The sequence below is a fragment of the Ambystoma mexicanum genome, chromosome 2p, assembly GCF_040938575.1.
Source record: "Ambystoma mexicanum isolate Mex_15411 chromosome 2p, UKY_AmexF1_1, whole genome shotgun sequence".
Taxonomy (NCBI): Eukaryota; Metazoa; Chordata; class Amphibia; order Caudata; family Ambystomatidae; genus Ambystoma; species Ambystoma mexicanum.
Genome location: NC_090923.1, coordinates 909,855,017 through 909,927,105, shown reverse-complemented (window position 1 = coordinate 909,927,105; position 72,089 = coordinate 909,855,017).

Here is a 72,089-nt window from a genome sequence, read left to right as displayed (position 1 = left end):
CTAAAATGCAACTATATACAAAAAGTGGAGCAGTGTCCGTCGACTCCAAATCATAACAACAAACAAAGGAAACCTAAAACTAAAGAACTATATACAAAGGCGGCGGGCAAGTCCAGCGGCTCACTCCGTGGTGTTCCGGGCCAGGGCATCATCGAACTCCTGTTCGATGTCCCGGAGGCGGTCCTGTTCCATGGCCCCGAGGGTCCGCAGGGACGGCGCCGTGTCCTCCTCCAACCGCCTGCGGATTGCCTCGAGGCACTCGGCCCGCCTCAGGGCCCTCCGCATGGAGTTCTCCGCCCTGACCATTGTGAGCCGCGCCTCTTCCGCCCGCCGCCGCTCCGCACCTATGGCGTGGCCCAACCGCTGCCACACGGACGACACTCTCTGTCCTGGGTCCTCCTGTCCTCCGGCCGATGCCTGCCCCTCCGATGTCGAAGGCCCCGAGCCTTCATGGCTCCCACCATGTTGCTGCTGCTGCTCTGCCTCTGCCCGTGCACTGCCTCCTGCTGCCTGCACATCCTCCGCCGGCTGGGGTGCAGGCGTAGATGTGGCCACCCCTGCTGGACGTCCGACTCCCGACTGTGGCAGGGATGCCTCCTCCACCAGCCTGGCCGCACCGTCAGAGGCAGCACCACAGGGCACCCAGGTGACTGATGGGTGGGAAGATGGCACAGAGGACGACTGGCGCGTAGGGGGTCCAGTTGAGGAGGGGGTCGGAGCAAGCCCCATCAGAAAGAGGAATCCGGCCTGGGTGACCTGTCCCAGCAGGCTGACGTGGTCAACGAGCCATTCGAGATGACGTGCAGTCTCTCCATGAAAAGACTGCAGGTCACCTCGCATGGCCCGTTGACGCAACGCCACACCAGCCAGGACAGGCTCAACCCGGACCTGGATGGCCACGTCCGCAGGCAGAGGAAGGCCAGTTGACGTCAGCTCATCCCCTGCCTGAAAACGGGTGTGGACGTAGGCATCCCTGCTGGTGCAAGATGATGCAGGGACAGGATCGGGGACAGGATTGCACACAGGCACCTCCGCGGCGGCCTGTGCTGCCTCCTGTCCCTGGTCCTGCACTGCACCACTAGCACCAGTGGGATCCCCACCTCCAGACCCCGTCTCTGGTGCTTGCACGGCCTCCTCCTCCACCAAACCCCCCACCAACCTGGATGACTCCGTGCCATCTTCCCCTGTTGGGCCCTCTGGGGTCCCAGCTGCCCCTTCTGCTGCCGAGGAGTCCAACTCCAACCTCCGCCTCTTGGACCTCCCCCCGGCAGCTGCGGCCTGGGACGCGGCACCGGACTCCTCACTCCCCGACGAGATGACAACACGGGAGGGGAGACGGGCCTTGCGTCTCCGGCTGGCGGTGGGATCCCCGCCGCTGTGCTCCACAGCACCTTCTCCGCCCTCTTCATCAGTTGACGCTGCAGACAGGGAGAAACAAAACACAGGCATCAGGGCACTGTACAATGGACACATACACACATGACAGTTGCACATGAGTGGCATTGGCAAACCTCAGACATGTCATCACAATCCTCAACACACATGTTATAACAACTCGCACACATGAGCCATACCACAGCAATATCGCAACTGCCACCACCATCCCTACACATACAACTGCATGAGCAGCCAAAGGGGAGCCAGACATCACATGCAACACAGGAAGTGCACCACACATGTACACACACCACCACACTTGCATGCATGTGTACACCTCTGCCAAGTGTCGCAGTGTTCAGACGGGCACCATGTCACATCTGCCAATCAGGCTTCCACATACCACTGTCACATGCATCCATGTTGCATCACTGTTGCACCCTTGTCAAATACATGCACATGCACATGTACACAGTGCTCATACATGCAGCCGAAAACAACATACATGCGTGACATCACGGACATGTCTACTTACATACACATTCATCCAAACATGTGTGCACACACAACTGCATTTGGCATGCAAGCCTACACACACAAGCACCATCCATGTCTCACACATTACAGCCCTCGCATGTGTCAGCCCCACGGCCCTGTACACCCCCACCCATACTCGATCCCATACAAACAGATGTGCAACCTGCACACTACCGAATAATCACCACACGCACTGCTCACAATCAGGATGCATGTACACTCACCGCTCGACTCCAGACGGGTCTGCTTCTCTAGGACCTGGACGTGGACCGCTGGGGATATGCGTTCCAGGACCCTCATCTGTTCTTCCGACAAGTGGCCCCGGCGCCCCTTGGCATCCGCTGCCTTCAAGAGGCGCCGGGCCTTGTTCAGGGTCCTGGACCTGAAGTCCTCCCAGCGCTTCCTGACATGTTGTAAGTCCCGGACTGCCACCCCCTCCGCGTTGATGGCAGTCACGATGTCAGTCCAGATCCGAGTCCGTCCTTCCTTGTCGGCGCGGGAACTTCCAAAGAGGGCATCATACTGCCCCAGGACTTGCTCCACCAGGACACCAACTTCGGTGGCACTGAAGCTGGTGCCCCTCTGCCTCTCTGGCCGGGGGTTGTCAGTGGTCACAGATGGTGTTTGCCCCGACATGACAACCCCAGAGGCAGGAGTGGGTGGGCAACTGGGTCCTGGGGCTGGGCTGTGGAGCGATGGAATCCCAGTCGGGAGTCTTCAGTTCCAGCAGGGGTGGTCACAGCAACAGCACCCCTGGCTGATGTGCAGGCAGCAAATGGCAGTGCACGTGGGAAGCAGGCAGTCAGGCAGCAGCAGATGGCAGGTGGGAGCGTGCTCGGGGCTCTGGGAGGCAGTAGTTCGGCTTTCTGGGCAGGAGCGTGGTCTTCCGTGTGCTTACGCGTGGCCAGCTTGATACGGAGTGATTTGACACGTGAAAATCCTGCACGTCAGCGTGAAAATCGAGGAAAGGCCCTTAGCGCGTAAGCGCGTCAGCACGCATACGCGATTCTATTGGACCAAAGGCACTCAGCACGTAAACGCGTCGGCAGCGTATGCGCGTCTATGAAGTCACGTGCACGTTGAATTGGGCGCACGTTTGAAAATGTTGCGTGTGAAAAAAATGAAAGACACGTCCGAGTGTCAAAGCGTGTAATTGGTGGGAATGGGCCTAGCGCGTACACGCGGCAGTGACAAAGCGTGTAATTGGTGGAAATGGCCCTACACGCAGAAGTGACAAAGCGTGTAATTGGTGGAAATGGCCCTACACGCAGAAGTGATAAAGCGTGTAATTGGTGGAAATGGCCCTAGCGCGTACACCCCGCGTAAGGACGCTGGACGTGTGGGCCTGTATAAAAGGTACGTGTAGAACACCATTTCCTTGTACGTGCTTTTCGTGGAGAGCGAGTGGGTGAATTCTGTACTTCTTGTCGTTTCACACGCGATTTACTTCACAGCGTTTCAAGTTCGTATTCCCTGTTACCTCTGACAGCTTTTTCTCTTTTTTCTCTTTTACTGGTTTACCTGGGCCTGTTCCCTCAAACAGTGTTCCCTTCTACTGTTGTCCTGTCTCCTCAGACAGCGTACAAATCTTCTTTTGGCGGAGTGTTGCCAACCAAAAGCGCTCCTTTTTCACGCTCTTTTACCTGGCAGACGGTGAGTCACGCACGTATCTAACATCTGTGCTTGCCCCGTGTGTAGCCTACCCCTTCAGAGGTCATTCTAGGCTGCGTGTGACACGCATACGTTCATTCTTGTGTTACTGGGTGCCACAGCGTAGTGCAGGTTTTTCTTTCTGCACACGTGGTCTAGGAGGGGTTGCGTGCACGTCATCTCCCTTTTTTGGGGCTCCTGTGCGTAGCGTGACCCGTCATCTTTCCCCAGGGGTTACATTCAGCCTTGCTAGAGCACTAGGGTACAATTACCATCTGGTACCCAACCCCTTTCACCCCCAATTGCCCAGGACAATAGTTTACAGCCACTCCCATACGCACATTAACATCAGTGCCATGGCTGGGAGGCGAGGATTCCGTAAGGGTGGCAAAGGTGGAAGAGCCACAAGTGGTGGCCGTGGTGGATCCGGTAGGGGACGTGGTCGTTACTTGCAGGGTGAGCCTGTCCCCCCATGTGTGGAGGACCAGTCAAGGGCACCCATAATCCCCCCACACCCCCCCTCCCGTTGAGGCTGATGTGGCTGACACCATCCATGCTCAGCCCTTGTTGGACCAGCCCATTGTGGCACCAGACCTGGCTGACTCCATGGCTGACTTCCAGGTCAGCAGGCCTATGACACGTGCACTGGTGCACGTTGATGTCATCATGCCACGTGCATCTGGGGCAGCAAGGTCATCTGCTGCCCCAAGTAGGCAGGGCGGAGAGGCTGCAGGGGCAGCTGCGGCTCCATCCACCCTAGCTCTCACACACCCAGCCAAGACAGTGTCGGTCCTAGTCCATCCTGCTGACATTCCCCCTGACACCATTACACTTGAGCCAATGCCTGCACAAACTCCCATGCTGAGTGTGCAATCCCACACTCCTGATACAGAGTCCACCAGGGCTCCTGCCCCTAGTGTCCAGAGCGGCGCAGGACACTCAGGATCACCACCACCTTCCAAGCGGAAGAGGAAGAGTGCTCGTCCGGCACAGGCTGATGCCCCAGACACGGCTACACAGTCCGGCCCGTCCAGGAAGCCCAGCTTCACGGATGACGAACTGAATGCACTTGTCGAGTATGTGTCCGCACATGATAACGAGATGGTCATTGTTGCAGGATCCAAGACCACACCTGCACAACGCCAGGCACACTGGCAGACCGTTGCAGACATCGTAAGTGCCCTTGGAATCGTGAGGCGCACAGCCAATGATTGCTATAAGCGCTGGAATGACCTAAAGCGCAGGGCAAAGAGTAAGCTGGCCTCAAGTCATGCCGCAACTCTAGTGACTGGAGGTGGGTCTCCAGTAGTAGACATGGAACTCACTCCACATGAGTCAGTCGCTGGGACCTACGTCACGGAGGAACAGATCCAAGGCGTGGGAGATCTGCCTGATTACGAGGCATTGTCCGGTGAGTGCACATGCATGTGTGTGTCATCCATGTGCATGGTGTGTGTGTGAGGGCTTCTGTTTGTGTGCCAGGTGAGAGTGTGTGCGCCTGAGTCGTATGGGTCAGCCATGTGCTTCATGCAATACATCCTGCACAGCTGCATTAGGCCATAGCAGTATCCCTTCTGCCAACAGTAGACATCTAGCCCAACTGCACGCCAGTTGCCCTTGAAGTGTCACCTTGCCACAACATTGTTGCTTATTTTTCACTGTTCATTCAGGCAGATTGTTTGCATTCCACCACTTTTACTAGGCATTTCGCAGTCCTCTAGTCACATTTCTGACATGGCTATGGTAAAGTGGAGTGACTTTGTTACCTGGATATCATTTGTTCACACATGTCCCTGTGCAATTGGACCATTTTGGACTGGCAGCTCCAGGTGAAAAATCTGACCTGTTTGAATTAGAAAAGCTATTACATGCGGGAACTGGACTGAATGAATAGGTGCTGCCCTCCTCTCCATCTTCACTCAATTGCAATGGTACATGCCATCTGTGTGATGGCATGTGCGTTTCACCTGGCAATCACAGGCCAATGTGTGATGCCACTGCCAGGCAGCATGCAGAAAATGTGTTCATCTTCCATCTTGGTGTCATCAGTGTGTGCCATTTGCCTGCCCTTCATATGCAGTGAGGGTGCATGCATGGGAGGGTTTTAGTCATGTGGGACATGTGTCAATCAAGTACTGGTTCTCTTGCTTCTCAGCCCTCATTGTGTGCCATGGTGCTAATGCCTGTTTCCATTTCTTTGTTTTTATGTCCTTGCAGGGGAAGACGCACCTGATACTGCTGGGGTTGTGGAGATGGTGCAGACCCAGGAGGGGTCCGAGGGCCGACCAACCAACAGTGAGGGACGTGGTGTGGTGGTGGGTGAGAACCCACAAGTGCTGCAGGTCGTGCTCTCAAGGGGTGTCTCTGGCTGCACCTCCCCCGAGCTGTACTCAGCTGTTGATTCGGATGATGAGACCTACGTGCCGTCGCAGGTGAGTGTTCCAGGGAGGGATTCTGTTCTGTCCCACCCACCTGCACCAGGGTCAGAACCCTCAATGGGGATGTCAGTGTTGGCAGCTACGCCTTTGGTGGTTACGGATGCAGGGTCACACTCCGCGACATCTGATCCTGTTCCTGGGCCAGCAGATCAGAGGGGGAATGCAGTCCTGCAGCCTCAGGCAGTGCCGGCACAGCAAGGCGCAGTTCGCCTTGGCCCAGACAGGTGTGGTGCCCGCCGACGTGGTGGCCGTACGCCACCTGGCAATACCGCATGGGAGCAATCCATTTACGGTATGGCAACCCAACAGGCAGCATCATCCGAGATGATGGTTCAGGCCATGGATAGGGTGGCCACTTCCATTGTCCCCCCTGAAAGGCTGATGGAGCGACTACAGCAGGCAACCGACTCCATCTGCGAGTCACACAGGGAGGACATGTTGGCGTCCAACAGGGACAGGCAGGCGGCACTGGCGACTCTGCAGGAGGCCATCTCCATAGAGTCCCAGGGCCACAGGGAAGCCCTGAGGCAGGAGCTCCTTCACCTCAGGACGGCACTTGTTGAGCTTGAGGCTTCAACACACCAAAGGACAGAACAGCAGCTGGAGCGTCTCACCCGTACGCTCTCAGCTGAGATGCAGGCAACGAGGGCGGAGGTCCGGGCATCCCGTGAGTTGTTGCATGGGGACCTCCGCACACTCATCCTCCAGAACCAGACCTACCACACCCGCATGCTTGCAGCCATGTAGGAGCAGACTAGGGCCTTGCGTGGGCTGCCTCCCATAGTGCAACCACCTCCGGATGCAGCTGCACAGGGTGACAATAGCGACAGCAGTGATACTCCCACAATAGGGTAGCCGTGTGGGCCATGAGCCCATGGAGGTGTTTTTTTTTCCCAGGATCCACACAGGTGGGTTTTGGTGTGCACCCTGTCCTCGGACCTCCTGGGTGGCCTCCCAAACCCCCCCGGGCCCATCAATGGCCATTTTTGATTTTTATTTTTATTTTTATTTTGATTTTTATTTTTATTTTTTATTTTTATTTTTATTTTTATTTTTATTTTTAAATTTATTTTTCCCAATTTTCTTGGGACAATTTGTTTCCTTCCATGGTTCCTGTGGGCATACGCTGCATTGTGGCTGGGCACATGCAGGCTTGTCATGTATTTGGTTCAGATGCTTGGGTTTTTGTCTCACACACACCCCTCCTGCTTCCCGTTTCCATGGGCTTGCAAAGGGTGTGCCCAAGTGACATTGACGTACATGGTGACATTGGACTCCCACTACATGTGTGGGTAGTCTAGTCAATACTGTGTATACATTCCTAGTGCATGTTGCTGTTGTGTTGTACACTGCATGTTGCATTGATGTGTAACTCATCATCTGTGTCTACCTCCCAATTTGCAGGTCCCTTCCTCATGTCTACACAAGGCCCTCTAGTTTGGAGATGGGGTCCATGTTGGCAGCAGTGCACCTACTACTCTACATGGCGCCAAAACACTGCACAGTTGGTAGTGGTGGGAGTGCAGGAATTTCCAGGTGGTGAGACTACTAATTTATTACATTTGTGATGTCATGTTAATGGTAGTACCTGCTCAAGTTTGTTGTTGGTCCTGCATTACTGTGAGCATTTCAGGTGTTGCAAGTTCAAATTAGGGAAACTGTACATTGTGACACTAGTGTCATGTTGTGGGGATTACTTTGTTTACCTGCAAATGGCATGACATGGCACGGTGTGTCGTGTGGCGGTGCTGGGGATGGGTTGGCTGACATGGCACTGTCCTCTTGTTGCATTTTGCAAGTGGGTATTAATTTTAGCTACTTGGATGTGTTTCTTCACAAAACTGCATTGGTGGTGTCTGTGTGGGTAGGGATGCACACATTGTAACACTTCCAGGTGAACAATCTCAGGCTGATATGGTTTTCACGGTTCATTCTCCAGACATTCAGGATCAGTGTCAGGTTGAGTCATCATTGATTGTCAGATGGAATGTGCCAGGGCAGTGTGCACTCCACAGGGGTGTGATTACTATGTGAAGTAATTAGCCACTAGCTGTGTACGGGCTGCCTCCCCCCGTGCCCTTTCCCCTCCCATGCGCAGCGGCTGTGCATGCGGTTGGGGATGTGGGGCCACCACCATGTCCACGGCCAGGCCCCGGCGTGTTGCAACGTTGTGCAGGACACATGCTGCCACTATGATCCTGCACACTACTGGGGGAGCGTACAACAGCTGCCCGCCAGAACGGTCAAGGGAGCGAAAGCGTGACTTTAGCACTCCGAATGTGCGCTCCACTATGCCCCGGGTTGTAATGTGGGCTGTGTTATATCTTACCTGGGGTGGCGTGGTGGGGTTCCGAATTGGCGTCATCATGTGGGGGCTGAGAGGGTAGGCACTGTCCCCTGTGGAGGTGGTGATTGGTATCATTGGTGGGGTTGTGACCTTGCTCAGTATCTGACATGCAGTGGCATTCATACTCACCAAGCAGCCATGTATCGCCATGCCGCCCAGCTTCTAGGTCCCGGCTTAGGGTGGACATTCGGTAAATGAAGCTGTCGTGGGTGGAGCCGGGATAGTTGGCATATACTGAGGTGATGATTCCCTTGCCATTACATACTACCTGCACGTTGATGGAATGCCAGTGCTTGCGGTTCCTATAGATGTGCTCTGATGCCCTGGGGGGACGTAGAGCCACATGGGTGCAGTCGATGGCACCTAGCACTTTGGGGAATCGTGCCACACCGTAAAAATCCAGGGCGGCAGCATGCCTTTCTGCAGGTGTTCTGGGCAGGTATATGTGCCTGCGCACTGATGGGCGTGCAGTGATGATGTTCAAGACCTGGTGTAGGCAGCGTGACTGGGTGGCCTGTGATACCCCACCCACTATGGCACTTGTCCGCTGAAATGATCCAGTGGCTAAGAAGTGCAGTACATTGAGGACCTTCTCCAGGGGGCTGAGTGCTTGGGAGAACAGGGTGGGTGATGTGAGGTCATCCTCCCACTCACTCACCAGGTCCAGTATTATGTGTGGTGGAAACCTGTACCTCCCATACACCTGGTCATCAGGCATCCCGAAAAGGCTGGTTCTGGGTGTGAATATTCTGGCCCTGACTATCCTCCTCCTCCTCCTTTGGTAGCCCACGCCCACTGCTGCTAGGAACGGTATGTTCATCCTGGGTCTGAGCTTGTTATTTTGTTATCGCGCAAATTTATGCGTTGCGCGTGTTGTAGGCGAGCATGTGACCCGCGCACCCCTGAAATCCAGTACCCAGTCCAATAGCGTGTGGAAATTCCCGCGCACCCCGGGATACAGGTGCGCTGACGTACTTGCGTGTGTAAGTGCCCGCGCACCCCTGATATACACGTACATAGGCCAATCGCGTGTACGCGCACTTTTGTCCAATTACACGCGATGACACTCTGACGTGCTGTCCAATTACACGCGATGACACTCTGACGTGCTGTCCAATTACACGCGATGACACTCTGACGTGCTGTCCAATTACACGCGATGACACTCTGACGTGCAGTCTTTCCACGTGTGCTCTGTCATCACGTGCTGTGTGGGAAACACCCGTGTGGGTCACGTCACAGACGCGCATACGCTGCCGACGTGTTTACGCGCTGAGTGCCTTTGGTCCAATAGAATCGCGTATGCGTGCTGACGTGCTTACGCGCTAAGGGCCTTTCCTCGATTTTCACGCTGACGTGCAGGATTTTCACGTGCCAAATCACTCCGTATCAAGCTGGCCACGCGTAAGCACACGGAAGACCACGCTCCTGCCCAGAAGGCTGAACTACTGCCCCCCAGAGCCCCGAGCACGCTCCCACCTGCCATCTGCTGCTGCCTGACTGCCTGCTGCCCACGTGCACTGCCATTTGCTGCCTGCACATCAGCCAGGGGTGCTGTTGCTGTGACCACCCCTGCCGGAACTGAAGACTCCCGACTTGGATTCCATCGTTCCACAGCCCAGCCCCAGGACCCAGTTGCCCACCCACTCCTGCCTCTGGGGTTGTCATGTCGGGGCAAACACCATCTGTGACCACTGACAACCCCCGGCCAGAGAGGCAGAGGGGCACCAGCTTCAGTGCCACCGAGCAAGTCCTGGGGCAGTATGATGCCCTCTTTGGAAGTTCCCGCGCCGACAAGGAAGGACGGACTCGGATCTGGACTGACATCGTGACTGCCATCAACGCGGAGGGGGTGGCAGTCCGGGACTTACAACATGTCAGGAAGCGCTGGGAGGACTTCAGGTCCAGGACCCTGAACAAGGCCCGGCGCCTCTTGAAGGCAGCGGATGCCAAGGGGCGCCGGGGCCACTTGTCGGAAGAACAGATGAGGGTCCTGGAACGCATATCCCCAGCGCTCCACGTCCAGGTCCTAGAGAAGCAGACCCGTCTGGAGTCGAGCAGTGAGTGTACATGCATCCTGATTGTGAGCAGTGCGTGTGGTGATTATTCGGTAGTGTGCAGGTTGCACATCTGTTTGTATGGGGTCGAGTATGGGTGGGGGTGTACAGGGCCGTGGGGCTGACACATGCGAGGGCTGTAATGTGTGAGACATGGATGGTGCTTGTGTGTGTAGGCTTGCATGCCAAATGCAGTTGTGTGTGCACACATGTTTGGATGAATGTGTATGTAAGTAGACATGTCCGTGATGTCACGCATGTATGTTGTTTTCGGCTGCATGTATGAGCACTGTGTAAATGTGCATGTGCATGTATTTGACAAGGGTGCAACAGTGATGCAACATGGATGCATGTGACAGCGGTATGTGGAAGCCTGATTGGCAGATGTGACATGGATGCCCGTCTGAACACTGCGACACTTGGCAGAGGTGTACACATGCATGCAAGTGTGGTGGTGTGTGTACATGTGTGGTGCACTTCCTGTGTTGCATGTGATGTCTGGCTCCCCTTTGGCTGCTCATGCAGTTGTATGTGTAGGGATGGTGGTGGCAGTTGCGATATGGCTGTGGTATGGCTCATGTGTGCGAGTTGTTATGACATGTGTGTTGGGGATTGTGATGACATGTCTGAGGTTTGCCAATGCCACTCATGTGCAACTGTCATGTGTGTATGTGTCCATTGTACAGTGCCCTGATGCCTGTGTTTTGTTTCTCCCTGTCTGCAGCGTCAACTGATGAAGAGGGCGGAGAAGGTGCTGTGGAGCACAGCGGCGGGGATCCCACCGCCAGCCGGGGGCGCAAGGCCCGGCTCCCCTCCCGTGTTGTCATCTCGTCAGGGAGTGAGGAGTCCAGTGCCGCGTCCCAGGCCGCAGCTGCCGGGGGGAGGTCCAAGAGGCGGAGGTTGGAGTTGGACTCCTCGGCAGCAGAAGGGGCAGCTGGGACCCCACAGGGCCCAACAGGGGAAGATGGCACGGAGTCATCCAGGTTGGTGGGGGGTTTGGTGGAGGAGGAGGACGTGCAAGCACCAGAGACGGGGTCTGGAGGTGGGGATCCCACTGGTGCTAGTGGTGCAGTGCAGGACCAGGGACAGGAGGCAGCACAGGCCGCCGCGGAGGTGCCTGTGTGCAATCCTGTCCCCGATCCTGTCCCTGCATCATCTTGCACCAGCAGGGATGCCTACGTCCAGACCCGTTTTCAGGCAGGGGATGAGCTGACGTCAACTGGCCTTCCTCTGCCTGCGGACGTGGCCATCCAGGTCCGGGTTGAGCCTGTCCTGGCTGGTGTGGCGTTGCGTCAACGGGCCATGCGAGGTGACCTGCAGTCTTTTCATGGAGAGACTGCACGTCATCTCGAATGGCTTGTTGACCACGTCAGCCTGCTGGGACAGGTCACCCAGGCCGGATTCCTCCGTCTGATGGGGCTTGCTCCGACCCCCTCCTCAACTGGACCCCCTACGCGCCAGTCGTCCTCTGTGCCATCTTCCCACCCATCAGTCACCTGGGTGCCCTGTGGTGCTGCCTCTGATGGTGCGGCCAGGCTGGTGGGGGAGGCATCCCTGCCACAGTCGGGAGTCGGACGTCCAGCAGGGGTGGCCACATCTACGACTGCACCCCAGCCGGCGGAGGATGTGCATGCAGCAGGAGGCAGTGGACGGGCAGAGGCAGAGCAGCAGCAGCAACATGGTGGGAGCCATGAAGGCTCGGGGCCTTTGACATCGGAGGGGCAGGCATCGGCCGGAGGGCAGGAGGACCCAGGACAGAGAGTGTCTTCCGTGTGGCAGCGGTTGGGCCACGCCATAGGTGCGGAGCGGCGGCGGGCGGAAGAGGCGCGGCTCACAATGGTCAGGGCGGAGAACTCCATGCGGAGGGCCCTGAGGCGGGCCGAGTGCCTCTAGGCAATCCGCAGGGGGTTGGAGGAGGACACGACGTCGTCCCTGCGGACCCTCGGGGCCATGGAACAGGACCGCCTCCGGGACATCGAACAGGAGTTCGATGATGCCCTGGCCCGGAACACCACGGAGTGAGCCGCTGGACTTGCCCGCCGCCTTTGTATATAGTTCTTTAGTTTTAGGTTTCCTTTGTTTGTTGTTATGATTTGGAGTCGACGGACACTGCTCCACTTTTTGTATATAGTTGTATTTTAGTTAGGGTTTTTTGTAGGTTTCCTTTGTTCAGTTGGGCTCATGGACCCTTGGATGTTTTGTACATAGTTCATTGGATTGATTTTATTTTTCATTTGACTTTGGACAACATTTTTTTGGATTAGGATTTGGTGGTTTTATTTTTTTTAACGGAGATGCAGCTTATCTTTTTTTCATTCCCATTGTAGTTTGTTTCATTTCTTTTGCATTCTTTTTTTTAATATACAATTTTGTTTTCATACTTCACTGTGTGGTATCATCTCATTGGTTTCATGCATGTCATGTTGGGTGTTTTCCCATTCAATTGCAACCATTGTGTGTGACGGACATGGGTTCATTAGCTTTATGAACATTGGGGGTGTAACATGTAATTTCCATTTCCATGTGGGTGAATGGGTTACTTGGTAGGGCTTTTTGGCTGTGGAGGCTGACCATAACGCACATGATTGGGGATTGTGAGGACCTGGTGGGGGCTGCCCATGGTGGCTGGGGGGTGGGGGTGGTGGGAGACATGAGTGGGGGCCTGGTGGGGGCTGCCCATGGTGGCTGCGGGGGTGGGGGTGGGTGGGAGACATGAGTGGGGGCCTGGTGGAGGGTGCCCCTGCACTGCTGGGGGGTGGGGGTGGTGGGAGACATGAGTGGGGGCCTGGTGGAGGCTGCCCCTGGTGGCTGGGGGTGGGGGTGGTGGGAGACATGAGTGGGGGCCTGGTGAAGGGTGCCCCTCCACTGCGGGGGGTGGTGGTGATAGGGGACATGAGTGGGGGCCTGGTGGAGGGTGCCCCTGCACTGCTGGGGGGTGGGGGTGGTGGGAGACATGGGTGGGGGCCTGGTGGAGGGTGCCCCTGCACTGCTGGGGGGTGGGGGTGGTGGGAGACATGGGTGGGGGCCTGGTGGAGGGTGCCCCTGCACTTCTGGGGGGTGGGGGTGGTGGGAGACATGGGTGGTGGCCTGGTGGAGGGTGCCCCTGCACTGCTGGGGGTGGGGGTGGTGGGAGACATGGGTGGGGGCCTGGTGGAGGGTGCCCCTGCACTTCTGGGGGGTGGGGGTGGTGGGAGACATGAGTGGGGGCCTGGTGGGGGCTGCCCATGGTGGCTGGGGGGTGGGGGTGGGTGGGAGACATGAGTGGAGGCCTGGTGGAGGCTGCCCATGGTGGCTGGGGGGTGGGGGTGGTGGGAGACATGAGTGGGGGCCTGGTGGGGGCTGCCCATGGTGGCTGGGGGGTGGGGGTGGGTGGGAGACATGAGTGGGGGCCTGGTGGAGGGTGCCCATGGTGGCTGGGGGGTGGGGGTGGGTGGGAGACATGAGTGGGGGCCTGGTGGAGGCTGCCCCTGCAGGCTGGGGGGTGGGGGTGGTGGGAGACATGAGTGGGGGCCTGGTGGGGGCTGCCCATGGTGGCTGGGGGGTGGGGGTGGGTGGGAGACATGAGTGGAGGCCTGGTGGAGGCTGCCCATGGTGGCTGGGGGGTGGGGGTGGGTGGGAGACATGAGTGGAGGCCTGGTGGGGGCTGCCCATGGTGGCTGGGGGGTGGGGGTGGTGGGAGACATGAGTGGTGGCCTGGTGGAGGCTGCCCCTGCTGGCTGGGGGGTGGGGGTGGTGGGAGACATGAGTGGGGGCCTGGTGGAGGCTGCCCCTGGTGGCTGGGGGGTGGGGGTGCAGGGGGACATGAGTGGGGGCCTGGTGGTGCTGTCCCTGGTGGCTGGGGGCTGGGGGTGCAGGGGGACATGAGTGGGGGCCTGGTGGAGGCTGCCCCTGGATGCTGGGGGGTGGGAGTGCAGGGGGACATGAGTGGGGGCCTGGTGGTGCTGCCCCTGCACTGCTGGGGGGTGGGGGTGCAGGGGGACATGAGTGGGGGCCTGGTGGAGGGTGCCCATGGTGGCTGGGGGGTGGGGGTGGGTGGGAGACATGAGTGGGGGCCTGGTGGAGGGTGCCCCTGCACTGCTGGGGGGTGGGGGCGGTGGGAGACATGAGTGGGGGCCTGGTGGAGGCTGCCCCTGGTGTCTGGGGGTGGGGGTGGTGGGAGACATGAGTGGGGGCCTGGTGGAGGGTGCCCCTGCACTGCCCCTCCCACCAGGTGGAGGCTGCCCCTGGTGGCTGGGGGGTGGGGGTGCAAGGGGACATGAGTGGGGGCCTGGTGGTGCTGCCCCTGGATGCTGGGGGGTCGGGGGGGTGGGAGACATGAGTGGGGGCCTGGTGGAGGGTGCCCATGGTGGCTGGGGGGTGGGGGTGCAGGGGGACATGAGTGGGGGCCTGGTGGTGCTGCCCCTGGTGGCTGGGGGGTGGGGGTGCAGGGGGACATGAGTGGGGGCCTGGTGGAGGGTGCCCCTGGATGCTGGGGGGTGGGGGTGCAGGGGGACATGAGTGGGGGCCTGGTGGTGCTGCCCCTGCACTGCTGGGGGGTGGGGGTGCAGGGGGACATGAGTGGGGGCCTGGTGGAGGGTGCCCATGGTGGCTGGGGGGGTGGGTGGGAGACATGAGTGGGGGCCTGGTGGAGGGTGCCCCTGCACTGCTGGGGGGTGGGGGTGGTCGGAGACATGAGTGGGGGCCTGGTGGAGGCTGCCCCTGGTGGCTGGGGGGTGGGGGTGATGGGAGACATGAGAGGGGGCCTGGTGGAGGCTGCCCCTGGTGGCTGGTTTGACATGAGTGGGGGCCTGGTGGAGGGTGCCCCTGCACTGCTGGGGGGTAGTGGTGATAGGGGACATGGGTGGTGGCCTGGTGGAGGCTGCCCCTGGTGGCTGGGGGGTAGGGGTGGTGGGAGACATGAGTGGTGGCCTGGTGGAGGCTGCCCCTGCTTGCTGGGGGGTGGGGGTGGTGGGAGACATGAGTCTGGGCCTGGTGGAGGCTGCCCCTGCACAGCTGGGGGGTGGGGGTGGTGGGAGACATGGGTGGGGGCCTGGTGGAGGGTGCCCCTGCACTGCTGGGGGGTGGGGGTGGTGGGAGACATGGGTGGGGGCCTGGTGGAGCGTGCCCCTGCACTGCTGGGGGGTGGGGGTGGTGGGAGACATGGGTGGTGGCCTGGTGGAGGGTGCCCCTGCACTGCTGGGGGGTGGGGGTGGTGGGAGACATGAGTGGGGGCCTGGTGGGGGCTGCCCATGGTGGCTGGGGGGTGGGGGTGGGTGGGAGACATGAGTGGAGGCCTGGTGGAGGCTGCCCATGGTGGCTGGGAGGTGGGGGTGGGTGGGAGACATGAGTGGAGGCCTGGTGGAGGCTGCCCATGGTGGCTGGGGGGTGGGGGTGGTGGGAGACATGAGTGGGGGCCTGGTGGGGGCTGCCCATGGTGGCTGGGGGGTGGGGGTGGGTGGGAGACATGAGTGGGGGCCTGGTCGAGGGGGCCCATGGTGGCTGGGGGGTGGGGGTGGGTGGGAGACATGAGTGGAGGCCTGGTGGAGGCTGCCCCTGCTGGCTGGGGAGTGGGGGTGGTGGGAGACATGAGTGGGGGCCTGGTGGAGGCTGCCCCTGCTGGCTGGGGGGTGGGGGTGGTGGGAGACATGAGTGGTGGCCTGGTGGAGGCTGCCCCTGCTGGCTGGGGGGTGGGGGTGGTGGGAGACATGAGTGGGGGCCTGGTGGAGGCTGCCCCTGCACTGCTGGGGGGTGGGGGTGCAGGGGGACATGAGTGGGGGCCTGGTGGAGGGTGCCCATGGTGGCTGGGGGGTGGGGGTGGGTGGGAGACATGAGTGGGGGCCTGGTGGAGGGTGCCCCTGCACTGCTGGGAGGTGGGGGTGGTGGGAGAAATGAGTGGGGGCCTGGTGGAGGCTGCCCCTGGTAGCTGGGGGGTGGGGGTGGTGGGAGACATGAGTGGGGGCCTGGTGGAGGGTGCCCCTGCACTGCTGGGGGGTGGTGGTGATAGGGGACATGGGTGGTGGCCTGGTGGAGGCTGCCCCTGGTGGCTGGGGGGTGGGGGTGGTGGGAGACATGAGTGGTGGCCTGGTGGAGGCTGCCCCTGCTGGCTGGGGGGTGGGGGTGGTGGGAGACATGAGTGGGGGCCTGGTGGAGGCTGCCCCTGCACTGCTGGGGGGTGGGGGTGGTGGGAGACATGGGTGGGGGCCTGGTGGAGCGTGCCCCTGCACTGCTGGGGGGTGGGGGTGGTGGGAGACATGGTTGGGGGCCTGGTGGAGGGTGCCCCTGCACTGCTGGGGGGTGGGGGTGGTGGGAGACATGGGTGGTGGCCTGGTGGAGGGTGCCCCTGCACTGCTGGGGGGTGGGGGTGGTGGGAGACATGAGTGGGGGCCTGGTGGGGGCTGCCCATGGTGGCTGGCGGGTGGGGTGGGCGGGAGACATGAGTGGAGGCCTGGTGGAGGCTGCCCATGGTGGTTGGGGGGTGGGGGTGGGTGGGAGACATGAGTGGAGGCCTGGTGGAGGCTGCCCCTGCACTGCTGGGGAGTGGGGGTGGTGGGAGACATGAGTGGGGGCCTGGTGGGGGCTGCCCATGGTGGCTGGGGGGTGGGGGTGGGTGGGAGACATGAGTGGAGGCCTGGTGGAGGCTGCCCATGGTGGCTGGGGGGTGGGGGTGGGTGGGAGACATGAGTGGAGGCCTGGTGGAGGCTGCCCATGGTGGCTGGGGGGTGGGGGTGGTGGGAGACATGAGTGGGGGCCTGGTGGGGGCTGCCCATGGTGGCTGGGGGGTGGGGGTGGGTGGGAGACATGAGTGGGGGCCTGGTCGAGGGGGCCCAAGGTGGCTGGGGGGTGGGGGTGGGTGGGAGACATGAGTGGAGGCCTGGTGGAGGCTGCCCCTGCTGGCTGGGGAGTGGGGGTGGTGGGAGACATGAGTGGGGGCCTGGTGGAGGCTGCCCCTGCTGGCTGGGGGGTGGGGGTGGTGGGAGACATGAGTGGTGGCCTGGTGGAGGCTGCCCCTGCTGGCTGGGGGGTGGGGGTGGTGGGAGACATGAGTGGGGGCCTGGTGGAGGCTGCCCCTGCACTGCTGGGGGGTGGGGGTGCAGGGGGACATGAGTGGGGGCCTGGTGGAGGGTGCCCATGTTGGCTGGGGGGTGGGGGTGGGTGGGAGACATGAGTGGGGGCCTGGTGGAGGGTGCCCCTGCACTGCTGGGAGGTGGGGGTGGTGGGAGAAATGAGTGGGGGCCTGGTGGAGGCTGCCCCTGGTAGCTGGGGGGTGGGGGTGGTGGGAGACATGAGTGGGGGCCTGGTGGAGGGTGCCCCTGCACTGCTGGGGGGTGGTGGTGATAGGGGACATGGGTGGTGGCCTGGTGGGAGGCTGCCCCTGGTGGCTGGGGGGTGGGGGTGGTGGGAGACATGAGTGGTGGCCTGGTGGAGGCTGCCCCTGCTGGCTGGGGGGTGGGGGTGGTGGGAGACATGAGTGGGGGCCTGGTGGAGGCTGCCCCTGCACTGCTGGGGGGTGGGGGTGGTGGGAGACATGGGTGGGGGCCTGGTGGAGCGTGCCCCTGCACTGCTGGGGGGTGGGGGTGGTGGGAGACATGGTTGGGGGCCTGGTGGAGGGTGCCCCTGCACTGCTGGGGGGTGGGGGTGGTGGGAGACATGGGTGGTGGCCTGGTGGAGGGTGCCCCTGCACTGCTGGGGGGTGGGGGTGGTGGGAGACATGAGTGGGGGCCTGGTGGGGGCTGCCCATGGTGGCTGGCGGGTGGGGTGGGCGGGAGACATGAGTGGAGGCCTGGTGGAGGCTGCCCATGGTGGTTGGGGGGTGGGGGTGGGTGGGAGACATGAGTGGAGGCCTGGTGGAGGCTGCCCCTGCACTGCTGGGGGGTGGGGGTGGTGGGAGACATGGGTGGGGGCCTGGTGGAGGGTGCCCCTGCACTGCTGGGGGGTGGGGGTGGTGGGAGACATGGGTGGGGGCCTGGTGGAGGGTGCCCCTGCACTGCTGGGGGGTGGGGGTGGTGGGAGACATGGGTGGTGGCCTGGTGGAGGGTGCCCCTGCACTGCTGGGGGTGGGGGTGGTGGGAGACATGAGTGGGGGCCTGGTGGGGGCTGCCCATGGTAGCTGGGGGGTGGGGGTGGGTGGGAGACATGAGTGGAGGCCTGGTGGAGGCTGCCCATGGTGGCTGGGGGGTGGGGGTGGTGGGAGACATGAGTGGGGGCCTGGTGGGGGCTGCCCATGGTGGCTGGGGGGTGGGGGTGGGTGGGAGACATGAGTGGGGGCCTGGTGGAGGGTGCCCATGGTGGCTGGGGGGTGGGGGTGGTGGGAGACATGAGTGGTGGCCTGGTGGAGGATGCCCCTGCTGGCTGGGGGGTGGGGGTGGTGGTAGACATGAGTGGTGGCCTGGTGGAGGCTGCCCCTGCACTGCTGGGGGGTGGGGGTGGTGGGAGACATGGGTGGGGGCCTGGTGGAGGGTGCCCCTGCACTGCTGGGGGGTGGGGGTGGTGGGAGACATGGGTGCGGGCCTGGTGGAGGGTGCCCCTGCACTGCTGGGGGGTGGGGGTGGTGGGAGACATGCATTGTTGATCAGTAGTGCAAGGTGACATGTGGGTTGGCTGGGGGGCATGCCCATGGTGGATGGGCTGCCTGCGGGACATGAGCAGGGGTGCAGGGTAGTCCCCCGTGGTGTGGGCTGCCTGCAGGGGCCGTGGAGGTTGTGGAGCGTACACCTGGGAGGACCCACACGGCCAATTCACGTGTAGTACTCCCCAGAACCCCTGAAATACACATACCCTGCTGAAATCGCGTGTGGAACTTCCCGCGCACCCCTGAAATACACGTACCCTGATTAAATCGCGTGTGGAACTTCCCGCGCACCCCTGGAATACACGTACCCTGCTTGCACGGGGCCAATCGCGTGTAGAACTTCCCACGCACCCCTGAAATACACGTACCCTGCTGAAATCGTTTGTGGAACTTCCCGCGCACCCATGGAATACACGTACCCTGCTCGCACTGGGACAATCGCGTGTGGAACTTCCCGCGCACCCCTGAAATACACGTACCCTGATGAAATCGCGTGTGGAACTTCCCGCGCACCCATGGAATACACGTACCCTGCTCGCACTGGCCCATTCGTGTGTGGAACTTCCCGCGCACCCCTGAAATACACGTACCCTGCTGAAATCGCGTGTGGTACTTCCCGCACACCCATGGAATACACGTACCCTGCTCGCACTGGGACAATCGCGTGTGGAACTTCACGCGCACCCCTGAAATACACGTACCCTGATGAAATCGCGTGTGGAACTTCCCGCGCACCCCTGAGATACACGTACCCTGCTTGCACGGGGCCAATCGCGTGTGGAACTTCCCGCGCACCCCTGAAATACACGTTCCCCGCTTGGCGTTTGCTGTTTGCCAGCCCGGTGAACTGGTCCAGGGTTAGCCCAGCCCTTTGCGATGATTTAGCGATTTTGATGGCTTTTCCTTGCGTGAGGGCGTTCTTGGGGGCGTTACTGGCGCTGCTGCAGGGTCGCTGCGATTCTCTGCGCTACGGCTGGTTTGGGAGCCTAAAATCCATGAATACGCTGTGCGCAGAAATCGGTTTTAGCGCACGTGCCTAGTGCAGACAATCGCACGCGGACACTCTGCGCCAGCCGCTTGCGACACTTTTCTACGAAATTCTATGAATTACCCTCTATAACTGCAAGGGGACAAACTAGCCACCCACCACCAACTGTGAGAGAGCTGAAACAATCTAAGCAAAAAAAAAACTGCTTCCTAGTTTGAATCGACTTCACACAGCACACTCAGAAAGAACCTCCTTCGCCTTTTGTGGTAACGTGGGACTAAGGAAGGCCACGCTCTTAAGAAAGGTGTGCAGACCGCTCAAACTAAAGGCAATGTCCAATCAAGGCTCTATAAAAATATATGAAAAAACTGAACAAAACCCATCCATGTGGAAAAGAAAGGAGAATATGCAAGAAAAGAAAGTATGCAGCACTCTAGGCAAGAATACCAGGGTGAGAGGCAATTTCAACAACCACATTGTTCTTTTAAAAGTATATGTCTTGAGGAGAAAGGTTCATAAGTGACCTAGCCATTCTCTAAGGCTCAAAATGGATCAATGGGGTTGGTTAGGTCACTAGCACGTTCCTGACGGTTCGATTAAGGTCAACCAGGCTGTTCGGTACTATGTGTAAAGTTCGAAACTGTTAAGGTGCAGTGGTTGCATTGTCCTAGATGGGGAACGGTTTAGAGCAGGGTGAAACGGTAGCTTGCAGTGGCTCGAAGGTGTTGCTGGAAGGTGAGAGGATCATGGGGTCATTAATAAGCATCCGATGGTCGTGGCTTGAGGGTCCCCAGGGTCTGTTCGACTGGCGATGTCAATTAGCAGGGAAGATGCTGGCGGGGTAAGCAGAGGTTCAATGGTAGCAGATGCAAGAAAGAGCCGAGGCAACAATGTGAACAGCTAGCACTGTCCACCAGCGGACTGGTGCAAGCCTGATAGCAAGTACACAGAGGTTAGCAAGTGCCAAAGGCAGCTCCGGAGGGTCCAGCTGGCTCAGGATGCAGTGAGGATGCAGTGAACATGGTTTGACAACAGTTCAACCGATTCAATGTGATGAAACACAGGGCTGTTGGCTGTGTTTGTTCTAAGGATGCTGTGCGTCCGACTCTGGGGTCTCCGGAACAGTTTCAGTCCTTGTTCTCAGGTTCCCATCAAGTGGTGTCCTTCACCACAATGCGATCCTGGGCAGCAGTGTGACTGGCAGAGCTGCAGGTCTTGTTCCAGCAGCAGGTTCACCCTCAATGTGCTCTGGGGATGGGTAGGGAACAGAGCTTGCCTATGACTTTGAAACTCAACTCAGTCCTCACCTTACTGGTGGAGGGCTCTTGAAAGTCAACTCTCCCAAAAGAGCTCCAACAAAATTCTTCTCAGGTGTTTGTTCCAAACTGAATCTGAGAAGGAGTGGGAGACCCTTTCTTTTAAAGATAAAAGCCCCCAAGCGATTGGACTAAAGGTATCCTGCTTCTGGAGCCAATCCCTGTTCTTGGAACAGGTGTACCTTTCCTCCTGCATCACACTCAAAGTTGTTTATGCTACAGGATGTGGAAGAGACAGGAAGGAAAGATAGAGGTAGAGAGAAACAAGATCCTCCAGATGTAAAGCACTTCCTCTGACCCCACACCCTTCCCTTCTCAATAGAATCAATGGCCTTTAAGTATGCATCGCCCTTGTTTGAAGCTACTCCTGTGTGACTCTGTGTGCTTCTTTGATTCCTGTTCCCAGGACAACATCATGTGGAGTGGCTGTGTCTGTGGGATGAGTGTTACTTGCCCTCACAAAAGGAATAAAGAGAGGCAATCCCCCAGGCTACAGTTTAGACAGTAGTAACAGAGACATCCTTTTTGGGGAGAATACACAGTCCTTTCATAGCTGAGTTGGACTCATGGGGCTAACACATGAGTGAAATCAAACTGCTGTGACTGTAATAATTATGAGAAATACCATCCACCATAACATAACTCATGCCTGGCTTATATGTAAAGCTGTATCTTCCATTAGAATAATAAACTCATAATTATATGGTTTTGGTACAGAGGTGTATGTTTTAAATGCCACCCCTGTGCTGCAGACACTTGGCTGTCACTGCAGCTGACTGGTGGGCATTTTCGACCTCTGAATACGATTTCTGCCACTGGAGAGCAGGTGCTTCAAATCAGGCTACTGATGCAGAAAGGCACATGTGTACGCTATGCTTTTGGCATGGCGCCTATAAATTGGAAATCTGATCAGCAGACTCCCCTTTCAGAGATGGAGTTAGCCGCATCATTTTATTAACTAATGCAAATCAAAAAAGCCAGGTCTTCTACAACCTTGCCATATGGCAATCCTTCACATTCACAACCTGCAACATGACTCCTATACCCACGCAAGAATTATTTGAGTCCATCGTGATACATATTTCAGCAACAAACTGCAATGGATACAAGATCACCTTGAAATGAAAGAACCAACAGCACCATTTCCACTTAGGGAAGGGATACCTAGAGCTTCTTTCAAGACATCATTAATTGCTTTCCACCTTCTCACCTTTCATGACTTACTTGTCATAATAGAGTCCAGCAACCTATCAGGCGCCCCACACGACCCATGCCCCACCATCTACAAAACGATAGTCAAGGATTCAGGTTTAGCACCACTTCCTTCACCTTCTCAATACCTCCATGAACCAATGGACCATCCTGCTTGCATTTCTCAACTGCCTATGTTAAACCCCTTCTCAAAAAAAAAAAAAAATACAAGCCAAGACTGCCACACTATCTTCAACACACCTTGCATCAGCCCAATCCTGGACACATTCATATAACACAAGCCTAGTCAATTCTCTGAAAGCAACAACCACTTTCATGAATCCAACACGGATTCAGACGAATATGAGGAACAAAATCAATATTTTGCTCTATTGTATCCCTGAAGAATCATACAGACAACCACAAAAACATGTGCACTCATTCTATTGGACATCTCCTCAGCATTTGACACCAAGAGACTTGAGATCCTACTAAAGATACTCAAGGAAACTGGCATGCTTCCAGACAGGGAGAACAGTAACAGAACGCATGACCGTTCCAGATCGTCTCCTCACAACCTGACATGCAGAGTACCCCAAGGCATCAATCTCTCACGTCTTGTGCAACATATACATGTCCCCCTCCTTTAATTCAACAGCAATACAGGTGCCACTTGCTTAATCTCAGCAGACAACTCTCAAATTGTCTACAAAATCATAGATCAACAACGGACAGACCAGACCACAACATCTGCCTCAAACGGGTGGATGCCTCGCAGATTACTAAAAGACTTAAACTCACCTGTCCAAAACAGAAAGTATGATCTTCAGCACCACACCATCAAACTCATTACCTATTCCCTGGCCATCAGACTTCTGGGAATCACAGTTGACAGTGAGTGACCACACAATAAATATACAGGGCAAACCAACACAAAGGACTGTTTCTTCCAACTCCACATTTTCCAGCACACCATGCCATACCTGTGTCCTTCACGCACAGTGCCATGGCCGTTATCGCCCTAGTACTATGAATACTTTATGGTTCCAATAACCCTTTCTTTGGACTACCTGGCTATCTACTCAACAGAATACAAAGAGAGCAAAATTCAACAGCCAGATTACTAAATACAAAAGACACAAACACATCGTCCGAGCACTCTGCCCACTTTATTGAACAAAAAGTGGATCGACTTCAAAACCCTATGGGCCTCATTCCGAGTACGGCGCTAACCAATGGCGCTATTAACGCCTTGGTTGACGCCGTACCCGGAACGGCAGCGCCTTGGTGGATGGCGGAATCACCGCCCCATTCCAAGGTTGGCGGGGCGGTGATTCCCCATTCATCAAGGCTCTTCCCCATTCCCAAATGTGCCCCCATAGGGCTCAATGGGAATGGGGAAGATGCAAATAACGGTGACCGTTCATTACGGTCACCGTTATTGGCTTGCAGGCCCCTTTGTGCCCTCGACTTTAACACCTGCTCAAAGCAGGCGTTAAGGGCGAGGGCGCAGAGGGAACTCGGAGTATGGCGGTAAGGGAATACCGCCACCGGTCTCGTTACCGGTGGCCGCTATCCCTTACCGCCATACTCGGAGTGTGGCCCTATGCATCACTTACTCCTCCTCGAATGGACAGTACCCACAATACATAAAAAGGAAATTCTCGCACTACATACCATCTAGAAAACTAAGATTCAGCAACAACACACTAGTAACGTACCCATCCTCTGTCTGAAAATTAGATGTATGCTCTAATTTCTTTATCCTAGCCACTACCCTTTGATATGTCATGCCCAAACACCACTGGATAGAGGAAGACCACCTTAACTGCAGAAATCATCTAAAAACCGGGCTATTGAACTAACTCCCCCCCCCAGACAAATGTTCAGAGGTACCAGAGGTACCCTGAGGGCTCCTATAGTTTGAAGACGATTTCAATGGAAAGGGATTAGTCCCTTTCCATTGTAATCGTCTTCAAACTATAGGAGCCCTCAATCACTGGAAACAATTAATCCTCCATAGAGAACGCTACACATATTGGATGCTCCAGAAAGGAGCAGAACAATGTCCACAAAAAACATCTAACAAGACCCCTACCCTCCTCAGCGGCAGGTACATAATACCACAGATATTATCCCCCTCTACATTTTTATTTGCCCCTTTCCTTCCTCTATCCTATGATTTGCTCCAACTAACCACCTGCCTTCTAAAATACCCTTCCATCTTGCACTACAACACTGCCCCCGACTGACAGTGATTATAGACCTAGTCAGCACCGCAGGAATACTTCTAAGCTCATCACTAGAGCTCTATCACATTCCCCTCATGTGTGAGCAATAGCACAATCAGCACTCTTTGCCCTTTTCAGCCATTGGGCTCTCCCTCGGTATAACATTCTCTTAAATGACTATGCCAATCCCATAGAAGCACATTCAGAATACCCACCACACCCCCTCTCCTCTATCAGAGACATGCACAGTTAGGGCAACAAAAACATCGGAAGGGCACTATACAAGACCATTTATTACCATGATATAATAATTGACCCAGCTCCTCACATGAGTCAATTTGAGGGCTCATTTTGAGGTCTACTTGCATATTTATATATAGTTCCAAATCTCCATGGTGGCATTGATAATTACATCAACGTTTTGAAAAGATAATAATTCATGATAGACATACTTTCTTAAGGTTCAAAGTCTGCGTTAACATAAAGTAGGACCAAGTCTGAAGTAGCTAGAGAACATTTTTGGTAAAGTGCTCTTTTATAGCACCATTCTGCCATTTTTGCTGGCCTCTCCGAGCTTGGTTGCATGTGATATGTGAGGGACAGATGTGAAAAAGGGGGTCCCAAAGTACCTGGGTCCTGAGTGCAGATCTACTTTCTGTAGGTTTGGAGGAACATGTGAGAGTATATTATCCAAGCGGATAGTCTAAGACCTGATAGAATACAGCAATTTGAGTTTGGTTAGCTGATGATGTGAGGCAGTGTGATAGGGCTAAATTGTAGAGGTTAGTTATTGTGTAATTAGTGTTTTTCTGTTTATGTGCTAACGGCTGGCCTGCAGCAACTGGAGACGGCAGATTTGAGTCTGTAGTATTATATGGAGAGTCGGTTGGTCCGGAGGCCGGGGAGGAGACGTTATAAGGCAAAACAATCTGGTGTCCTCTGTGCACACAGATCAGTGGCTTCTTGCAGATAGATCAGATTTCACTTTCTCGCATTGCCACTATCCCTCCCTATCTTTCTTGGTCTCTTTACGTCTAAGTGATACATTTTACACCATGTGCAATAAAGATTAGTCAACTGTCAGATGAAGGAAGGGAGAAGTCTGAAGGCTCCATTCATTACCATAAGGTACTTTCTAAGGGTTATAGGAGTCAACAACTTTGTTTCTGTGAAAGGGCTGCTTATAATATGAGTAACACAGGCAATAATTTCACCTTCCATAATATGTTGGTTGGCAGGATGAGAGTTTCCTCAAATGTCACGCTAACTTGATCAGGTTTGCGCTCAGTAGCCAGCTGGGACGGGTGCCTGTTCGGACAGCAAACAGAGTTTGCCAGGTGTTTGGCATGCAATTGTGGCGAGTGCCAGAATACGTGTTTATTTCCCCCAAAGGTAATGGCGGCTGGGAATTTTTTTAATTGAGGAGGGCATACATATTTACACAAATATGAGAGAGCAACTGAGCCTAGAGAGGGAGCCTGAACTAAACATGGAGGCTCTCTTCCCGCAAATTGTTTTTAATAATGGGTTAAAATGTTGCATTATACAGTACACCTTTGTGAAAAATTGGGTAAAAGGTCAGACAGTTTACAATTGGTTTTGTATGGTAACTCATGAGAAAAATACAAAGCATGCACATCACCAACAGTGCACAGGAACATTTCCAAATGCATTTTCATGATGCCTTTCACCACAATATATGCCAGTATAAAAATCATTTCCACATGGCTGTGCCCGTACAGTTCCATGCTGGCTGCACCAACATACCATTTTAAGAACATAGTCATACTCATGTTTGCTTTGCACAGAATACCACTAATGACACAATAAGAAAACATGTCCAAAATGGCTCTGCCAATAAAAGACAGGCCCTCATTACAAAACCGGCGCTAAACCATGGCGCTATTAGCACCATGGTTGGTGCCGGTGTTGTAACGAGTCCGCCATGGAGAAATACCGCCCCATTCCAAGGTTGGCGGGGCGGTATTTCCCCATTTCCCCATGGCCCTTCCCCATCCCCATTTTTGCCCCATATGGCTCAATGGGAATGGGGAAGGCGGCAATTACGGTACTGCAAATTGCGGTACTGTAATTGCCTGCGAGGACCATTTGCGGGTCCCTACTTTAACGGCTGGTCCAGACCAGCCGTTAAGGTCGGGTCCCGCAAAGGGACCTCGTAGTAAGGCGCTAAGTGGTTAACAGCGCCACAGCCTTTTACGGCGCCGTTAACCACTTAGCGCCAGGGTCGTAATGAGGCCCAGTATCCCCACGTAAAAAATATTCCTGTGCCTTTGTCATTAAAAATGCCATGCAACAAATGCGTCTAAACTGGATGCACCAATGTATGCCAGTGTAGAAATGTAGGAACACCTATAATGTTTGTTTTATCATAGATGCCTGGTAAAAATGCCATTCGATGGTAAGATATTATATCTAGAATGGCTGCACCAAAATGTCAGTGTAGCCAAGTAACAACAATATCATGCTTGTTTTATCATTGAGGTCCAGTAAAAAATGTCATGTCACAGTAAGGAAAGGGCTAGACTGCCATTGCCAGTCCTGCATCAAAATGCCAGTCTAACCAGGTAATACCTCTTATCATACTTGCTTTATTCATTGATGCCCAGTAAAAAAAAAATATGCCACAAGAAGACATGGCTAGATTGTCTCTGCCAAAATGCCAATCTAACCATGCCATAACACTTATCATGCTTCCTTTGTCATAGATGTGCAGCAAAATAACCAAACAAAACACATACACATTGACTTGCTTAATCACTTTTTCATTCACACTGCATTCACTTACTTATTCAATTGCGCACCGATATCCCATTCACTCACTCACTCACTCACTCACTCACTCACTCACTCACTCACTCACTCACTCACTCACTCACACATACACTCAACCACCCGTACCTCATACACTCTCTCATTCACACGTACATATATACACACATAACACACAAATTCATGCATACAGAATTATGCAGTCTGCACTTACCTTTAGTCCCAGGCCGAATTCTGCTGCTCCCCATGATCAACCACCCATAACGTAGTCCCTCCGGCCCCCACACACAAGAACAGGAACCAGAAAGCACAGAGTACTTCCTGGTTCCTACACTCTGTTTACCATGTCCCAGGCAGTCTGACTGTGCAGGGACCTGTGCAGAGGTTCTACTTAAGCACATTCAGATGTGCAATTCTCCAGCTTGCATCCCCAATGGACCATGTAAGGCTGCATAAGCAAAACAACCCCATTGCACCTGACATTGCATTGGACATGCACCGCTGGGGAACAGAAACTGTCAAAGGAAAATCAGGTTTTCCTTTGACAGTTTAAGCTGTCGCTCCTCCTTAATGGGCGAGGGTACTGGTGGGTTGGCTCCCCCTTGCCTATTAGGGATGAACAGTTCCTGCCCAGAGATATCCCCAAGTGTCCCAGACAAGCCTCAAACTCCTTTTACACAGAGCACTCCACAACAGATCGTAATAAAATCTTACACCCCTACCCCCACCATCCAATAATCACTTGGTGCTGCGGCAGCTTCATAACCTCAGTTTCAGAACGATGCTGAAACTCTTCTGGAGGTACTTCACAATGCAATGAGGGCCAGTAAAGATAAAGGTGAAGCGCAGATTCCTCAAAGTGGCCCACAAAACTGACTGCACCATGTAATGAGAAGCATGATGACAAAAAAGGAATGAGTGTTGGGTGGGGAATGTTCATGGTATCTGTCAATGGACCAAGGGGTGATTCCCACAATAGCCAGCTGGCAGTTCCAGATGTGGTCTACTTCCTGGTATCTGGTAATGGTCCACAGATGTGGCGTCACAAACACAGGGAACCACCTACGTGTATATCAACAGGTAACGGCTCCCTGATGCCAAATTACACTTTTGATGAAGATGAGGTCCTCTGCATTTAATCGCGTGAGGTACAAGTTAGAATCAGCAGTGAAAAAAAATAGACTTTTGAAAATTGTGTCCACATGCTTTCAAACTTTCCTTCGACATGTATATCCCATTTTTCTGCTCCTTTTGCATGAGAAAAGGATGCTGTTGTTGATGTGCTTTTTAAAATTAAAGCAGCACTTCAACCAGGCTATATGATTTAAAATCTATTCCATGGTGCGATGTGCCGCAACACTGTAAAACAAATTCGTTTCCTAGAAGGTCTTCCAATGACCTTGTGTCATGGCACCTTCAATTTAACTACACTCACTAACATTAAATAAAATGCTGCAAAATGATACATGACCCGTGCCTTGCAACTTATCACGTGATTTACTAAGGCGGAATGATATGCTGAATACACAACAGTTCCAGAAGTTTTAAACAGGCAATTCCTGGAAATTAAAAAACACAAACCTAATTCTACCAAAGCATGCATAACCTGTAAAAGATGTTTAAAAAGCAACGATGTCGGGGAGGGTTTAATTTCAATTCTGAGCACTGCTTGGCATGCGAGCATGGCAATTGGCACCCACAATGACAATGAAAAGTAAACGCTGCCTCGCATGCCAACATGCCAGGCAGCGTTTACTCTCTTTGCACTGTGGAGTGGAAATGTGAAGAGCAAAGGGTGGTGTACACGCTTCTGCACAGCCTTTTGCCCTTTACATGTGTAGCTCGCTATGCAAATGACGAATACTTGGTGGTGGTGAACCATTTTTACTGTGCAAACGTAATGGCTCTCCACCGTCACATTACTTATTTAATAAAAATGAGCCAGTCAGAGGGCATTTTACGATTCAATGCAAGGTGAAAAAGGCCAAGAAGTTCTACATTTCAGTGTGTGGCCCCTCCCAAATTCACAGCTACAGTTTAACATGTATTTCTATCATCCAGTGCTCATGTCCTGTGCTCTGTTTGAGTGACATTTAGGATTTTTACAGCATCTAGGTCTTAGATTGTCATTTACTGCCCTTTACATTGCAGGCTGAGGGCCTCATTAAGTGTTTTGCGGTGAAGGAGAAAAACGTGGCAGTAATTAGATTACCTCCACTCTTACCACACTGTCAAATTCTGAGTGTCAGTCCTGAAACTCAGGGCCACCATGTGGTTTTGTGTGCGGGAATTTCCTCCCCTCAAAACCATTAGCACGTGCAGTAATTACCGGTAATTACCGCGTGCAGTACTTTCTGATCCCCATTGAATCCAATTGGACTACAAATTGGGTATAACTGAGGGGGTCTTCATGACTAAATCATGTAGTGCATTTCTGTTATCATGTGTTTAATGTACGAAGTGACAGTAATTCTGTTTGACTGTTTTACCACAGGTCATACCGCCAAACTCTTAATGAGACTCTAAGCAGTGTAATTAAACCTTCTCCACATTGAACACAACGGGCACAACATGATCTTTCAGAAGTGAAAAGCTAACACTCCTCTACGCAGAAGGGACAAACACACCAAAAGGAAATGTATTCAGCTAAAAATGTCAGCATGGAATATTTAAAGCTACACCATGCGTTGTGACAATACGCTACAGTCCAATCTTGTGGTGCTGCTTTCCTATGGAGACACACAGTTCATTTTTCAGGCCATGCAGATTGTATTTTAACACTTTTGCTAAAAGTAATTTGCAGGTGGTATGGGTAAACGATTGTTAAAGCATAACGCGAATTTCTCCTCCTCTTTCTCTCTTTAATTTTGCACTTCGTTTTGTAAATGTTGAAAACTGCATGGAAATGGCCCAACAGCACGTACGTGGTAATATTGGTGGTCCCCCGCATGTAATTTACACTTTTTACAAAATGACACCCACATAGTTATTGCTGGGCCTGTCTCGATTTGGCAGAGCCCCATCTTTAAAGGTTTGCCTTAGATTTTTATGCCATTTCGATTTTTTATTGTGCTAGCTTCTCTCTCTCTCTGTCGCTCTCTCTCTCTCTCTCTCTCTCTCTCTCTCTCTCTCTCACTCACTCACTCACTCACTCACTCACTCACAACACCCCGCCCCTGGTCCATAGCATTCATGGATTCCAAGATGCTTAATGAATTCGTACCATTCATTTCTATCTACCCCACTTCTTCTCCACCTGCTCAGTCAGAGAAACAGGACCGACGGCTAGAAAAAGGCAGCTAAATGTAGCTCAAGGTCTAATTCTGGCCATAAAAGCAAATATAGTCTGAGTGTAAAGAAGGAGGGGAAAGCAAAAAGCCACTTTGCTCGGAGCAGCTTAAATCCTTGAATCAGGTGGCTTGAGGTTGCTGGGAAATGTGATACAAATAGAGGACGTTGGTACCTACCACAGAGACTAGGCCAAACTCGATAGCGCAATCGTTTTTAGTTTGAGGGATTAGGTGTATCTTGCAAAGCCTATATGCCAAAACTATTGCATTGGAGTACAGATAGGGAGGAATTACGTTTGATGAGGGACACAGAGTCAGTAGGTGTTGTTTGGTTATGTGCCCACCCGTTTCTTTGCCCTTGGCCATGCTAATCTATAAGGTCAATGTCACCCATTCCTGCCTCTGCCTGCCCAGAACACCTTCTCATGGAAGCTTTTTGAGCTCACTTTAATCAAGCCTTATCATCAGGCTTTGCATTCAAGGTCTCTGCCAGTGTTGTTCAAAGCAGTTTTATATAGTGAAGCACTTAATTGGAGTTGTAAACATGCCACTGGTGTATTAAAAATATCTTAACCAGTTCTCCCTTCAGCCGCTCGATTTATAAGCACTCTGCGTCTGCTTAACTGAAGTCTTGTTAAAAACAAGCATTGGCAAAGCCCACACTTTTGGCTTGTGCATAGGTTTTGAGCTTTTGCCTGACATTTATTAGATGTCCAGGTACTCCCACCATTTTGCACCTGCTGCCAACAATGGGTAGTTAATACCACTACAGCTGTGCCTGCCAATTTCCCATGCCTACACAAAAACTCAAACTGTTAGCATTGCCAATGCTTTGTTCACATATGGTCCCTATCTTAATTCATGCACAATACAGCAGCCAAAATGCCCGGTCATAGTATGGTTCTGGAGCTGTCTGTCAGAGACAACAGAATTCTCTGGATGAAAGTTCATCAAGGTTAATTTGCAAGCTCTCATGATGGTCAGATGTATGCAGGCCTGAATGATGTGCCCTTAACTGCTGATCCACTGCTGCATCTCAGCTCCTCACACACATGTAGAAATTAACCAGTGAGATTCATGATCTACCTGGTGTACTCATCATTACATATAATGAGAATGCATTGCCGGCCTGCGCTGCACTTTGCTTTTAGACGTTTCAAGCATTACCGGCGTCTCAGTCATCTCTGTGTAATTGTGTGTTTCGTAAATAGAGTTCATTTTTGTATTCAATAAAGTCATAATGGGGCTCATTAAGGGGTTGCAAGTAAAACCCGCTGGTAGACGGCAGGTTACCGGCAACCCCGTACCACTGTTACCGCCGCCTGATATCCCGGTGCCACTGGGACATCACAAGCAGCGGTGCTAATGGTAAACCCCATTTCCATGGAGTCCATGGGGTCACTGAAGCACCGGCACAATTGCTAACGTTGCAGGTGCATCAGTGACAACCATGCCGCTAGGGGTCTAAAAACCTGGCAGGACAGGCCTGCCGGGGGATCCATGTCCCATACTGGCATTGTTTTTGTAGTATGGCGGTCTGGAAAGGGTGCCGGTACTTTGCTACCGGCACCCTTATTTACGGACCACCATACTTATAATGCGGCCCAATGTCTATCTCACAAAGGCAACTTTCCCCTTTGAATGCCAGATCAGATAGCAGAATTTCGGAAAAGTTATGTTGGATTTTGTTTCAGAAAATATAAATAGGGTACATGAGGCATAAGATTCTATAGCCAGCTTTGGGCTTTAAATGGAATGCTATGCTTCCAGCTGGACCGTATAAAAAAGTAAATAAAAGGAAGCTCGAAATAATTTGGAGATGTCGCCAACTTAGACAATCTAGCCAACCACCACCAACTGTGAGGGAGATGAAAGTCTTTAAAATCACCCAAGAATACAATAACCCACTGTGACAAAATTACTTCTGCTCTGCAGGCAAATAGGGTATAGGGGGCAGTGCTTACTTTGTACAAAAATAAGTGCCAGGGCCCAAATATTTTCTAGCACTCCTGTGACACTGCGGTTGTGCACCACTGCTGCTCCCCACAGTGTCGACATATTTGTGGTTACACTACAGCTTGCGCCTGCTAATTGTAGTTGATGGATGCACCGCCTATCACCACTTCATAATTAAAAAGTGCTGGGGCTCAAAAATAAGCGCATGGGCTGAGCCCTGGCAAACACCCCATAATTAAGCACTGGGGGTGGGCAGTGAATAAACTGTGTGCTCAACCCTCACACCTCTACAAACCAACAGTGTTCCCAATCATAAAGGTAAAACAGTCAGTCAAGAGATATATCTCTTTCGTAGTAACGTGGACCGAAGAAAGTCTATACTCTTAAGAGGGATGTGAAGACAGCTCAAACTAAAGGCAAGGTCCAATCAAGGTTCTATAAAAATATACTTAGAAAAACTGTACAAAACCCTTCCCTGTGTAATATAACAACGAATATGCAAGAAAAGAGAGAATGCAACACTATAGGCAACAATATAGGGGTGAGAGGCATTCAATAACCACATTGTTCTTTTAAAAGTATAGGGGCCTCATTACGAGTATGGAGGTAGCCATGGTGCTATTAGCACCATGGTTGCCTCCAAACCGGGCTCCATTACCGGGTTCCTTCAATGAGGAATAACCGGGTCATTCCAACATTGGAGGACCCAGTAATTCCTCCTTGAAGGAACCATTCCCCATTCCCATTTGAGCCCCCATAGGGCTCAATGGGAATGGGGAGGGAGGTAATGACAGGCACATTACAAATGGCCCGTTATTACCTCCCTCTTCCCCTCGTGGGAACCGGAAAGGACGTCTGGTTTTAACAGACGACTTTTTTTCCGAGTCCCGCAAAGGGAACCTCGTAATCAGCGCTCCCGTAATGAAGGGTGCCGGTCCCGTACCGCCACCCTTCATTACGGAACCGCAAGGGTCATAATGAGGCCCTGTATCTTGAGGAGAAAGATGCAGAAGTCACCTAACCAGTCTTAAGGCCACAAATAGACCAATGGGGTAGTTATGAGCCAATAGCACCACCTGGACAGTTCAATTATGGCCAACCAGTGCTGTTTGTGAGGTTTGCAACTGTTTGGCTGCTGTGGTCGTATTGGACTAGAAAGGGAGTGGTTTCGAGCAGGGTGAAACGGGAGCTCATTGCAGTTCAAAGGTGATGCTCGAAGGTGAGAGGATCGTGAGGCTGTTAATGCAACGTCCGATGCTCAGGGCTTGAGGATCCACAAGGGTCTGTTTGACTGGCAATGCCAATAAGCAGCGAAGATGCTGGCGGGGTAAGCAGAAGTTAAAACGTGGCAGATGCAATAAAGAGCTTGCAGTTCAAGCTGAGGCAACAGTGCACTCAGCATGGTGTTGCAGAGAACAGGTGCAAAAATTCAGTTCAAGTTTGAAGATTTTAGCAAGTGCCAAAGGCAACACCTTAGGGTCGTGCTGGTTCAGGATGCGGTGAACCTGGTTTGATGACAGTTCAACCGGTTCAATGTGATGAAGCACAGGGCTGTTAGCTATGTTGGCTCTCCAGATGCTGTGGGTCCCACTCTGGGGTCTCAGAGACAGGTTCAGTACTTGTTCTTAGGCTCCCATCAAGTGGGGCTGATACACCATCAGGGATCCTTCACCACGATCAGGTCCTGGGCAGCAGTGTGACTGTCAGAGATCCAGGTCTTGTTCCAGCAGCAGGTTCAACCTCAATGTGCCCTGGGGATCAGTAGAGAATATAACTTGCCTCTGCCTTTGACACTCAGTCTGCACCTCACTGTTGGAAGGCTCTGGAAAGCAACTCTCCCAAAAGAGTTCCAATGAAATTCTGCTCAGGAGTTTGTTCCAAAGTGAATCTGAGAAGGAGTGGGAGACCCTCTATTTCAAAGACAAAAGCCCCCATGTGAATGGACTAACACAAACCTGCTTCAGCGGTTCAAGCCTCGTTCTTGAAACAGGTGGACCTTTCCTCCCGACATCACACTCTAAGTGCTTTGCGCTACAGGAAGTGGAGGGGGCAGGAAGGAAAGATAGGGGAAGAGAGAAACAAGATGGTGGAACCTTCCTCTAGCTGTAAAGAGCTCCCTCTGTCTACACTAACCCAGCCCCTTCCCTTCTAAATAGAATGAAAGGCGTTTAGATAGATTTGTCGCAGGAGGATAGCTCAGCGGCAGCGTGTTCGACTTGGAAACAAGACAACACGGAGCAACACAGGTTCGATCCCTGGGTCCGCGCTTAGAAACCTCTGGGTATTAAGCGCGTTATAAATAACCTATCATATCATATCATATCAGCACCCTGTGAGATTGTGTGTGCTTCTTTGATTCTTGTTTCCTGGACAGCTTCATGTGGAGTGACTGTCACTCTGGGGCGTTACTTGCCCTCTCAAAAGGTACGGAGAGAGGCAACCCCCAAGTCTATGGTCTCACCAGTAGTGGCAGAGACAGTCTTTTTGTGGGTAATATACAGTCCTTTCATAGCTGAGCTGGGCTCACAGGGCTGACACATGTATGATATCACACTGCTGTGGCTGTAATAATTATGAGAAATACCATCCACCATAAAATAACTAAGGCATGGCTTATATTTATAATTGCCTAGCATTTCGGTGCTGGACTGCCCCAGGGCAGGACAAAGTCTGATATGTTTGGGATATTTCTTCTCTGTGAAAGATAGTGAGCTAAAGACTCTGGGTAAGTCTCTCGTAACCAGGACTAATGTCTGGCAGCGGGACTCCCAGGACCCCCCTTGTTAATTTTTATATTTAAAGATATATCTGCCATTAGGACAGTAAACTCGTAATTATAGGGTTTTGGTACAGGGGTGCATATCTTAAATGCCACCCATGTGCTGTAGACTTCGCTATTTCTGCAGCTGACTGGTGGAGATTTGTGACCTCTGAATATGCTGTCTGCCACTGGAGAGCAGGTGCTGCAGATCAGGCTACTGATGCAGAAAGGCACATGTCTACGCTATGCTTTTGGAATGGCGCTTATACAATGGAAATCTAATCAGCAGATTCCCCTTTCAGAGATGAAATTAGCCACATAATGTTATTAACTAATACAAATCAAAAAAGCCAGGGCTTCTACACACTTGGCAGATGGCAATCCTTCACATCCACAACCTGCAACATGCCTCCTATACGCAAAAACTCTGTGTCCATTGTGATACACATTTCAGCAACAAACTGTAACAAATACAAGACCCCCTTGACATGAAAGGACCAACAGCACCATATCCACTTAGGGAAGGGATACCTACAGTTTCTTTGAAGCCATCATTGATTGCTTTCCACCTTCTCCCTTTTCAAGACTTACGTTCCGCAAAAAAGCCCAGCAATCTATCAAACACCCCAGAAGAAGCATGGCCCCACAGTCTACAAAACGATAGTCAAGGATTCAGGTTTGGCATCACTTCCATCACCTTCTCAACACCTGCATAAAGCAAGGGATCATCCTGCTTGCCTTCAAAGCTGCCTTTGTTAAAGGTATTGTACAAAAAGACTGAATCTAAACTGTTGCATGAACAAAAAGTTCTACAAATGCTACCACCAAAGGATCGAACCCCAAATGTTTGAACCTTTGGTGGTAGCATTGCAGAAGTAAATAAAAAAAAAGAAAACAGGGGCTGCGGGGGTGTCCCCCGCAACACCCCGCTCACTATACTGTGTGGTATAGTGAGTGGGGTGTTGCGGGGGACACCCCCGCAGCACATGTGCAAAAAAACAGAAAATAAAACAGGGGCTGCGGGGGTGTCCCCCGCAACACCCTACTCACTATACTTTACAATATAGTGAGCGGGGGTTGTGGGGGAAACCCCTGAGGCCCCGTAAAAGAAAAAAAAAAGAAAAGGACCCTGCGGCGCCAGTTCCCAATCACCGAAGTGAAAGGGAACTGGCACTGCAGGGACTCAGCATGAAGAAAAAGGTAAGTGGGGTTTGTTTATGTTGGGGGTGTGGGTGGGAATGTGTTTAGGGTGTGGGTGGGGGGTGTGTCATGGGTGTGTTGTGGGTGTGGGTGGGGGGTGTGGTTATGTACGTGTGTTTGCATGAGAAAGGTGCAAACTTTTGGTGGTTCAGCCGCGCTCGGATCACGTAGATCCATCTAAAAAAAAACACAACAAGCAAAGTAACTACCATACTTCTTCAACAGACCTTGCGTCAGCCCAATCTTGGACAAATTCATATAACAAGAGGTCAGGTAATTCTTTGAAAGCAACAACCTCTTCCATGAATCCAACTCGGATTCAGACGAATGAGAGGAACAAAATCAATGTTTTGCTATATTGTACCACTTGAAGAATAATGTGGACCACCACAAAAATGAGTTCACTCATTCTGTTGGATATCTCCACAGCATTTGACACCATTAGACTTGAAATCCTACTAAAGATGCTCGAGGACACCAGCATGCTTTCAGAATGGGAGATCATGAACAATGTGCACGTCCGTTTCAGATCATCTCCAAACAACCTGACATACAGAGTACCCCAAGGCATCAAACTCTCCCCTCTTGTGCAATATACATGCCCCCCTCCTGGAATTCAACAGCAATTCAGGGGGCACTTGCTTAATCTCTGCAGATGACACTCAAATTGTCTACAAAATAACTAATAGCTCAACAATGAACAAACATTTGTATAGGTTAGCTGACTGGCCCTTGCATGTCAGGTGGCTTTGCCTGAGCCTTCCCCAAAAACTATCTACTACATTGTTACAGGTTCGCAGGATTACCATTGGCCCTTGCCCTTTGCCATCCACCCCTAGATTTGTGTTCCCTGATTGGCTGGAGTGGCTCTCCTCGGGCCTGGGACCCAGCTGCGGCATGGCTGCCTCCAAACTCGTGTCCGAGTCCTGGTCCGAAAAAAAGGGAATTACTCGGCCATTCCGCTGTTTGCGGGCCTGGTAATTCCCTTTTCTCTGGACCCAGACCCTGTATATCCCCATTCCCATTCAAGCCCCCAAAGGGCTCAAAGGAAATGGGGAGGATGCTAACAACGGACCCGTTAATGATGGGTTCGTTGTTAGCATCCTGATCTGCTCGCGGGTAGTGGTATGCACGTCTGGTCTGGCCCAGACATGCATGCCGCCACCCGCGAGCAAACTCGTAATGTGGCGGCCCGGTATGAACGGTACTGGTACCTTACCGGAACCGTTCAATCCGCGGCCGCCAGCCTCGTAATGAGGCCCTATGTGTCCCCATTTTTGCCACTGGTCCAGCCACCTCATCTGAGAGAGTGCCTACAGGTTGCAACATCATAAAACAACACATGTATCAGTTATTGTCTGCTTTGCTAGGAACTGCTCCTCTTACCCCCGCCAGTAAATGGCTATAGTTCAGCTCGGCCGGATCAAGTGGGTGAAGAATGCAAAATTGAGCTTTTTTGTCTGCAATTTGTGAGGATTTATTCTACTATTTTGCAGGTGGCTCCCTGTCCCTGGATCCAAGGATGTTGTGCTCATCTCTGACCTTGGCTGCAATCACCAGCCCCGGACAGTGTGCTGAAAAATCTGTTTTCCTTTGTCCTTTATTCTGAGGCCTGTGGCTTCTTGTAATTCTACTATAGTTATGCTATGATTTCTATATGTCTATATTGTATTATTTTCCAGGTTCCTTTTATGAACCTGTAGTTCCATATGGTTAGTTCCAATAAGCGGCTGCAAGGTTTCTCTGCTTTCTTGTGTTTCTGCGTTTCTGCGTTTTGCTAATGAAAAGGAAAGGCTTCTGACAGTGTGTTTATGTATCTGTCCTCTATCTACAGAACTGTGTAAGCATGTTCTTTGTGTGTTCACGTGTGTGTCCATGTAACTTTGTGTAGGGATGCAAGTTTGCTTCGTGGCTAACGTTACTATGTCGTGGTGTCTCCAATGATGTCAGCACAGCTGGATATTTGTAATTAGTCAACCAGGTCCAGTGTTGAGACAACTGTATCCATGAAGATGTCAGCTGGATAAGGTTTGAATGGTTGTCTGGGATAATATCTGGTTGCATACAGAGAGGTCACTTGCCCTCCTGGGGGCTGGCCAAACAGTGACTGGCATCTTGCATTTCTGGCTCTTTGGGCTGTCATGCTTATAGGGGTCAAGAAAGGCATGCCAAGGATCCTCTCTTCAGTCCCCCCCTAGTTGTCTTGTCTACCACACCACCAAACCCAATCACTGTTGCTTTTGGGAGCCATTTTGTATTTGTGTATATCTGTATAGCTGGAACTACTGACGCAAAAAAACATTTCGTCCTACTGAACAATTTGCGTTCCGGTGGTATGTCGTCCAGAGATGCTGACGACTTGTAGTTCTGCCCTTTTCACTCTGCTCACTCCAACTGACCTCTTCTTTCTTCCGGCATTGTCCATCTGAGGGAAATCTTCTGTTTTGATGTCTTTTTGTGCCACTGCTAGTGCTAGTGTATTGATGTGCACTAGTGAGCATATTCCTCCCCAGTTGGGTGGCAGCTTCTCATATGCCTGTTGTTCATTTTCTTTTCTTGCTGTGGTGACTGACAGAGTTTCTGCCCTTGCTCAGCACCAGGCACTTGCACAGGGGGAAAATATGGCATCTGCTGTGAGGGATGAATTTTGCATGTGTCACCCTGCCAGACTCATCAATCTGCATGCTGCCTACCAGTTTTGACTGGTTTCCCACTTTTGACTGGTTGCCCTTCTGCCCCCGACAGGTAGTCGGTATAGACATAATCGCAATAGTTAAAGGATACTTGGTTTCAACATAAAGGGAGCAATGGGTCATAAAATGTCACAAGGGGCCTTTGGAGAAGGACCAGGCGGACAGAACCACAATGTACCTTGTGCTGTAAGAGTTCTTGGTGCACAACATGCTCAAGTCGGTTTCAGGGTGCTTTGCAGCTTCGGCGACGAAGTGCAAGATGGAAGACAGTCGCGGGTATCAGGCGGCAGGCAGTTCGGCGAGCGAAACTGGATGGACGTCTGCAGGCTGGCCTACATGGCGGCTCTGTGTCAAGAATCTTTGTCTCAGTACTGGTTGTCGGTTCTGAAGCACCGGTGGAGGCATTTCAGATGGCTTTAGGAAGTGCAGCGTAACAACAGTCATTGGTACAGTCAATTGCAGCTTCAGGGGCTCGACTGGCTAGAAAATGTAATTTAAGGTGGACGTTGGTAGATGCCTGTCGAAGCACTCCTCCTAGCTTCTTCTCTGGGCTTGTGACAACCTTTAAGGTGGACTGCCCACAAATAAGGAGAGTGTTTCAGTCAGTTGCCTTGTTCTTGGTTAACAGACTCTCTGGAACTTCCCACCTATGAACCTTGCTGCAGAGCATGGAAGAATGAAACACATTTAATCAATAAATATTAATAGACCAACAGGTGGTTAAAACAATTAACACACACAATGATATATACAAAATTACAGATATAATTCAAAATCAACAGTTAATGCTAATAAGTCAAAGATAAACCATGAATTTAAACAATCAATATAAAGTGCAGTAGCGACTCCTGTCTAATAAATTGTAGACTAGTTCTTAAATTAGCGTGGGTCTTTAAACTACTATCAGATCACCAAATAAGAGGTTTCTTGAATGTATTTCTCAAAAAAGTTGATACATTTGCCATTGAGATATTACCAAGGCTAATGCTCGACATGTTTCAGTTCTAACATCTTTTAATGGATGAATCTTCCTCAGGAGCTGGTGATATGGGTCACACTATGATTGAGGGTTTCAAGAATTCATAACCTCCTCAATTTTCTTAGAAACTGAAGTTTTTTCTCTGTCCAAACTTCAAGTTTTCGCACTGTGAGATACTGACAAACAAAGAAATGTAGCTGTTAATGCTACTGGTATTATAGACAGGGTAAATAATTATTAAGCCCTCTAGAGTACACTTGAGATTAATAAAATAAAATAATAAATTACTTTGGGGTACGAGTGGTCATAGATAGGGACACATCTAAATACTTCTTGTTTATATTCTATATTCTTTGTAGTGGCACCCGCTCCCCCATCCCAGTGATCCTTCAGATTTGAGGCATGCCCTGGGGATTAAGAACAAAACTACAAAAGGAGTAGTTCGAACATTTGGTAAATACTGTATGATCAACCAGAATTCTCTAACACTATCATCTGATCTGTTCACAGATGCTCATCCATTTTTAGGATTTGGCACCCTACCTGTGTCCTTTGAGGAGAACTCGGCCACTCGTACCCCGACATAATTTATTATTTTATTTTATTAACCTCGATTGTACTCTAGAGGGCTTTATAATTGTTTGCCCTGTCTATAAGACCAGTAGCATTAGAAATTACCTTTCTTTGTTTGTCGATATCTCACAGTGCGAAACCCTGAAGTTTGGACAAAGAAACAACTTCAGTTTCTAAGACAATTATGGTGTGTCCATAAAGTGTGTCTCCAGTTAAGCAGAGGGGACACTTGACCATGTTGCTGCAGGTCAGGGGTGCGACCGGACCCCATACTTGGCTGGAATGTAGTTGAGGGCTACACGGTTCATATGTTCACAGATATTCCGCATTTCAAAGGCACGCCTCTAGATTCTGCGATTGGCCAGTCGCTGTGTGACTCTTTAGGGGTTTACAGCAGCCACATATTTAATCTTTGGGTACGTTTCTGGTGAAGGAGTGCTCACATATTTTAGCAGAAATCATGAAACCAACATTTGAAGCCAATGGGATGCTTGAAGCAGCCTTTATTGTGACCCTCATCCCCCCTACTAGAGCCCCTATGGTTGTGAAAGAGCAGTTCTTGGCACGTGCTGAGTGGGCGCCAATTCCTCTTGGCCATGTCTTTACTTTGCCCGGTGTGTCTGCCTTTGCCTCACTTCTTGGGAGTTTGGTTTCTTACATTCTCCTTTCATGGGGTGAGTGCTGCCCTTCCTGAGACCTGCCTTGACTGCTTGGGTAACTCTAGGCTTTGGGAGTCCACCCCCACATCCTATTACCGCCTTACATTTATGAGCTGGTGTGTTTCCACAGGGTGAAACAGCATGTGGCCCAACACACACCAATACAGAAACACACAACAACAGAAATAAAACAATTAGATAAATAATGGCTCCACCGCAGCCCCCTTGAAAACCGTAAGCACACACACAGTCCTTACCTGGCTGCTACCAGTGTCCCAGAGATTCCCGGCTGCAGCGTCAGTGGCTGATTCTTGATTGGCTGTGCGTACCAGGCCCAGGCCCAGTTGTTCTAAATAATCCGATATTTTATTTTCCAACGTCATATTTATCATTAACGGGTCTGAGGGAAGGGAGGAGCACTCATGCAGGCCCAGCCCACAGACAAACCACCCCCGGGAAAAGATACTGACACCGTGCCAGCGGTGGCACTGCATGAGTTCAGCCTCCCTCAGGCTCATCTCACAATATATATCCTGGACCATCCTCCCTTGAAACATAAGCAACCAGAAACAGAAGTACCTTTAAACCTAACACATCTCCCCCCTTATATTAACAAAAGATTAAGCATATCACTCGCAAAAAGAATCTTTAAAATGGATTGGCATTTTTCTTGCTCTACCCTTAGATGTTTCTAAACCTGCAGTTTGACCTTCCTCACCATCTTCATTTGCATCAGTTACACTTTCATCCCCATTAGCATATTCTCCCAAAGCCTCATCATCCTCGCCGGCTTCACTCTTGCCCATTACATCTCCCTCACTGACAGTAGATGAACATTTGACCAACCTTGCCTTAGACCAACACTCACCACCTTCCAATATCACCACACTGTCACGCACAGCTGAAATCCTTCTAGGTTCTAAATATTTACTCTCCACTCATTTGGACCCAACACAAGGATTCTTAATCAAAACTAAGTCACCCACCTTATACTCCACCTTCCTGACCTTGGAGACATCATCAGACCTCTGTGTGTACTCATTTTGTGCCTCTGATATGAACCTCATAACTTCCTGCTACCAGTGTCCCAGAGATTCCCGGCAGCAGCGTCAGTGGCCGATTCCTGATTGGCTGTGCGTACCAGGCCCAGGCCAGGTTGTTCTAAATGATCAGACATTTCATTTTCCACCGTCATATTTATCATTAACAGGTCTGAGGGAAGGGCGGAGCACTCATGCAGGCATAGCCCGGGGCCCCCGGGTCAGCCCAGCCCACAGACAAACCACCCCCAGGAAAAGATACTGACACTGTGCCAGCGGTGGCGCTGCATGAGTTCAGCCTCCCTCAGGCTCAGCTCCTCACAACCATCAGGATTGGCCCACTCCCCACCATTTGTTGCACTTGCAAGGAAGTGAAGCAATTGCAACTTGCAAATGCTAGTGTTACTTGAAATTCACAATCGGAGCGGGCTGGCGGCTGGGCTGCTGAGGCAACCCCAGGCCTACCCCACCCGGCCCGCTCCCAGTGTCAATTGTAAAAGTAACAATTCAACAGTACAGACTACAGCAGTACCTTGCGTGACACCATGGTATTGCCGACTTGTCTCAGGCTACAGGGCACTTTCTGCCAGGGAAGCACAGTCGGCCTGGTAGTGTGAAAATCAAAACCAGCCCATGGTGGTGGCTTAAGAAACCGGCAAAGCCTGTGGCCGAATGACTGATGGCCCAGTCCAACCCTGTCTCTGCCCCCCATCATAAGAAGGCATGGAGTGGGGCGATGGGAGATGGTGACTTAGGTGCCCATGCTGTATCTGTGAGGTGGTGAGGAGAGCGGCACTGACAACATGGCTGTCAGTGTGGTGCCCACATGGAGAGAGGTAGCGCTGCACAGAGCCATTGCCACATGGCTGTCAACATGGAACTCTCCTGATGAGAAGGAGCTCTGTGAGCTCCTGAGATCCATCAGCACAGTGCTCTGTAGCATTTTCTATGATGCACAGGGAGAATATGGAACATGGAATATAGAACAAAGACAGATGCATGATTGTAAGGCAGCTAAGGAGAGACCAGAGAAGAAGCCCATAGGGTGTTACATGTACACTCAATAAAGAACGTGTTAACCACTTACATGAACCGTGGATTATTTAATGCTTCCTCTCATCACGGGAGTCCCGCGCTGAGAGCCTTGCGGCGCTCACAGTATGCCTGGCAGCGCCACACTTAAATGATGAGGTGGGAGTGCCTCACTGAGATCCAGGCTGCCAGCACAGCGAGCCCGGGCTAATGGCAAGGCTTCCCTCATCAGCCAATTTCTGGGCTATATGGATTTTCCGAGTTATACTGGCTCGTACAGCCCAGAAATTTGCCAATGGGGGAGTGCCACATCACTCCCTAGGGAAATCATTGCTCTTATTACATGTTTCAAATCACTTTTCGTTTACACAGCCAGCAAGTCAGACACTCAACTTGTATTATCAGTGTAAGTTGTACAAACAGAGACACAAGTGATAAGAATCAAACTGCTGGGTGAATTGTTACATCAGTGAACCATCACCACCAGGGGTTTGTGACAGCATCTCATAGTCTATATTCTGTCCTGGACTGTCCCTTTACTGAATTCTGTATTGGTATTAAGGCCTATGTTAAATTAAGGCAGAGGCAACGGAAGAGGTAAAAGTAGTTCTAATAAGTAAAGACACAGCGAGCAGCAGGCCCTGCTTCTCAGAAACCAACTCCAAATGAAAAAGAAACTTTAACAATTCTGGAACCTCAGTCAGAGGTAAACATACATACACATAAGAACACTCTGACCTCACAATATATATCCTGGAACATCCTCCCTTGAAACATAAGCAACCAGAAACAAAAGTACCTTTAAACCTAACACATCTCCCCCTTACATTAACAAAAGATTAATCATATCACTCGCAACAAAAAACTTTAAAACGGATTGCCATTTTTCTTGCTCTACCCTTAGATGTTTCTAAACCTGCAGTTTGACCATCCTCACCATCTTCATTTGCATCAGTTACACTTTCATCCCCATTAGCATCTTCTCCCAAAGCCACATCATCCTTGCCGGCTTCACCCTTGCCCATTACATCTCCCTCACTGACAGTAGATGAACATTTGACCAACCTTGCCTTAGACCAACACTCACCACCTTCCAATATGACCACAGTGTCACGCACAGCTGCAATCCTTCTAGGTCCTAAATATTTACTCTCCACTCATTTGGACCAAACACAAGGATTGTTAATCAAAACTAAGTCACCCACCTCATACTCCACCGTCCTGACCTTGGAGACTTCATCAAACCTCTCTTTGTACTCATTTTGTGCCTCTGATATCAACCTCATAACTTCCTGACGATCCACTAATACACAACCTGCCATCTCCAACCATCCTGGGCAGAGCTTGGTTGCAGGTTGTCGACCTTTTAATGACACAAAAGGAGATATTTTTGTAATAGAGTGAGGAGTCGTACAGTAACTCCACATCATTTCCTTGAGGACTTTCGTCCATTCCAACCCAGAACTGAAAGCTAGCTGTATCCCCCCTTTAATGCACCTGTTGGCTCTCTCGACCAACCCATTGGCCCTGGGATGATACAGTGAAGTTTGGAGATGTTTAATTCCAAACCTCCCTTCTTTCATCCTGTCAGAGCAAAATTGTACTCTATTGTCAGTAATTATTTCTGTAGGAAACCCTTCCCTGAAAAATATGTCTTCAAAGAATGAAATCATTTCCATGCTAGTAGCATCCCTAAGTGCTCTCCAATCTAACCATTTGGTATGATAATCCACTATAACCACCAAAAATGTATATCTATCACCTAGTCCTTGTAGAGGACCCACCAAATCAACAGCCATCTTTTTCCATGGTTCACTTGCTACTTGCACTGGAGAAAGGGGTACTTCTTTCACACTTTTCCCTTTATCACTTTTTTCACACTCCTTGCAGGACCGGACATTACTTTCAACTTCGCTATCCATGCCTGGCCACCAGAATGACTGTCTTAACAGTCTCTTTGTGCCACCCATGCCCAAAAGACCTTGGTGAGCTAGGTTGACCAACCGGGCCCTAATGCCACGAGGAGGTACCACTTTCGCACCTCTCCTAAGTCTACAACCATCCTCTGATAGACTTAATTCCAATTTCACTTCATAGTATCTGTCATAACATCTTTCCAGATTTTCTTTGTTTGGTCATCCCTCAGTTGTCCACCTTACTTAAAATGGCATCCTCTCTGTCTGCCTCCAACCACTCATTCTTGCTTACCGTATCACATGCAACCTCAGGTATAACCATATCTTGTTCATTGGTTATATTAATCATGTCCTCATTCTCCACTGGAAGTCTAGATAGGCAATCACCAACCACGTTCTCCCTACCAGCTATGTAACTCATTCTAAAGTTGTAACCCAGTAAACCCACCATCCATCTGGCAATCCTGGGTGAACCTCTAGCCCAGTCTGAGCTACTCATGAGTTGAACCAAAGGTTTATGGTCTGTTTTCACTTGAAATTCCTGGCCCCATAGAAAGAACTTAAAATGGAGTATTGCCCAAAATACCGCTAGTGCTTCTCTCTCTATGACGGAATAGTTTTTTTCTGCCCCCCCTTAATGGTCTAGAAGCAAACGCTATGACATGCTCCATTTTACCTGAGTCAAATTGAGACCATGTGGCACCCAGACCTAACAGACTTGCATCTACAGACAGTGTGGTCCTCCTTCCTGATACAAAACCACCCAATGATGGAGCCCTTGCAATGCCCTCCTTTATAGTTGCAAAAGCTAATTGACAATCCTCAGACCATTTGAAGTTAACACCTTTCTAAAGCAGATTTCTTAGTGGAGTCGAAATGGAGGCAAACTTGTTCACAAATTTGTGATAAAATTCTGCTAATCCCATAAATGATCGTAGTTGATATTTGTCAACTGGTGCTGGGGCCTTACAAATGCTCTTTACCAATGTGCTTTTAGGAGATACACCCTGACTGGAAATTTTATGTCGAGACACTCAACTCTCCCAATGTGGCCAATGTCTCTGCTATGATGGGAAGTGGGTGTCTTTCTACCAGAATGTTCTTGTTCAATCCCCTGAGGTCCACACAAAGTCTCAGTTTCCCATTACTCTTGGTCACAAGAACAATAGGAGAGAGCCATTCTGTACCACCAATGCATTCAATTACCCTTTCTGAACCATGTCACTCAATTTTTCACAAAGTTGCTGCCTCATGTTTAGAGGAACAGGCCTCACTTTGTGTATCACAGGTTGGGCATTCGTTTTAACCTTGATGTTGTGTTCAAAGTCCTTTAGCTTTCCTAGTTTATCCGTGAATACTTCAGTAAATGCTCTTGTCCATCTGTCATCCATTTCTGCTATGGTTACAGGATCTAACGCACTTGCTTGTATCCACACTCCCAATTTCCTCTGCTCATCCCAGCCAAGAAGTGAGGCGCCCTTTCTTGCCACAAGAATGTCTGCTGTGCACCTCCTGCCCTTGTTTGATACTTGACCTTGGAATTGTCCCACCAATTCAATGGCAGATTCACCATACCCACACGGCTGTACATTGGCTGGGTTCAGATCGTTCAGTTCCTTTCCTAACTTGTTCTTCAAAGTATCTTCGGATATTATGGTCCATGGTGATGCTGAGTCGACCTTCATTTTTAAATAACACCCATCGACTGTGAACTCATCGACTGTGAACTCATCGACTGGTCCACTTTGTTCACCTGACACAGCTGATATTTGAAAAACATGTCTTGGTGTTGCTTCCTGAATAGGTGCCACATTTAGTGTACTTGTGTTTGATCGACTCATCACCTCGCCACTCTGTACTCTTTGCTCCAACATATTAATTGAAAAATCCCTACAAACATTGGCAAAGTGACCTTTGTGTTTGCTTTTTAAAACAATCGGCAAACATGGCAGGACACGTGGGGAAGTTGGGCCCATACTTGGGACTGCCACATTTGGTGCATCTTTGGTACCAACCTTCTTTTCTGTTTGGTGAAGGAGTCGACTTTTTCCTTGGTCCCACTGCACACACTGCTTGTGACACTTGCCAACTTTCATCTCTTTTATATACTGTGTGGTCTGCTCAATACTCCGAGTGAGTTCAATTGCCTGTTCCAGGGTAACATCCTTAGCCAATAACTTCTCTTGCACTCTCATACTGCTGGTGCACTTCATCAAGGAATCAGTTAAGGTCTCAAAATCACAAGTAGGACTCAATGTTCTGAGAGATTCAACATATGACTCAACCGACTCTGATATTTCCCAAGTCCATTGAAAGAACTTGTGTTGTTTTTCTTTGGCTCAAAATGTTCCTATATCTGTTTTAGAGCCACTGAGTACTCATCTGTTTCTCCAGTACTCTCACCCTGATTTCTTGCAAGGCCATTAAATACAGCACCCTTCTGGTCCCAAATTGTGTAGTAATAGGGCTTTGTTTCTTGCTGCACTGAACCGGTCTCCCCAATGGCCACCACATAATTCTCAAATATGCTATTCCATCTGTCCCATCTGATGGGAGGATGGCCTGGTTCAGCTAGGAAAGGCACAGGTGGTGGGATGGCTGCAGCCATCGCCTCTGTGTCACTGGCTGACAGTGTGTGTGTCTTTATTGTTACATTTTCACAAACATGGGTGACGTGGTGAAAATCAGGATTAATATGGTCCTTTAACTCCTAAAAACAAAGTGATTGCAGCAATGATTGGTAAGGATCACAGGATAAGCAGGTGTGTATCTTGAAGCCTTTGGAGAGAAACACTGCCTTTATGAGGTCATTCACTCCTTAATGGAATTGCTGTCTTTAAGAAGTCATCTGCAGCCCACTTTAGTTGTACACTGAAGACTTTCCCTTTATAAACAACTATAACTGACATCCCAATGCTAAGCCGAGAAGCTTTGATGCCGAGAGAGAATAGGCCACGCCCCTTCCAATGCTGGAGGTGCGGCACGCGGCTGGTGGTGACGGAGTCACACGAGGAGTCTCGCGCAGCCATGCGCGTGTTGGTGCGAGCCCCTCCTCCCAAACGGCTCACTCAGCGCACCCCGCCCGGTGTCCCCCACAAGCACGCCTCCTGACCTGGGACGTGGGGGCAGGGCCGTGTTGCCTACTGCTCAGGGTCTCCTTCCTTCTTCCTTCCACTCCTCCTTCCCTCGTTCGCACGCACAGCTGCAGACAGAATGTTATCGCTGGCAGCAAAATTAGCCCGTGAAACTGCAGAGTGCCGCACGCCTGGACAAAATCCTCATCGCCAATGTTAAATTAAGGCAGATGTTGGCGGTCTCCGGATGCCGCTGTCCGTGAGCCCCCCACCCCCGTGACACAGAGACACGGAGTCAGCGGTGTTACCAGTGTGGGCTCCCCGGTGATTGTGTCGTCACCGGGAAAGCCCCGTTTATTTAACTGCGCACGCGACGGAGTGAACGTCACCCCGTCGCGTGCGTACCCTTAAAGGGCCAACGCCACACTCCTCCTTTTCCATAACAACAAATTGGAAACAGGAGGGACTAACTATCACACATTTATAAAGCACACAACTCTGTCAATTCCAAAACCCCCCATTTATTCACAGCCACCCTGGATCCCCCGTGGGTACCTGTCACGGCCTGACCATTAGCCCCCGGTCAGCCTCCCCAGCTCAGTCCGTCACATAGTCTGTGAGACGGGCAGGTTTCCCACGCCCTGTTCTCAGGGGGTACCTCCTGCCAACGTCCCTGGCCGGTGTCTCTTGACCGGGTCTGCCTCGAGCCGGAGAGTCCACGGCGGGGCTTTCACCCCCACCTTCATCCAAGGCACCCTCACCCTCGCGGTTGTCCGGGCTGTCCACTCTCGGGTCGCCGATTCTCCTGAAGAATGAAGCATTCCTTGTTACAGACGACGTCCCGTCAGAGGCTGTTACCATAGAACCCTTGACCGCCACGACATCTAGAGGAGCGGGTTCATACGTGAGGGACAACTTTCCTTGTGGGTGGCGATTCCTCACCAGCACCTCATCTCCCAGCGCGATGTGTGGGGGCCTCAGGCCCCTCTGGATGTTTTCCATCTGCGTCCTGACTCGTCTGTCGTCTTCGACCTGTTCATTGTCAATGACGGCAGGGTCCCTGTCCCCCACCTCTGGTATGATGTCTCTCGGGCATCTCTGGAAGAGAGCCTCCGCCGGGGCCACACCCATTGAGGAGTGAGGTGTGGTTCGATATCCCCGCAGGAAGACATACAGGGCCCTCTGCAAGCACTCGCCCTTTCCATGGGCGATCCTGAACACTTTGTTGAGGGTGCGCATCATGCGCTCTGCCTCCCCGTTGGCCCGGGGCCACAGTGGGGTTACCCGCCGGTGTTGAATGCCATACTCCCTCATGAGCTTGGCAAAACTCTCGCCTTGGAATGGTGCCCCGTTGTCGGAGCACAGCACAGAGGGCAGGCCATGGGTGGCGAAAATCTTCTCCAGCGCCACCACCACGTTCTCAAATGCGACGGACTCTATGAACTCGACCTCCGGGTATCGAGACCACTCGTCCACCACAACTAGGAAGTGAGTACCTCTCGACGTGGACCCGGAGTCTGCGTGCACTACTTCCCATGGCTGGGTCCCTCTGGGCATCGCTTCAATGGACGGTTCTCGATGGGCCGGTGCCGCAGCCTGGCACCATACGCACAACGCCACAAATGCTTCCACCTTCCGCTCGAGTTCCGGGAACCACACCTTCTGGCGGAGGCGAGCTTTGGTTTTGGGCGCCCCTTGGTGACCCTGGTGCGCCAAGGCGATGACCTGTGCAACTTTGGCCTGGGGCACCACGATCCTCTCACCCCTCACTAGCAGCCCCGACTCTGAGAATGTCAGTTCTTCTCTCACTCTCCATAACTGCTCGAGGGCCACTCTGGCTTCACATGTCCTGCGTTCCACGGCCACCAGTACCGTCTTCCAGGTACCCCTCTGCATGGCTTCCCTCAGGATGGCGAAACATTCGTCGCCTTTTGATGCAACCTCGAGTTCTTCCACCTGCATGGAGTTTGGGGTGGCCGTCTTGACGACCAGGCGGACATGTTCGTCGGCCTCTTCCGCTGATGCAGACTCCTGCGAGTCCCCTCTTGGGTGTCGAGATAGGTAGTCTGCCGCGTTGTTAGCCCCTGGACGATATGTCAACGACACTCCATACTCGAGCAGGGCGAGCATCCAGCGCTCCATTCTCACTGGTGGACGGGATGATGAGCCCGCCATGATCGGCAACAACGGCTTGTGGTCCGTGACCACAGTCACGGGGCGCCCCAGAATGTAGAGGCGAAAATGTCTGCAACCCCACAGCACCGCCAGGGCTTCCCTCTCAATCTGGGAGTACCTTTGCTCGGTGTCGGAGAGCGCCTTGCTGGCGTATGCTATGGGTCGAATCTCCTGGTCATTCCCCACTTGTGTAAGCACTGCCCCCAGTCCATATAGGCTGGCGTCCACCACGATCTCTGTCTGCAGGCTCGGATCGAAGAACGCCATGGTGTCGTCCGCCGCCAAGGCACCTCTGATGTCGTCGAATGCGCCTGCTCAAGGGGGCCCAACTGCCAGGTGGTGTCCTTCTTTGTGAGCGATCTCAACGGCTCTGAGCGGGACGCCAGGTTCCTGATGAAACGGCCACAGTAAGTAACCATGCCCAAGAAGCTCCTCACCTCCGCAACATTCTCTGGCGGACGTGCCTCCTTTATGTCCCTCACTTTGCGGGGGTCCGGCGACACCCCATCCGCCTTAAACACGAACCCAAAGAATTCGATCGTTGTTTTCAGAAATTCACACTTGTCCTTGTGCAGGGTGAGTCCCAGCGAGCGCAGGCGTTCAAAGGTCTTGGCCAGGCATGCCAGATGCTCCGTCTCCGACCCGGCATACACCAAGATGTCGTCGCTAATATTAAGGACTCCATCCAAATCCGCTAGTGCCCCTCTTATGATGTTTTGGAAAACCTCCGCCGCGGAAGACACCCCGAAACTCAACCTCTTGTATCGGTAAAGACCTCGATGAGTGGTAAAGGTTGTGATGTAGCGGGACTCGGGGTGCAGGACCACCTGATGATAGCCTGCTCTCAGGTCCAGTTTGGAAAAGAACCTCACCACTTGCAGTTCTGCTATGATGTCATCGATGGTAGGGGTCAAGTGTCGCTCCCTCTTTATGGCCTTATTGGGGAGTCGCATGTCCACACAGATCCTCACCGCATCTGGCTGTTTAGGCTTGCGCGCGATGACAATGGGAGACACCCACGGGGTGGGGCCCTCAACCTTTTCAATGATGTCCAGCCCCACCAGATTGTCCAGTTCTCGATCCACCAGATCCCTGAGATGAAAAGGAACTCGCCGGTGCTTCAGCGCCACTGGTTGGATCGACTCATCGATGTGGAGCCAGACGGGCTCACCCACCAATTGTCCAATGCCTTCAAACAGGGAGCTGTGTTTGGCCAGGAGTACCTGAATGTCGTCTAAGTACACTGAGTATGCGAATGTGACAATTCCCAGCACCTCAGCCGCAGCACAGCAAAGCAGGGTGTTGTCGCTCACCGGTGTGACATAGAATCTGGCCCGGATGTGTGAGTCACCATATTGAACATCAGCCACGAATACGCCGTCCAGAGGAAGGGGCTGATCGCCGCCGAAAGCGAATATGCGTGCTCTCGGTGCGCTCAGCGTGGGCGGGGCCTGCATGGTATCATAGTGCTGTCTGGCCATCACATTCACGGACGCACCGGTGTCCACTAGCATTGGTACAGAGTCCCCATTGACAAGCACGTTGCACCTGGGCTATCTCTTGGAGCGGGATTTCAGCATGCTCACACTGGACACGAAGAAGACGTTTTCCTCGTCCTCTTCCTCCTCCTCCCCTTCCTGAGGGGCCCCTTCGTCACCCTGGTCCACCTGAGCAACGTTGGATGTCCTTTGGGGTCGGAAGAAACCGGCTCGAACAGGCCCCCTAGGCACTACCTTGGGAGCTGCAGATCTGCACATCCTGGCGAAGTGGTCCGCGCCTCCGCACCTACCGCACTTAACCCCAGTCGCAGGGCATTCAGCTGGGTGCGGGAGATCGTACCCACACTTTGGGCACGAGGAAGTCGTCCCAGGCGGGCGCGGGCTCTGAGTGTTCATGGGGCGCCTCGCTCCACGGCCTCTTCCGACCGCGCAGACCTCCTCCACCTTGCCTGGGCGGGCACCAGCTTCCATTCTGGTCGCCCGCAATTCCGACACTTCGTGGCACCTTCCCAGTTCTAGGATGCGAAGAAGGGTGATGCCAGGCTCGCGCAATATCTGGCGCCTCAGTTTCCCAGAGACACACCCCTGAATGAGTTGGTTGCGAATCATGACTTCAGGGTCGTTCCACGCACATGGCGCTGCCAGTCTCTGCAGCCGCCCATAGAACACATCCAGAGTCTCGTCATCCTTCTGTCGAGCCGTTCCCATGAGAAAACATTCATAATCTGCGTTGGCCATTGGCAGAAAATGATTATGGAGTGCATCCTTTGCCGCCGCAAACGACCCATCCGCCGGCTGCAGGGACAGAAATATCTCATGCACTGCTGGGCCAGCAGAGTACAGGAGAGTGGCCAGCTTGCTGTCGTCGCTTGTCTCCATCGTGGCCCTGAAGTACATCTCAAGCCTATCCATCCACATCTTCCACCTCTGTCCCAGGCTTGATGGAGCACCCGAGGTATCAAACTCAGGCATTGGCTGTAGGGACCCAGGTGGTTTCAGCGGGGGAGCAGGCGGAGGCGCAGCAGCAGCAGCAGCAGCAGCAGCTTGACTCATGGTGGATGGCGCACAGGCACCCCAGAAGATATAATTGATGGGGCCGCAACTCACCACCAGCAGTCAGCCTCCAGAGATGGTTTGAATTCTGCCTCTCACCAGGCGCACTCCTCGCAGATGTATCACTCCAGCCAGCAGGCAGACAATGAAGTGTCCAAAGATTGAGCAGGGGGGAGACCCCTAGTGCATTCAGCAGGCTTCCATAGAGTCTTACCCATCTACTCGGTGAAAAACAGTGAAAATGTCAATGAATCATTCTGAAATTGACACGTGCTGTCTCCAGCGACTGTCCGCCGCTGAAATATCCAAAAATTATGTCCGGATGGCTCACCGACGCTTCGTTATGAAGCCGTGCGTCTCCGAGGCCTATTCATCAAGATGGCCGCCGGCCGCGTGTATCTCTTCCTTCTCCGCGGTCAGAATTCGCTGGAGCGTTCACGTAGGATCATCTACGCTCCCAGCGAATGTCTCCGCCTGTTCCAGGAAGTGATCCCGGCACTTGTCGCCACTGTTGGCGGTCTCCGGATGCCGCCGTCCGTGAGCCCCCCACCCCCCGTGACACAGAGACACGGAGTCAGCGGTGTTACCAGTGTGGGCTCCCCGGTGATTGTGTCGTCACCGGGAACGCCCCGTTTATTTAACTGCGCACGCGACGGAGTGAACGTCACCCCGTCACGTGCGTACCCTTAAAGGGCCAACGCCACAGCAGAGGCAACGGAAGAGGTAAAAGGAGTTTTAATAAGTAAAGACACAGCGACCAGCAGGCACTGCTTCTCAGAAACCAACTCTAACTGCAAAAGAACCTTTAACAATTCTGAAACCTCAGTCAGAGGTAAACATACATACGCATAAGAAAACTCTGACCTCACAATATATATCCTGGAACATCCTCCCTTGAAACATAAGCAATCAGAAACAAAAGTACCTTTAAACCTAACAACCTGCCTATTCCTTTGCACACATTGTTGGACTTGCTACGACACTTGCGAGATGGGAGGAAACAAACATTTCACCAGAGGTTTGAGGTTGTGCTGTTCTTCAACATTAAGGGTCGCATTCAGAGTTTCGAGGTGCAGTAAAAATGTGGTGGCAATGGGATTACTGTCTCTTTTACCATGCCACCAAATTCATAGTTTCAAAACTAATTGAACTAAAAAAGAACGCGAAGTTGTGTGTGGATGAAATTTGCTGCACGCAAAACCATTACTGCATGTGGGCATTACTACATTCGGTGTTCACGGCATGCAGTAATGACAGACCTCCAGAATCATATGGGGATCCAAAACAGGGATTAGCTGAAGGATCAGTGTGACTCTGAACTATGCAGGCCCTTCCTGTGGCCGCACGCTTTGTGCATGGGGGAACTGTAATCCAGTTCCAAACTCTGAATGTGGCCAAACGTGTTACTTCCGTGAGCAGGTTAGGCAGAGCTCAAGAACATGTCTGCCAGGGGCCACCATACGTGTTGAGATACAACCCTCTTGTTTTTATCACATTGCGTGCTCTGAACGGCACATTCTTCATATCCAAGAACAAACTTTGACTTACCTACTCTTGAGATTTCTCTTACAAATGCAAGATGGAGTATTCTGGCCCCTCACGTAATTTCCTTTGTTCCATTAACGAGTGTACAGTGGCCACTGGTGCATCATTTTAATGCGACTTGTTTCAACAATGTCTTCCCCCTTTGGTGTAAGGACTATCTTTAGTGGGAAATGTTGCAAAAAGAGTTATTATGAACCTCTCCCAAAGTGTGCCACACTGGTTCTGTTCTGCACATCCAATGCATAGTGATACATTCATCATTAGCACCGGGGTCGGACTGGGGCATACAATTGTCTCGGACCAATGAAAAAGTGGCCCACGGTTGCAAATGGCAATTCATTCCTTTGGTGACAGACTGTTTGAATAGTACCCAAGGGGGAGTTTTTTGATAAAATGTTATGCAAATTGTGCATTTTAAAATATTTATTCAGCAACACTATTCAAAACTACTAGCCACATAATGAAGTAACTCATCAAACGGGCCAACATTGGCCGAAAAATTGGCCCTCTTTGACCTAAAACACTGGCCCACAAAAGCATTCAGCATTTTTGGTTCGGCCGTGGGCCTATTGCCCTATGGGCCAGTCTGAGCCTGATTAGCTGCCTGGGAGGGGGTGCTGGCCAATCAGGAGGCTCGGAACATGGGCTGTAATGTATGGTACAAGCCTGAGTTATGAATGGCCTGGGCAGCCAGCGCCCCCTTCCCTTCTCCGACTTCACTACTTGGCACCCGTGTAGTTTTCTACACAGGTGATAATAGTGTCCTTTTTTTTTCACCGAGCTATACAATAAAAGTATGTTTATTTTTATTTTTGAAATAAAAAATCTCCATTAACACCTATGTAGGGAACTACACGGGTGCTAATGGCGATATTAACCTGAGCAGTAGGCCGACCCTCGGTAACGGAACCTCCGACCTCGTTAATGGACCCTCGCTTGGCTTGGGCCGTTAACTTGGGCACCAGGCCATTACCGACAGGGTGGACCCACTGCTTCGGTTAATATCGCCTCTTTAGTGAGACAGTGGCTTGTTACGTCTTGGGGATCTGCTTCCCAGTCCTTGTACATAGTCAAGCTGCAGGTTCTGATCACTGATTAAACCATACTTGTTTTCCAATGAAAATATGATGGCTTTAATGTTTATTATTTTGTGCCATCTTTTGATTTGTACATCTCCCATTAATACTTGCAACTCTCTCACCATTTTGTCACCCAGCAGGTTACACCCCTTTTCAGTTGATATCTCGTTATTGTGAAGTCCATTGATAAGTGGTAGAAGTGTACCCAAAAAAAGTAGTGGAGCTGTGCTCTCGGCATGGGAGAAGGTAGGTGGAAGCATAGTGCAACATGTGACAAGGTGTTGCGGCCAGGGCATTGCAATAGCGTAAGTGACCAGTAACTAAGACTCCCATTACAATGTATACCTGCACAAGGACACGAATGGACAAATCCTCTGTATAGAACGGTGAATATGGTTGTAAAAAGTAGGAGTAGCAAACAGAAAAAAATGAAAGTAGTGGAACACTGCTCCTGACTGTTCCAGCTCACTTCGATCACTGGCATTGATTGTCCCATATACGTTTTTTTTGACCACTTACGTGCACTTTATTTTTTGTGAAGGCCTCTTGCTTCATGAGAAGACCATCTATGTTTCCCTGCCCTATTATGATCATGTCCAAGCCATCAGTGAGTGAAGTGATTTTGACGTACATGCGCTAGATGGCAATAGAATTAACCACTCCGATTCCATTCCCTGCAATGCCCCTTTACATTTGCCTGAAAGTATGTCCTAAGTGGCGTTCATTAGCATGATCATGCAGTGTGTAAGAGTATCTTATGAAATGTCGACGAAGCACTGCTTGTATGGTTTTGGGCAGAAAAAACTGCACAGATTGTAACCATCCATAGAGTAACATGAATATACCCCATATGGCCCGGCCATCTCACCCAACTTCATGCTGGCCAAATGTACACATGCATTGTAACCTTCGGCCAATTTTCTCATACCTTGGACTTTGGTCCCCCAAAGGTGTTCCCCCCACAAGCGCTTTGAGGCCATACCAATGGGATAAAGGCACTTTACAAATAAAAAATTACTAATACTACTGCATCCTTTAATATAGTCTTCAGGGTAAATGGGTAAATGGTACAAACAAAATGTCCTCTGTCATTGGCCTCATATTTGTCTAATAGTTAATGGCTGGTGCTTCAATAGGTCTTGTCACTACTCTCCTTTGTAAGATTATCTCCTCGCACCGTGTGTGGGTCTTCACATGGAATGGACAGGGCAGGTACCATTGTGCGGAGCACCTGATAAGAAGGTAATTTCTTCTGTATGTGATCCCATGTCATCCTGAACTTTCTTGGGTTCCCCGGATGCCAAACGGCAGAGTAACATGGGCGGATATGTCCAATGCATGTTTGCTATTCCAGTAAAACCTTGAACCATGAACATAATGGGAGCATGATTTCCCGCATGAATGTTATCCTCCAGTGATTCGAAATCGCTTTGATTACCAAGTACAGTTACCTCGCCTCCTACTTTTAGTGGTACTGAGCCCTTAAAGGAGGAGGCCTAGGAGGGCCCCAGTATGTGGGAAGTTAAGGTGATCATGAATGAATCAGCGAGGTAAGAGCCTTACACGATGTTCAAAATACCCAAAGTATGTTTTATAGACCAATATGTTTTAGCGCTAAAAAGCAATAATGTACTCAACAAAAAACCTGTCGAAATAGTAATGTGAATGTTAAAGGATATGTGTACCGCACACAATCACCACCGGAGTGGTCCCCTGGCGCTCTGGTGGCTCTGAAAAGGGAAGGGGGGTGAGTTAGTGGAAATAAGCTGGAAAAGTGCAAGAGAAAAGTGATGTGCTTTTGGCAGCCTCAACCCGGTTAACACTGTTTGCTGTTGTGCGAGTCTATGTGTGGTTTGTTTGTTGTTGCAGTGTAGTGAAGTTTGTGCGGATTGTGGTGTTATAGGCTTGAGGTTGTGTTTGGTTAGAGTTTGAGAGGTGTGTGCAGAGGGTGAAATTATTAGTGGATTGGTTAATTGGCATTGCTTTCTGGAAGCAAAGCGCTCAACTTCCATATTCTCTCCAGGCAGGGCATCTCTGCACCTCCATACAGATCTAGGACCGGCCGACACCCACAGTCCCTTCTACATGTGACACCCACCCACATTGCTAACCATGTCCAAGTTCGGCCCAGGCCATCTCCGTCAAACCTGTCTGTATAAAGGGCAAGCAGATGTTTGTGAATCCGTCCAAATCTGGCCCAGATGGGATTGCCAGACCAGTCAGTACGCGTCATTGGTTAACCAACACTACTCCATCCAGATGTGGCAGTGGTCGGTATTCACAGTCTTATCCAGCTGCTCACGCAGGTTACTGCTCACAGCCCCTTCCAAGCGTGCCACATGCCAACGCTCGCAACTACGTCCAGTCGCAGCACCTGCCATCATTCACAACTCCATCTGGGCCAGGCCCATGCCAATGTCCGCAACTTAGTTCAAGTGTGGCAAATGTTAACATTCACACAACTCTATTCAAATAAGGTACCTGGTAGCGTTTATGGAGTGGGTGAGGTTGTTGGGTGGAGTTGGCCTGGCAAGCTAATTTCTGTCCTCAATGGGTGTCGCTTGTGTCCTATCCGACCTAGCGTTGTCTTTCTTGTTATTGTAGGAGTTTCCCTAGTCGGTTCTGGGTGTTGTCAGTGTCATCCTAAATTCTGTTATCTTGTTCTTTGTGTTTCCTGTTTGATTGTTTAGTTTTTTTAATTTTTTCAATTTGAATTTGTGGTGTTGAAGAGCCAGGTTTTTAGTATTAGAATCGTTGGTTGTCTTTGGTGTTTCTAATTTCTTTCGGGATGTTGTTCTAGGCTTTTGCGGGTAGGTGGTAGAAGGAGGAGCCCCCTATTTTTTTCATGAGGTAGTCTCGTTGGCTTGTAGATTGTTAATTTCTTTTGTAGGAATTCAGCTCCCTGTCCGCTGATTGCCCTGTGTGTTATGCACATTGTTTTGAAGGTGATGTGATGTTTGACTGGGAACCAGTGTAGTATTTTTATTGCTTGAGTCATGTAGTCTCTTCTGGATAGTTTGAGGAGTACTCTGGCTGCTGAATTTTTGGATGTGTTGTAGTTTCTTCAGGAGGTAGTCTGGAATCCCAAGATGGAGGCTGTTTGTGTAGTCGATTCTTGACATGATGAGGGCGACGATTGTGTTTTGTGGATGAAGGAGAGGAAAGGTAAGATTATTCCTGTTGTGTGAAGCAGGAAGAAGGTTATACTCCAACCAGCAGCCAATTTACGAAATATCCATGTCTTCCCCTTCCGCAGGTGTACATAATACGTCACATGCCTCGAGAAGAGGCAAACAAGCAGGAGCACCGACTTCATTTTTGCTGTGGGGTGCTGGCCCCCGTAAAAATAAAAAGTCTCATTTAAAGTATAGGGACTTTTAAGCCGATGGCCTTTCCCAAGGGGTGCCCAAGTGCCGTAGCACCCGCGTACGCGGCACCCCTGGAAACAACTAGAAAACTCTACAGGAAATATATATAAAATCTCCCATCAAGACCTATTCACATGAAACAACAGCTCGCATTGCCCCTTTAGTGAGTCTCCCGTGTCTGACCTCTGTGTGCAAAATGGAGCCGAGCATCTTTCCGGATTACCTTTCAATGCCTTAACCTGTGATGACTGCAGCCACTGGCACCTATGCTCCTGCTGAACAATCGAATAAACACTAGCCCTAAGGCTGTTTCCTATCACATTATGGCCCTCATTACAACTCAGGCGTTAAGGGTTTAACGGCGCTGTCGGCGCCGTTAACCCTTAACGCCTGATTACAAGTGTCCCTTTGCGGGTTGGTGTTTAACGCCTGCTTTTAGCAGGCGTTAAAAATCCAACCCGCAAAGGGACTTTGGAGCTAATTATGGCACCGTAATTTACGATGCCGTAATTAGCGCCTTCCACATTCCCATTATGCCCTATGGGGGCAAAAATGGGAATGGGGATGGGCAAATGGTGAATGGGGAATTACCGCCCCACTCACCTTGGAATGGGGCGGTAATTCCGCCATCCACCATGGTGGAATCGTAACCTTAGCGGCATGGACCATGGTGCTAATAGCACCATGGTCCTCCGCCAAGGTTGTAATGAGGGCCTATGACCCTTCCATTTACATGTTGTAAAGGAAAAATTAACGCTTGGCCCTGTGGCATCATTTGGAATACCAGCTTGTGTTCTGCAACATCCCCTTTCAAATCAGATCACTTTTTATTATCAGAAGCATTTTGCTGAGTTATGGGCATGCTAGAGGTGTGTGCAATGGAAGCATATGTCTGTCTGCACTTGCTCCACAATAGGTGGTGGTAATGGCTGAAGGGTTCCATGTAATAATGTCCCCTCAAAAATATCGCCTTGCTAAAAAATCGCTGCAAAATTGCTCTTTTTTGAGGGGACATTATTACATGGGCCATGCGGGGTACACCCCCTCAACCTCCAAACCCTTTTTTTCTTTCAAGGGGTGTGTGTGACAGCCCCGCAACCCCTGCCCCCCTGTCCCTAAATATATGGTCACCTATATAATGTCATATCAAAAACGAATGAGCAAGGTCAGGTCAATCTCTGCTGAAGATTAACCATTGCTACACCCTGAGTGGGTGGTCACAGAATTCTCATGAAACTGTTCTTCTGCACAAAAGGGTTTTATTTTGAAGTGCAGTGGTGTAGTAATACACTGGTAGTTTTAAAAAAACATAGGACATTCACATTTGAGGACATACAAAGTGTAGTAGCTAAGTACGAATGATCAAGTAGTCAATATTTGAGACATCTACTTGTACAGTTTGTTCATTCTCTATAGGTTCCTTGGGAAGGAAGCTTAGAGAATTCAGTGGAATCATAAACTGGTGGGGGGCCCATAGAGTGTGGGCACAATCAAGAGTTGAACAACAACATATAATACATGTCAACACAACAGTGTTTTGGCTATTTTGCGTGGAGCTAGGTGAGCTCTAATGGTGTAGGCCTTCATCAGGGCAGGAGTGTCTTTACGAGTGGAGGGTCCTATGCGGTCGAATCCGAGGAGCTTAGTGGCTCAGATTATGAGGTGGAAGGATCCACTTCTTTAGGGTGCAGTCGTCATCTTGTCAACAGGCGCGGTCACGTCTATGGTCAGTGCATTCAGCTGCCAAGATCGTTGAAGCAGCAGTGTGAAGTCTCGGATGTCGAGGATGCAAGTACACTTGCATCCTCGACATCCGAGACATCACACTGAAGGCCTACACCATTAGAGCTCTGGTTTTCAGTGACAATGACAGAGGCACATAGCAGGTAGACTTCTAGGCAAAGGGATTGCTCACACTAATGAAACCAGTTGGGGTTTAAACTGACAGATGCAACTAGGAATTTGTTTGGTAACGCACACAATACACAGACAAATTCATTTTTCAGCTCACAAGGGGAATAATTCTTTTGGGGCAACACTTTAATGAATATAATAATTAAATAAAATCACTAGGAACAAGAGTGTTGGTTTTGAATTTCAAAAATCCCGATCTGTGAATTTCAATGGGGGAATTAATTGATTTACTTGCAAAAATACTAAGAATTTACACAGACAAATGTGGGGTTTTCTTAATGGTGATATGCTAACATATACAGGCAAACAAGAGATTCTTCTATGGGGTATTCAATGGGAAATATTGGATGCACTGCTACAAAATGAAGGGTTTATGCCATTTAGGGCTGGGGTTATTGCTACTTACATAGCAAGACTTTGTTTAAGATTCAGGAAAGCCAGCTGCATCTCAGGACACTCTGGAAAGAAAGGGCAAGGGGTCTCGTCACGCCACTCTCAAAGATGGTAAGGTTCTGCACCCATCCCTATGCCCTCCTTTTCTGTCTCCCCGGTTTTTGTCTGTGTCTTGAGCCTTTTACAGTCCCCCTTATTTGCAGAAATGACATCACTAATTTTACAATCTAGGAGGAGTATCCTGTAATTATCCCTGCCGCTAGGATTGGACAGTTACCATCCCTCTCGCAGCCCCAAGTCAAGATTGGTTCATGGGAGGAGGGCACCATCTGTCTTTTTTCATTTGTCATCATCCTTTTGTTCTCCTTACACCTTTTTGCCAAAAACTAGTTATCATAACTTCATAATTGTACTAGCCAATGCCATATAAAAGATATATTTGGTAGTAACTGATCATGAGGAATTAGACAAGCCGACCACCTGATGTAGCATGGCCATGTGTCACATTTTTGTCATTTTCATAAAATGTACAACAGTTATGAATATGTAAGTCATCAAGCATGTTCCTAGTTCCAATTTCAATATTTTCACCCATTCTCATACTTGTCACATGTTTAGATCAGCCAGAAACGTAGTCTAACTGGCCATTACAGTTCCCAGAGTCACAGGTAAATACAATTTAAATCCCCAAAGCCGCTTGGAAATTACATGAAAAATGGCATAAAATTGAAATCAATCCTCAGTCTAACAGCTGTGCAAAATGCCTAAAACGAGAATAGTCCTTTAATATTAATTGGGAGTGTCTGCTCACCATATGGGAGGGCTCCATCATCCCCCACAGCCACCTGTCCCCCTAGGCTCGCATGTGACCAGAGTTTATTTTTATGAGTCCCTTTGAAGTAAATGTGGGCTCTTTTGAAGTGGGTGCAACAAGGGCTCACACCTTTTTGTCCTGATTTAGCCAAGGATTGCCTTCTTTGAAATCTCTACTTTCGGCCAGTCTGCAGAATAAGGAAGTTTGACGCCTCTAGCAGCATCACATTTTATTGCAGGGTTGTTACTGGGAGGTGCGACATCCAGTTGGAGTGGGATTTTTCATTGTGCAGTTTCTGCCTCCAGCCAGAACAGGTTTTTCCTGAAGTAAGTGTCTCTCCAACTGTCACTGGAGTTCTGTGGGGGAACCATAATAAGCAAAGCTTTGGTCAACCCACACATCCTGTTCTGCTTTCCTGACATTTTTCGGTGAGCAGTGATATATTTTGCCTTTGTGGATTTTTAAAGCCGTTTTTATCCCTAATAGCGCCAGCGTTACCGCCCAACTCGTGATGAGGCCCAGAATGTTTCTTTAACTTAAAATGCTCCTGTTAACTTTTACCATTTGGTTTGTTTTTAAATGGATTTGCTCAAAAATCCAACGTTCATAAATCATCGTCATCAGAGTTCACTGCTGATTTTTGTTCTGATTACCCATGCTACCTTTCCTTTGTCTGATTGTGTATTCAGGTGGTCACAGTTGGTCCTATCGGTGTTAACAGCTGCTCATAGATGGATGCAGGTGGACTCTGGTGCTCATATTGTTGTTTGCATGTGACTGCAGTTGTTGCAGCTGCAATCAGGCCATCCTATTGGTCTTAACAGGAAGGAACAGGTGGTCACAGATGCATCGAGGGATCATATCAATGCTAGAAGGTATCCATAGGAGTATATGGACTCGTGTGGTGCAGCAGTTAGTTGCAGATGGCCATCTGCTGCATGTGTTGTATTTTGCTGAGTGAAAAAGAAAGTTCATATCAGGTTCCCACACTACTTAGCCTAGGCCACAGGCCCTGGATTGACACATAGGGCCGGGATGATAGAGGGCCTGGGGGGTTAGGCATAGGGCGTGGGCAGAGGGGAGACTCGCACAGGGGGAGGGGGGCCACAAGGCGCCGTCACCTGAAATTGCCGTGGCAACATTCCAACAAACAGGTGGCTGGGGGATAGCCAAAGAAAAAGATGCAAAAAATCAACAGGGGCCGGGGGAGGGCCCAGACCCCAATAGCATAACAAAGGTGAGGCAGGGAATAAAAGGAGCCACCAGGAAGGGATCAGCACAACAAAAAGAAAGCTCGCCCAGTTTGGTAAAGCTTTCTGGGAAGGAACAGAGCTTGTTTTGTTTTCCCACCCAACCCACCCTGAAGAAGGAATTAGTGTATAAAAATGCCAGGTTGCAGGGTCGGTACTGGTAAAGTCATAGGCTGCACGTGTCTAAGGAGAGGATGCCAATTGGGTTGAAAGAAAGGAACCAGCTACAAATAGAGGCAAAAGTCTGGCTTGCAGGTAGGCAAAGGAAAGGACTTGCCGACAGAGGCAACGCTTCCCTCGCCTTGTATGCGGTGTGTCCAAAATGTTAGGCAAAGTTTGAATGCAGTACCCTCTAGGAACACTACACACAACTATGACTACAGGTATAGGCAACCCAACCTTTGGTATAAGCTTGTACTACACAGTTTTGGTAGTGTGTTGAGCAGCTAGGCTTATCTCAAGAGGGGAAATGTGAGCTGCAGCGGAGGTACACAAAGTTTCACAGTTACAGGTGTTCAAATAAACTCCTACACTCAAGATTTCTTGCATAAACAATTCATAATTTATTTATCAGTTAGTTATAAAGCCTTCTTCCAAGGGAGCAATAGATACTAACACACAAATACACTTCAATACTATACACTCTGAGTTTCTGAATCAGACAAGGCACTTTTGGGATGGCCCACAGACATAACCTACACCCACAGGTGACTTCAGTAACAAGGGTGCTGGGGACATTAATACCTTACTGTTAGCATTCAGAATACTCTTAAAAAGTAAGTAAAGGCAAAGGTTATTAGAACACATGAAGTTACACATCTTCATAAGCAGGGCAAATACTTTCAGATAGCACTTAGAAGAGTCATTCAATTCAATAGGCTAAGCCAAAGCCCTTTGTATAGGATGCAGCACTTCAGGTAAGTAAATGGAAAGATCTTTGCACAAGTTCTTAGGAATCTTTGGTAAACAGAAGAATCAAATGTAGGGCCACAATCTGATTAGACTTGTGAGTTGCAGAAGTTACAAGCACTTCCACAGCAAGAGGTACGTTCTCTTAGATTTGTTTTACCGTACCTTGATAAAGAAAAAAGGTGCATCTGAAGACTTCTGTTCCTGTGCAGCTCTGCAGATCTCACTGTTCCCTGGCCTCAGTCGTGTGGACAAGAGGGAGGACGTCGGGGGACTCCTGCACTGTACTGGCACTGTCAAAGCTGGCAACGGGCAAACTTTACTTTCAGTGACTGTTTCGCATTTTCGGAGGATCTCCCAAAAGCTTTAGGCCAGCTTACAAGCAACGCACACAATATAGTGTATTTTTTGGTCGCACCAACTCAAAGGGAGAAGTCGTCCTTGCAGGGCTTCTCTGTCGATGCGAACTTGGCAAGTAGGCACTGCAGCAGGGCTTCACCGGGAAAACCAACGGTCCAGGAGTTGCAGCAGGCGTCCTCTTCAAGCTCTTCGGTTCCTTCGTCCACTGGTTGACTCTTCCTTCCAAACCAAGAGATTCGCCTTTTATTCAGTTCTCTCCCATTCAGTCCAGACTAGCTGTCACTCACCCAGCAGGGTGGCTGTCCTTGCCGGATAGTCCACCAGCCCACCACCACAGAGTGCATTTGGGTCTCCTAGGAGACTAAGCACAGGGAGTTTCGGGCACCTCCCTCACTTCCTGCCTACCCTAGTCACTCTGGAGCCAGAGGTGGGTTTCTCTCAGAACCCTGCCAAAGGCGAAATGAACAAAGAGACCAAACCTGGTTTGGCGCGCAGAGAAAAATTCTAGAAGGACCTTTCCACAAAGACCTGGTGAAAAAAGACCATTTTAACAAGGATGGCTGGACGCAATTTTGAAAAGATGGCTCCTGCATTTAACGTTACCTGATCCGCTAATTGTGGCGTTAAATGAAAACTCTGGTACTTCAAAATGAAATCACTGCCACCAGCCAGTCAATTGAGGAAAGGATAACATAAAAAATGTTACATGAGCATTTAGACACAGGTGATACTAAATAATGTAAGTGATTTCAATCCGGCACTTCACCTAAGTCAATGCCTAGCATGGGATGCACAGCTGAAACTCTTAATTATTTATTTGTGTCTATAAGTTCTTTTATTTCTGAACGATGTACCACTTATATGACTCCCCTCTCTTTTAACCCCACCGGTCACACTGAACCAGGAATCAGGCTGGTTTGCAAAGTTAAAAATATTTATTTATGTATTGCACAATATATATTTATCACACTATTTTGATGGGTATACAATAATCACTAATGGGGTGATGTTACACTAAACAATCTCTTTAATCACAAGGAGTAATGATGGGCAAAAACAATGCAGCACAGGATTAATACTTTTGGGTGTGTTCAATCGAATGGCAATGTGGTTAATATTTCCCCTGCACACTCTTCAATCCCCCCAATATGCAATATGAAGAAATAGAAAGAGAGAAAACATGTTTCAGGAATGCAGAATTCAAGCAAATGTATCAATCCCAATTTCCCCCCAGCAAAGACCAAAGAAAAACAGAATTGATTGGCAAACTTCTCAAAAATGGTTTTAAAGTCGACTTGGAATGAATTGGTAAAACACTGAAAATGGTTTAAATCACTGATATTGTTGAAATTCTCAGGGGAGCCACTTTGTATGGGTTCAGACAAACACTAGCAATGATTTAAGAGTGATAAGCAAGTTGCAAACTTAATTTTGAGGTCGGGTGCAATGAAAAGCTATTTTACACGTTATAGATTTGAGCCAAACGAAAAATTTGCGGCAAAGTTTTCCGCGCGCGGTAAGCATGATTGCGGAAAAACTATAAGCATGAAATATGAAGAAGTTATGAACATTTTCGTGGAGGTCTTTTTTTTCAGATAGAGGCAAAATTGTAAAACAAGGATGCGCTTTTAAGATACAAACAAGGTTTCTTTACACTATGGATGGACTATGAAGAAACAAACTACACGACACCACAACCACCAGACCAGGATGTCCCTGATCAGGTTTTTGCCAGCCGAGACGCTTGCCCTCTTCAGAATAAATATATGGGCGCAAAGAAGATTTAAACAATATTATAACAGAAGGATTATAGGATAAGAGAGAGAATTCCGGCAAGACAAAAAGGTTTCTAACAATACAGTTCAGGATATAAAATAGATTTGATTTGGATAGGGATGGCTATGGACAGTACATAGGCTAGTGACAATCCTATACTATGGATACTCACTACCAATGTTTTAACTGGAATCGTCAGGGATCTGGTCAAGGATTTTTCTGGGAGAGACTGCTGGGCACACCGGACTGGACGGGTCAGTGATCAGCAAGGCCCTTTGGACACCGCACGGCAGGACTGGATCTGCAAGGGCTCTCTGGTCTGCACAGCACGGCACCAGACTGGGATTTAATCTGCCCTTCTGGTTATGAAGATAATTCTTTGACAGGCAAGCAGTTACAGCACAGCCTGGCTGCTTCTTGGTTTCCCCTTTAAGTTGAGGGATGGGTTCTGGAAGTTAGGCCCAGCTGAAAGTGGTTCAGCTATGCTCTGGAAATGGGCCTTTCTGCTTGCAAAGTTTTTGGAGTCCGGAACAAGGAGTATGGATGGATCTCCTTCAAAGTGCTTCACCAAATTCAGGATGGTGGGGGGATCAGTGTGTTTTTCTAGGTCCTCAACTGTCTCTATTTATGTATTTCATAAAGGGGTGGGTATGCTGAATTATCCTAAGCTCACCCCCTAGGTAGTCTATTGGCTAAAGTCTGCTCTCTCCCTTGATTGGAGGGGAAAACAGAGTGTAATCATGATGATGCGGTTTATGAGGCAGGGAAAACCTTCCTTTTGCCTTTTGCACATAAAATCTCTTTTTGTATAATATATCTTTACATGTGTACAATCTTTATACCAATGACATACATAGATCACATATTTTGTGGAGCAAATATTCTTCCAAGCTCCATAGCTGTGAGGCCTTGGGTCTGGATTAGACAATTTTTTACACTTTTTATCCGGGACACAACATCTAATTTGTCCACAATTTTGTACATATGTACACATGATATCTGGGCATAATTATATGAGGTTTCATCCTTCTGATATAAATACAATTGCTACAAAACCAGAATTTTCACTGTGCCTTCTCAGAACATCGCACAGAGTTCTGGCTCCTTTTAAAATGTGCACAAAAAAGTCACATTCACAATGCTGTTAGTTCTCTAATTTTTACAAATTTGCACAGTCCTTTATCAGTCTTTTCCAAAAATATGCTTTCTGTCCATTGAGAATCAACAAAAATGTCTATCCCCACCTCCATTCCTATCTTGTAGCTCAAGAGCAATCCCCACTTTCTTCCTCTGGCAGAGGCCACTGTTGACACTTACAATCTGCATATCCTTTCAGCCAAGGAAGGTTCATTGTCTCCTCCATGAGCAGCAGCCCAATATCTCATACCCTCTTAATGAACACCTGAATGTGAGTTCCTGGCCTTTGGTGGGAAGTAGGAGAGATGCCTTTTGTTGGGGGAAAGCTGGGGAAAACTGGTTTGGTGACTCTGAGTTCAGCTAAATCCACAGTCAATTTATAACATTTTTCTTAATTTAAAATAAAACTTGCAATTTATAATCAAGCAGCTAGAACTCTGATTCCAGTCTCTAAACCATGGAGATTAAATAGTTACAACCTATGTTCCTTTTAATGACAGGTCACTTAGATTTAAGACATTAGATCTTAATGGTGCAAATTTGCAGTTTAAATGCAGGCTTGTGAAACAGTCACAGGCAGCCGCTGGTACGGCGCCCATATTTTGACAGATTTTCACAGGAAAGCACACGTTTTACTGTGGATATTTTGATGATAGATTCCACTTTTCTTGACATTGTGGGTTCATATTGATTCCTTAAATAAAGTGGCGGGTAACACCTAGCAAAGATATTGGGTGTTTTCTGATGTTTTGGACTGGCATTCTGTATTTTCAGCAACCAAGAAAAGGGGGTTTAAGACCAATTTCTGGGTTTCTTGCAATAAAGCACTGCCTTTCCTGCAGTGTTCCATTTTTACCCGGTAGGCAGCCCAGTGACAGGTTTCAGCAGTGATGTCTGCTTCCACCACTGACAACAGGCAAAGTAGATTTGGCAGCCATCTTTTCCGGTTTCAAAGCGCAACTTTTCATAGGTTTTGGCGCGCATAGGGCTTTCGCGGCCATTTTGCTGATTCTGGTGCCACCAGCACACAGGGATGTCGCATGGCAAAGCCTAGTGGGTTAAAACATCCCAAAAGCCCCCCCCCCTCGCGATTTGACTTTTGACCGCCCGTCAAGGGGAAGTCGCGAGATTGGGATGTTCAGTTTTTTCCTTTCTGGTCCAAATGGCAAAATTCATCTGCTTCTCCCATCAGTGGTGGATCGACAGGTTCTCCTCTCTGGTTCCAGATGAGAGTATGGTGCGATACCCCGGGCCCCTTGGATCTTTCTTCCAGTCCCTGAGTAGTCCTCCTAGGTACTTAGGATCCATAGTTTCAATTTCTAGGATGACAAAACAGAGCATATTTGTAGACATTTCCCCACTACTATTCATGTAGTGGGGCAGACGCATACATTTGACAAATGATGACAATCCTTTCTATTTGCAATTTATAACTCATTTTCAACAGGTGGTTCAGTTTTATAGTTGGAATTCTAGGGGTCTGGAAGGTCCCACTCTGGGTTTCCAGATGAATCCTCTAGTTGCTGCAGAGTGTGCCTAGGATAGCAACACTTCAGTTGGTTGATATAGACCCACTTATCTTCCCCTTCTGCCAAACTGCCTTTGGAGATATGGATTTTGTAGGTGACTGGTGAGATTTTGTCTACAATTTCAAAAGGTCCCCGCCAGCTAGGAAGAAATTTGTGCTGTTTGGCCTGGTTCCTTTGGAAATTGTATAAGTAGACCTGGTCTCCTATTTGGTATTCTTTTCTAGTTGTCTTTAGGTCATAGTGGGTCTTCATACTGTCTGCAGATCTTTCTAGATTTCGCTGAGCATAGGCAAAAGCATATTGAAGGTGTTTTCTCAGATTTTGAACATACTCATGAGTTGTGGAGGCATTTATCAAAGTCTGCTCTTGGGTTCTGTACAGCAGATGCTGGGGAAGCACCATCCTGCGTCCAGTCATCAGCTCAAACGGTGACCTTTTCATTGCAGAAGAAGGGGTAGATCTGATGGCCATCAGGACAAGAGGTAATCGAATGTCCCAACTTGGCCCCGAATCTGCCACAAACTTTTTAAATATGCTCACAATTGTCTTGTTGTATCTCTCAACTCCACCACTAGAGGCTAGCCGGTAAGCAATGTGTAGTTTCCTTTTGACCCCAAGTATCTCCCACATCTTTGTCATCACTTCGCTAGTGAAGTGACTACCTCGGTCTGACTTGATCCTTTGGGGTAGTCCAAAACGCAAGAAGATGTGGTTGATCATCAAGGCAGCTGCTGTTTCTGCCGTGCAATTTGGGGCCGGGAGACATTCCACCCATTTAGTGAACAAGCATGTCACGGTCAACATGTACTTGTACCCCCTAGAGGAGCGAATCACGGGCCGGATAAAATTGACTTGTAAATCTGACCAAGGCAGTGTCATTCCCCTCTTTTGGAGAGGCGCACGGTGTGTGAGGGATGTTGGCTGAAATTGTGCACACACAAGACACCCCTTCAAGAATTGGTCGAGGTCCTGCCCCATGTGTGGCCAGTATCCAACCTCTCTTAAGATTTCAAGTGTTGTATGAAACCCCCGATGACCGGCTGTGGCCGCATCATGGGCGTGACTTAGCATCAGACTTCGGAATGAGGTAGGGACCACCCACTGATCATGACCAGCTATGGATCTCCTTACCAACAAACCGTCTTGGATTCGGAACATTTTTGGACATTTCATCAACACTCTGAGGTCCTCTTTCCCAATGTAATCAGTATCCGTCAGGGGAAAGTTCTCAGGGCCCTCAATGTGTTAATAAAACTTACCAATTATTGGATCACCTTTTTGAGCAGTAATCAAATCAGCATCTGGGGTCTCCTTACTCCATTGTGCAGTTGAGAGTTCATTGTGAGCTTTTGGCTGGGACCTAGTGATAGTAGTGACCTGGATTTCCCCCAACAGGGACTCAATCTCAAGTAGATCCCCTTGGATGGCTCTGGTTTTGGCCAGCTGATCAGCTTGGTCATTTGCAGTTTTTTCTGGTCCCTCTACTTTAGAATGACCCTTGATCCTTTTCCAGTAGATGGTCATCCCATTCGAGGTGACCAGATCATCAATATTTTTGATTAATTTTCCATGTTTTAATGGTTTGTTATTAGCACATAGCATGCATCTGGTTTTCCAGTTAACCAGGTGCTCCATGAACCCGTTCCGTACATAATCCGAATCTGTGATTATGACCAGTTCGTGGATTTGGTGTTGGACAGCATTGAGGATGGCTTGATGCACAGCCATCAACTCTGCCACTTTACTACTTCGGGGACCGATTTTGTACCCAGCAGAGGGTTTTGGGGCATCATTCACTGATGCATTCCCTACGTCGGCCACAAGTTCTTTTTCCCTGTTGTTGTCACCATGGTAGGAGCATCCATCCATGTAGACAGTGGGCATTCCCTCACACTGGTCTTCTTCATAGTCTTTGTGTGGGGAATGAAGGTATGCCTCCATGTTGTCCTTGATTTTAAGACTTTTTTCCTTGAGACAGTTTTCTCTGGCACAATCATGCAAGTCAGCCAGAGCTTGCGCGAGGGGACTCTTCTTGTTTTGGCCATATTTGACCTCCACAGGAAAGCCTTGCATTGACAGCATCCAGGAAGTAATTCGGGAATTACTCACATTTCCGGCCCGGATCCTGTCACTTTGGAGATATTGCAGAGGTTGGTGTGGAGTCTCCACTATGATGTGTTCCAACAGGATAAACGGTCGGTAATTCTTCAATGCCCACACCGTTGCCAGGAGTGCCTTCTCACAATCGTTGAATTTTTACTCGCATAGGAGATCACTTTATTGACCTTGTCGTGCTTTTGGTGTAATACTGCAGTCAAGCATGTATTAGAGAACCCTGTCTCCAAGAAGAACTCCTTGTTTTTGACAGGATAAGCTAGGCAAGGCGCTTGTGAGAGGCTTCTTTTGAGTTGTCTTACTGCCTTGGCTTGTTCTGGACCCCATTCCCACTTGACCCCCCCTTCAAAAGATGAATCAGGGGTCTTGTGATCTCTGCGTAGTCCTAAATGAACTTTCTGCTGTAATTAGTCAGTCCAAGGAGGCTCCTTAGTTCCTGCAGAGTTGTGGGGTCTTTCAATTTCTGGAGTGCTTCCACTTTCTTTTCCTGAGGACAGAGACCCTGAGGAGTAATCTCATGCCCCAAGAAA